The following is a 57,343-nucleotide window of genomic DNA, read 5'->3' as shown; positions in this document are numbered from 1 at the left end:
AAGAAACAGACAAGTTTTACGCTTAATATGTATTGCCTTTGTCACTGTCATCTATCAACAGACGAAGCTGTAATAACATTTCCCACGTTGCGTGTACAAATGGTGAACACCCAATCAAATCCCAAAGCGCTCTGATGTCATTCAACCTATGGCCATGACACAGTGCCAAGATAAGAAAACAATTAATTTCAACCTGGCAGAACTATACCATGTTACCCTATAAATAGCGGTCTGTCTATACTTGCTCACATCATGAAGACATTAAGCTAGAACTAATGTTGTCATTGAGTCATGTGAGTACTTGCGTAATACCTATTGTATTCCCCCAATATTTGTGCTGCTGTATATAGTTAAAGACTCAATAAAAACAACTATATTATATAGTAACTCTGGAATTACTATACAATCCATCTCAGATTATTAAATATCTGTCTTACACGCGTTCCATATAGTACGAATTGCCTAATATTTACCCAAATCAATAACGATGCGCCCGAGTATGTGAAGAAGTAATATACTCGATTTCGAGACTGAGCGAATAATGCTAAAGTCTTCTCATATCCATCATCCTCCCCCCTCTTGTCCATGTGGTGGTGTAGAACATTCGTGTAGAACTGTAGATTATTACTGCAGACGTAAATTAACCTTGATTTGCTTTATCATATGCATAACGCAGGCAATCATTTGCTGGTTCTAATTTGTGGACCTATCAAATTTGTAGATACGTCCGGAAAACTTTTTGTGTTAAAATTCACTCACGCCGATATAGAATCGAGCTCGGTAAGTTGGCTCGAATCCGACTGTTGATAATGGAACCGGCTTGAACCCGAGAGGTATATAGTACAGATTTTACATCATTGAGTGGTCTATAGGGGGCATTCCGCCAGATCTTAGCCCTCCGTCCTATTCAAGAGTGGAGCCAGAACTCGACCTGGGCCCGGAAAGTCCGATCTGACTTTCACATATGCGTTCAAATAAATCATATGTATTTGATCATGGCGCCACCAGAGTGGCCAGACCTACATCTCACATAGATTTTATACCAAGGGGCTGGGCGCGTGATGTATGGACAGTATCTCTTGAGTGTTTGAAACATTGCAGTTGCCTCGGAACGAAGACCGCATGGTGTGTATCATATCAGGGCGGATTGGCTTTTGTCATAAAGGTCATCATTCAGACTCAAATAGAATAAATAGCAAATCGGATAAATTGGCATAGGGTTCGAGCAGTTGACGTGTAACACGTACTTACCTATACAGTCATACACCCCCGCCAAGAATGATTTTGACATTGTTTGCGCTAGTTATGGTTACGTGCTTGAAAGTCAAGGATTTTTCGGAAATTCTATCGCATGCCACATGAATTTTTATGAGATTATACCAATTAGACGGAATGAAACGACACGCAATTGAACAGCAAATCACGCACGAAACCACACCGGTTTCTCGGGGGATGGGTAGCCATAAAAACAACAAAATTCTGCGATTCCATAGTAAAATCTTTTCTTGCACCGGATGACCACTCCTTACTCGGTAAATCGTCCAATCCATCTTTGACAGTGCAGCTGTTATAACGAATGAAAATCACCACATGCATCGGGCGCATTTTCCGATTGTCGTGGTAGCGCATTTGAAAAAATGTCAGGTGCTGCTCGCTAATATTAAGTTCAAAATTATTTCCGAAATGTAAACTCTCTGTTGTTACACTGATTAAGAGCTGATAATATTTCCCAAATGTAATTGTTTCGATATCATTCAAGGTGTATTGAACTAAACTGAAGCCGCCGTAGATATGACGTATACTGCAATATTTCTAGAAGGGTTTCATCCGTTTTTAAAACCCAATTCGGCTTGATTTGCAAATTCACTTATTTCCATTCCAACCTGTATAAAAATCTATCATTGTTTTGTTTTCATCTTGTGAGCAATAATACCATTTTTTCACCACGAAATGATAAAAATAGTCACCAGTTATCTGTTGATGGCAATGTTTAAGATGTCAGTCCCTACAAAGGAAAAAGTGAAATTTATGGCCTGGGGATGGAGGTATTTTTTATATTTATTTCATGGTTGGGAGACATTGACTGGTTTAATCCAAGAGAGCGATATAATATGCGTTCTATAACAGAAGAAAATGGCCAACGAAAAACAAATGCATGTTGACATTTTGTTCGGTCAAGGCTGCTATGGCGTCGCGTCAGCCCACTAAATATTTTCTTGTCACGCTCCGCCATGTTATAGTTATGGTTAACAAATTCGAAATTATATTTGATGACGTGTAATTGGCGGTTGCATGAAAAGTACACTTTTGAACTTTAAATTTAGTGCTAATTGTGGTGATGTCATAATCAGGGATATCTAGAGTAGAGTGTCGATATCCTTGCCTCATTATAAGTGACACTCGAAAACTCGAGTTACCCAACCAAAGGCAACCATGTACGTATAACCAGAATAGTTCATCTACTCTCGACCAGGTAAAGGGGAGTTCTGACCATTCGGTCTCGCTTTCGACATTACCGAGAAAGCACGATAACAAGAATAATGGCCTCCACTTTCTTGGAAGACCATGTCCGTCTATACCTCCCATATGTCCCGATTTGGCGATATGCGTGCTGTTGAGAGACGGAAAAACTACGACGACAAAGTGCTTGAATAGGAACTATTTCATGGTTGATGAAATCGCGTTTTATGGCATATCGTGGCTCGTTCGTTGACCCATGAGATAGTGTGAAGGGTTAATTGGAGATGGATCAAAACAAGGGAAATATGCATACTGTGTACTAGGGATGGTGTGAACGTGAGGTTCACGTTCGTGTTCTGTGTGTGAACCTCGGAAAATTTGAGGTTCGCGTTCACAACAGAACCTTGGTAGGTTCTGCACTGTGAACCTTTTTCGTATACTGCAATTTTCACTTCATCATAACATCTTTGGTTCAAATTTATTGACTTTCAACTGCGTGCCACTCTATGCATGGGGCTGGCAGCATAAACATTCAACACTAAACGAGCATGCCCTTGACAATCTCAAAAATTTACTGGTATTGTTAAGTTCTCTCGAAATATCCAGCCTTCCGTTTGTACATATTTAGTGTCTCTGTGCTGTGAGCTTGACCCGCAATCACATGACATCAAGAGCGAAATCCACTGTATTTTGTCAGCAAATGATCCTTATTCAACCAATCAATGAGATTGATATCGTCTTCTGATGTAAAAATCTAGCAGGCGTACGGGGTCAATCTTGACTGCATATGTATACTGTATCATAAAAAACAAATCCGTGCGACTGGGGTGTTGGCTATACTGCTGCATAACTTGTTAATCGGTAGAAAGTATATAGAAACTCATTTTACACTCTGCTCAATATCCATGTGGCAATACTCAGTCGCCGAATACATTGTCCGATCAGGTCGAAATTGTTGGCAAAGCGACGCAAGATATTGATTTTATGGGATTATTATATCATTTGATTGCCGCAGATGACACATTTGGCGACATTTCAAACGTCAATATGTACTTAAGTACTGAGCCATTATGTGGCCCCGAGTCGTCGCTCGGTATCATGTACAGTAGATTAATATAGGCAATCACCTAATAGAAATATGGGGTTTAAATTAGCAATATGACGTCAGGTGACGTCATGAGGTTCACGTTCGTGTTCACACAGAACCTTTCAAAAAGGTTCACGTTCACACGAACCTGAACCTTTCAGAGGTTCACACCATCCCTACTGTGTACGCACACGCCGCCCATGCCGTGCTATGCTATACAATGTTTAAAGTATGGTCGGCCTGATGTACAGCCTTAAGAAAACTATCGAGTTAATCATGGGTCACGAAATATAGATACCGGCATTCCGCTCACTAATGGCTTTCACTGCAAAACGTGACTCGATTTAGAAGACGTTCGCGTGCAGTAAGTAATGTATATGCATATGTAAGAACGTATGTCTTTCATCACAATGTTTTTAATTCCGTTTTCGATTTTAGCTGCTTGCGTTTGTCAAATATTTGCTCTCTATTATGAATCACGGAAGCCAACAACGGGCGAAACGCGGGCATGCGTTGTTGCCAGCTCGAGGTCGAATGTTTTGAATGGAATTTAATGTCCGCGACGGAATAATTGATGCCACCGAGAATGTTTAACACACGTGATCTCGAAAGATTTGTGATTTGCAGCGTAACCTTGTTTGCCGCATCGAAACAACATCGATCGTCGTGTCTGTTTCGGAAATATTGCGGTTTCATTAGAAGTTATTTTCTTATTGGATATTTCGTTTGCGCAGACTAGTCGTATGAAATTAGAAACGTCGGCGCCTTCGCACAAGCAGTTTTTCGCCATACAGTTTTAAAATCGTTTCGGTACTACTATTTTGTGGCTATAGCTGTTTCAAAGTCAGCGATGTGTATTGTGTATTTCTGTATCATTCTTGGATTTAGTCAAAATAAATGCCATGCATATGCAATTATGCATACGTGCATTGTACAATTGTACAACCCGAAAGTTGCCAGATTGCCGTGATATGAGCGTCGATTGCTACTTCGAATTTGAATTTTGAAATGTGTAGGCTATGCATTGGAACAGAATGGCATAATTGAATTATCTCTGCAATTACTTGATGTGTCGTTCATGTTAACATATCTTACGATCTTAACAACCCTGAGTACGTATATTTTGTCAGTGTGTCGTGAGGCCAAAAGGCATCCTCGTGCTTGGCTGCATTGCATAACGCTCACCTCAATGACCAGCGTCTATTATGTAGGAACCTTTGTATTTGCCATTTCTCTATTAGAAGTCCAACTATCTCACATATGTGATCATTAATATCTATCCTAATCCAAAAATAACGTTAATGAGCTACGTGTGCGGTTTTGAAGGCAATGATTATAATTACCAAGAGAATCGTTCAACGTAATGATTTGTTGACATGCCATTGTCGTTCAATCGCCACTTGTTCCCATACTCAAAACAACTACACTCGGTTGAACTTATTCGGCCTTCGAATACTGATGAGCAATGTAATAAAATTAGATTAGACATAGAGTAATGAGCGGAATAACAAAATGACAGATTGCGGAGGTCTCTCGCTAAATAGTGCGTAAAGAAAGACTAAAGAGGCAGTCGATTGTTCGAGAGTAGAGAAGTTTCGAAACGGCTTTTTGTACTAGTAACTAGCAATATGAATGATATACAACGTATTATTATTCTTACTTCAAATCGCGCGTTCAATGCTTTGTTAACCTCGATTTATCGCAAAGGAAAAAATGTGTGCGATACTTAAAAAGAGGAAGACTACCACATATCCGTCTGATTGGCGGTGTTGCCTCCATGTTGGACGCATGTGCTCTTTACAGGCTCTATAAGGCAGATGTCGTGGATTGTCCAATCGAAAGGGGTGTTGCAAAGTGATGATGTATCTGTTGTACAAGGGGCTCGCACTATTCAATCTAAATTAGCCCACGGGGGCTCATTAGACACTATAATTTATTCTTAGTTATAGGTAAATGCGTTCCTTTCATGTTCGCAAGCAGGCGGGATGCAAATTGTTTGGTTATTATTTCTATTGTGAGCATATTTTATTTTATGGACTGCAACTGAGCAAAGTGTATTAACAAGAATTTTCCTCATGACATTATTGGTGATAGTTGTTATTGTAGTCGAAGTACCAGATTATACTATGAAATACCTGGTCGAATTGCTCAGCACGATATGTCTGCTGGCTGCGTGTGATGGCTCTGTAAAGAACAGGTTGAAGAACCCTGCTAAACGTAGCGATATAGCCGTTCCAGACATTTTTAATAACATCCTAGCGAAGAGCAGCAATCAAATCCTTCGCGAATTGGAAGCATCTCCATTTCTCCCTGGTGTATCTTCACAAGACAAGGACGCTCAGTACTGGGCTCTGATAAAACGCCTCAGCAACCAGCACGCGCCGGTGCCAAAGACCAAGACAAGACAGAAGACCGACCATTACAGAGAAGCCCTTGTTGACGTTGTGGATTGCAGCGGCCAGACCCATGCCGACTGTAACATTCGACTGAGCGGAAAATTCGGCCATCATTCGCCGCACAAAACCGTTCGTGGACGGCTTCTCCACGTACTAGACACGGATCGGGCGGATTCCCACTTCGGATGCACCAAAGAGATTGGCAACGCACGTGATATACAATACAGTGCAGAACCGTGGATAGCGGTGATATCGAGAGGGAAATGCAGCTTTGTTTTCAAGATAAAGCTTGCGCAAAGATACAATGCCAGTGCCGTCATAATATACAACGAGGCCGGTCAGAAGGATGTTGAATTTATGCAAACTATAGGTGAGTTTGTCATTTTGTAATATGATGTATATACCGGCGTTCCATGGAACTCATGGAGTTTCGTAAGCCATTGCCAGGGGTTCCCTGTGGATGAAGACACACACTCAACTTATAGATATGATTTGTGATGATAAACCATTCATGGCCACCATCGTTTCCAGGCAATTAAGCAGGATCAATAGTCGAATTTTGACTGTAGCGGTGGTATACGTCGTGTGTCGTGACGTACGCAGGGGAGGTTGGGGTATCCCGTCCTTCTGAAATGCCAATTCTATCTCAAATACTTATAACCTCGTTTGTCATTAAGCAATTCGTATCACGATGTACGTCGCGACCGAACAATACGATGACACTTGCCAAGGTGCGGCCTCGCATGTCTGAACTTGTTATCTGAGAGGGAACAGAACGAGTCGGTCTGATTTGTAGTACATACATTCATTATAATGTTTCCGTTAGTGAGGAAATTATAAATTATTGGTTTTGTTCTTTTGACGTTCTGTTGATGCACAGTTCATTTTGTGCACCAGTAAGTAATCTATGTATAGTAATGTAATCGATGTGTAGTTAGATCTGTATTGTCACAGATTTTGTTCCGCAAACTCTTGCTGATTCGCGTGACTGTTCCAGAGTTTTGTAGAGGTTAATAACCACTGATATAAATGCTTGAGCTAGCTTGATCATTAGTGGGATAGGGTGGGTCTAGCTAGGGTTACCAGCGCTGCTATATGTCTCTTCTAATTTAATTGTAAGTATGCGATTGTAAGATACATAGTTCTACCTGCCAGTGCAGGTTTTTAAAAACTGATTGTGACTTCGATCCGGTTTCGAGGTCGGCCTCCGAACAATTAGATAAATTAGGCTATGTGACCTAGTACACTACACAAAAATACATTTTATAAATTGGGTGAGTCCATGGTTGTCGTTTCGGCTTGGCAAAATGGAGTACCCCACTGATTCGAATCTGAGTCGAGTATTGAGCCTCCAGTAGTTTATTCCAACACCACTCATTGCACGACCAATGACGGGAGGAAAGTCGAAAGCCTATTAATCGCTGAGAGCAAAATCTTAGTAGCAAGTGCGTTCAAATTCGTTAATCGAAAAAATCGACTCGATTCGATTCGAATAATTTCAATTGACACTCAACTCGGATTAGACCAATCGACTCGTTGTTCCCGGCCATTATAGATAATGTATGTTGGAACGAAAATGCGTCGGTTCGGGGCCTGCGATATCGTAGGCCCCGGTCGGTTAAATAACAATGCGTAACACATGGAGCTACAATCCGGCTCCAGTTAGAAACCGGCTTGAAACCGACCTGGATAAACTCCGTTTCCGATTCCATTCTCCACTGTACCATCATCATGCATTGCCCAGACCTCAGATCGTATACAAAACAAATGATGAATACCTAAATACATATCTTGAGACACCGTCAATCGTAAAAAAGAATAAACTATTTTCTCCATTATGCGACATAGTCCCGTGTAGCCAAGTATAGATCTGGGATTTCCCTGTACATTTACCTCTCTATCCAGTGATAGGTATGTAAGTTGACTAGTATATATGTCGGACCAACATTCAGCTAGTGAGCGAATTTTAGTTGCTGAAATATAGTTCTGCAGTCACAATATCCGGTCTGTCTGTTTGTTACAGTATAGAGAACCGTTATTACAATTTCGTACCGACTGATATCTATTGCGTTTTTAGTGCCATTGACCGATAACAGATGCATCGACGCCGAGAATTAATGTCCCGTGATCGAATATCGATTTCATGAGTCAAATGGAGAATTGCTTAAAAGTTAGACTAATCTTGAACAAGAAGAAGGGCGATGCAAATCATTTCAAATTGAGCTTATCCTGGATTACGTTCTGCCACACGTGCTACCGAAAAATCTAAAGTAATAAAAAATGAAAACAGGGTTGTGACTTTGACTCCGGACATTACCAATTGCAGACTCCTACTCTGACTCCGACTCCGGAAACCTAAATGGGCACTGCACTCTAAAAATGACGTGGTCTCAAATTGAAGGGCAAAACGAAATAAAAATTTTGGCCGCAGCCGTTTTCTTCAAAACGCCACCGTAATGGAGCTGCAATATATTGAAATTTCCACAGGGGCCTCACGCTCCAGCAGTCACGCAGAGATCGAACTTTATATAGTTGTCAGCCGATGTTATGAAGGAAATATGTCGTACACGCCAAGGTGGTTTAGATACCGCGTTCAGCGGAAGATGTCCACTGTCCAGTCAGGAGATTTATGTCAAAATCGGGCCTAGTGTATTCTCTTTCCTAACTGATATCTAGTAGCAAAAGCGAAAAATCCCAGTTAACCCAGTGGTATAATCGCAGCAGTATAAAACACCGTCATATATCTTCCAGGTACAAGAATACCATCGTTGATGATCAATGCTTCTGGCGGACAAATGCTGACAGCTCTCATGCGAAAGTCATCGCCCGTGTGGGCGAAAGTCTTTGCGGGAAAAACAAATATTGCGACGATAGAAAAACCTCCCGTTAAAGCACCGATAAAGACCGCCACCATTCATTTCCTATCAAAACAAGATGGGTCACCAGCAAGGTCGATCAATAATATGCCTTCCGTGCTCGGGGTCCATTCTCCTTCGACATCAGTTTCCGGAAAATTAGTTCACGTCAACGACTTCGAGTCTAATGATACTCATTTCGGGTGTTCCGGGCTAATATCCAACGATGATGAGTTGAATATTCCGGACGGTAAATGGGTAGCTTTGATGGCCCGAGGCGAATGCGCTGTTCTGGTGAAAGTTAAGCTTGCCGAGAAATATCACGCGAGCGCTGTCATTGTTTACAATCGGGATTACATCGAGGAAGACGAACGGATGCTAGTTCACGGTGAGTGTAATCTTTTGCACTCATTCAGTCATTGGTCGGTTGCATCAAATTGACACTGGGAGACATTATCACAGATTGTTGTTAATGTTAAGTAGGCCTACATACAGCTAATATAATTTGTCGAGATTGATCGAGATGATGCATCGGTAAACCCACTTCTTTATTCTATTCAATGCTCCCAGTCTATGCTAGCATCACAAGTAGGCACCGCCTGAGCTACCAGTTACAGTGTAAACAAGATTTGTTAGACGGTTTGATTGCGATAGAAAACGCGTCCGGAGTTTATTATACAGATCTACTGCTTGCTAATGTTATCATGCCTGCGAGTACCAAGACCAACGACCCTTTCTGTATGTGTTTAAAGTGGGGTAATGTACGGTAACGTGGGAGTAGTTTTATGGCGTTGTCGTTGAGACTTGTTTAGCGAATGTAATTTTAAAAATAACGCTGAAGACTTTTCGTGTGCCCCTTATCAAGAGTTAACGGTACAATAACAATAACAAGCATATCGGAGATTCACATTAATGAAAACCAATTCGGCGAAGTGTGCCGTAACAATCGAGCGGTGTGTGTGTGTGTTACATAATACTGAAAGTGATATCTGCTTTACGATTTGTGTGATTAAGTTCCTCCACAGCTTTCGCTTCTCTGGTCTCGCAAAAAACACTAACGTTTTTGGTTATATATTACATTTTATTGCATACGAATGCGGATCTATTTGTTAAAATCCCAACGTAATGATTGATAAGGATTGCAACGAGAAGGCAATTCCCTGGGGTTCCGTTCAATTGATCGCAGTGGAAAATGAAGGCAATCAAGTTTTACGCCGCTAGCACCGTTTTTGTCGTAAAACCACAGCAATTGCTTGATGCCTATTCGACCATAAAGCAAGTTAATATCTGCTTGGCGCTATAGCGTTACACGATTTGATACTAATCGAAAACATATATCTTCTGGACAAATTGACGTCAGTCATGATAATTGAATACAGGACCGCATAATTTGTCTGTTACTATACACATGGTAATGAGACGCGGCGAGCTAAATGCATAGATGGGGTCAATGATAGCGGGAAAAGGATGTGCGGTTCCACTAGTGAAAATACTTGGTTTCGTTCATGACTAGTGCGGGCAACGAATATCGAATTCCTGTATAAGGCAACCTATTTAATTAGAGTATAATTGTTTGTATTTTCCTCTTTGAACCAATACCAAAAGCAGATGATTCAATCCAGGGGTCTACTGATACAAAGACATGTATGCAGGCCCACTTTGATTCTACTGAAATAAATAAATCATAGAAAAAAAACTTCCCAATGATTATCTCAAATCCACACGGCGGGCGTATGCGTAGCGTAATACGCTTGTGATTATTATTCCAAATGGTTTTTCGAATGGGGGAGGGGGGGTATGTAGTAGGATAATAGAAACGATAATAACAATGGCATATTATCCATCTGCGATCAACCACATGAAACGTATATAATCGATTGTTTGCTGCAAGCGCCTATTTCAGTGGTCGGGAACCTATGACTCGCGAGCCATATGGCTCTTTTGGGTATAAGATATGGCTCTTTGACACATTTTAATTGTTTACATAATTTTATCAATATTGCAGCAACTTGGTAAATTTTCATTACGACCAGAATAATTATTATTCTCGTGGCAGCATAAACATGTCTTTCAGAGGTCAAGACAGTGTCGCATCCAGGGTCACGGGCTTTACCCCTGTATAAAATCCTTAAATTTAAGGTACAGTAGCGCCAGCGACAAATGTCGCTCGCGAATCCGATGTACTTGACTTGACATCACGCGCCACGTAATCTTGGATTGCACCAAAGTGTTCTTAGAACACTATGATTGCACCATAAGTTGATTGATCGTAGAGAATTGTAATCCAGTTTTCAAATACACATTGTATTTCTGATCCACAACGAGAAATAAACTGTCTTGGAAGTGACATCCTCAAATACCAATCTAAATTACAAACAACGATTAGCTATCCACCATTGATTGGTAACTTATAGCTTTCTGGTACTGCCGTTAAAACGTAGGCGTGTAGTGCAACGTTCATGTTACCGCTGAATACTTTGAGAATTGAGAGGTCGATCCATATTTAGATTTTCGGAATCGGTGCTATAGTTATATATAGTCTATTAATATCAGGTATTATAAATTATAAGCTTTGCAATGAATTGCGCTATCACATAATGATTTGCAGCCTATGAGTTCTTACAGAGAAAATATGGCGGCCACGACGAATCCCATGTAGTGAGTTCGTATTAGTACTATCATGACGCCTTGAATTTTCACTTGTGACGTAACAATAGATTGCCATGTATGGCTCTTTGGGGAATTAAAATGGAAAATATAGGGCCAACATGGCTCTTCAGACGAAAAAGGTTCCCTACCACCGGCCTATTTGCTTTGAAGTTCGTGAGTACGCACTCAGCTTTGAACTTGCATTTGTTTTTGGCAAGGATTTTTGATTTATCATATTTGCAATTTTCGACAGGCTCAGATATTCCTACGTTTGTTCTTACGGTAGAAGATGGAAAACGATCATTAGAAACGCTGAAAGCCGAACGTTCCAACGTTTACGTTGATATCTCAATCGACGCGCGTACGCCCCGTCTTCAAACATCACGCCAACTATATTCAAGGAATAATGCACGAAGCGTTCACCGTTCCGTGCAAACTGTGATCCTAAACATGTCGATTATATTATATTATTATTATTTTTTATTATAACCACGCCGTTACGCTCTTAAGTATATTTTATATCGACTCTATGCATTTGCTTCACTGGTATCGTGATTTTCAGAAAATCATCAGACGCTTAGTAACATCCGATTAACCCTTTGCAGTGTACAGTGTAGTAGTGTACCGCTTTACACTTTACGTACAGACACAATGATTCGACTTGTACCGAGAACACCAACCCTTTCGATGTAGAACGAGATTACGGCAATCGTGAGGGGTTCGAATTCGCTTGTGTAGCATTCATTCGTTGATGAAGATTTTACGCGAAACGTGTCAATCCATTTATTCTCAATTCAAGTTGAGAGTGGTTTTTCAACGAAAAATATAGTCTGAACTTTAAACTAATTGTTTTTTCATGACGAAAAACTGGCATTGTTTCCTTGTGAGCGCAAAAAAGCACATTTTTGAACTTTTTCGGTAATTATTACTGCTGAGTGCTGACGTCTCGAGTACTGGACTCGACTCGAAGTGTAATGCTGGACTCGGAATCTTATTATTCAGATACTCAATTTTGCCTACCCAACTGATGATAATTAAACAACGCGTTAAGTTACAACGCGTTAAGTTCCTTTGTGCGTCGAGAAAATACATTGGTGAGGCGCGCAACTCGTTATCGCATATTAGCTTCTCCGGAAAGCTGGCGGAAGTCGGTGGTACTATCTCGTTATCACTGTATTCGCAACGTGTTTTCATGTTTGATTTGTATCACAATCCACGTAAAGAGCGAGAAACCACGCATGATGTCAGATGGGAGTATGTTTGGAATATGTGGAAATTCCTTCGTCGGCACAATCTTTTAATCCATACCCCCTTTGAAATTACTTATCACGATTTCTCCGATCGAACCTACCTCTGACGCACCAAGTATGTCGGCTATTCAACATGTTTGGTTCCGTCGCCCTTATCATCATATCTCGCTAATAGTCCTCATCGCATCAACGTATTAAGCGATACATTTATACCATTATCTGTGAACTGTGCTTGATTTTATCTCATAATGTGGTCTTACCTGTAGACCTCTCTTGTTCAGTAAGTTGTGTGAAATTATATAGTATGCCTTGACCGATCTTGGTAATTTCGATGCTCTCGACGGTTCTTGTTATACGTATATAAATTGATTCGTTCCTTCGTCTCATTACAATGATTTCATTCCTATAAGAAGTGAAACTGAATGGCAGATTAACATTACGATATAACCTATACCGCCGCACCTGGCACTCTTGTCGGCATACGGACGAATCACATCAGTAACGGGACATTCAGAGATAATTCTGCGAGATATGGCTTCGTTTGATCCACATATGCTAGTTTTACGCTTCTCTGTAGTGCAACTTGAAAATTGGACAGGTCAGACCAGTACTTGCCTACAGAATCTGCTGGATACGCCTTTGTGCAGTGTTCAGTGTTCATTCATTCAGAGCAAGAATGATGGGCAAATATTAAGATTGTGTGTGATGTCTATTACATATTCAGTTGAATTGGCTTATGAAACCGCAGCCACGTCTGAAACAACGGAATAGCGGAACCATCCCGATGACTTGATCGGAAATGTCTTGCGCAGCACTGCTGTCCGCAGTTTGGAGAACTGTGGCGGGGCATGACATATCTGCAGATGTGGTCAAAGTAGACAGCGTTGGTACTCAAGTAGAAGTAAATAGGACAATTTCTACCTAATTACAAGTGCAAGTGGCGATTTGCAGGGCAATTGGAGGTAGACATGGAAGGTATATAAGATATAGGCCTAGGCTACTCGAGCAAGCATTTTCAAAAAGTATTTGTGTTGGTCACATACTTTTATAAGTTGTAAGGAGGGGAGTAACATAAATTGCGGAGTGCATCACATCAAGCTGAACTATGTTTCAGCTATTCCATGAAGAGTAAATATAATGACTATAGATACGGTAGTCGTCGTCCCGCTCACAACGTCATTCTCAAAGGATAATCCGTTTTTGTAGTTTCTTGATGACGTGTATTGCCATTTCCCGGACCCCCTAAAACTAGTTCGCGGACCCCTAGGGATTCATGGACTCCAGTTTAAGAACCCATGGACTAATAACATAACCTCTTGAATAATTGGTGTAGGCGGTTGAAGCTACACCATGTAGACTAAAACGACTTCAGTGCCCTGAAAAAGTAGTAGCAGGCGGTATTTTGTTACCTAACTGCAGGGATATCTTGCTCTTGCCAAACTTGACCGCTTCTGCATTATAAAGATGCAATACTCATGAGATGTATATGGATTTAAATTCAAACTGCAACCTGCGAAAATGTCGAATAATAAATTAGTTGCGAGTCCCCATCTGCATATCCTCAGTAATGTGTCGTAGGCTTTTTAGCTGCCAAGTATAGGTTTGATTTTCACGGTCCTGCGACATCTTTATGACCACTTGACCAGTCTAAGGTCTAAGGATCCCTCCCTTGCCCACTTTCGCTTTATCTAGAATTTAGTACGACACTGCCGACACGCATAGCCGTTGCGTCTATGCGGTACCCATACACGCACCTCAACAGAGTCAACAGTCGACCCTGGTCGGAGTCGAATCCATGTTAATGGCGTGGAATTACTCAATGTGTTTTCTATCCCACAGGGTTGTAATTAACCAAGTCATAAAGGCTCCGAGTCAATATATCAATAATCGTTGAATTGTATTTTCATCTGGACAAGACACACACAATGTACAATGCGAGACACAATGCGACGTAATGAACAGATAGGAGGGTGCCGAACGACGCGCAGTTGTGGTCTTTGTAGACTGACGTCCACCTCGGCCTAGAGTGCCCGCTGTCACAGTTTTTTCGATGTTGATCTTTTTTGAAGCCACTGCCCTTTCTAGTTATTTCCATTCCTTGAGAGTGCTTTCTTTTGTCGGGTCTTTTTCTGGGCTTTTTTGTCGGCGGGGGAAGAGGAGCCCAGATATACCTCCAACGGGAATAGAATCGGGGCCGCCCGAATAGTAGGCGCTTGTCGTTACCACTACGCTAACTCACTTTCATAGTTTTGACCCGAGTCAAGTCGAGTCATTTTCAATTCACCACCGAGTCAAGTCCAAGTCCAAGTCAACGAGCAGAGAATCGAGTCCAAGTCATGGTAGTTGTCTCGAGTCCGATTCCAAGTTATTGTGTTGGCTGCTCACAGTGCTCAGTTTCCAGTTAGAGTCTTGTTAAATTAAACCCACTTTTTGTAACTCTTGGTTCGCATTTATATTATACTACTGGTCGCATTTTCAAGTACCAGTACCTAAAGTTTGAAAATCGGCATTGCTGTAAACAATCGCAGCGATGCAGCACAATGACCATAACAATGGCCCTTGTGTGGTTGCGATTGTTCAGAACAATGCCGATTTTCAAACTTTAGGGTGTATTTCAAGGGGGTTCCGTTGCCCTGATTGGATTTTAATGTATATTTTCGTAATCAGTGCGACAGTAGCTTTCAAATAAGATCAACTTAATTGAATTTAAGCACCCGGGTTGTCAGCTATGGGATTAGCAATTACGTTGCGTTCAGATTGCTGAGCAGTAATTACCTCCGGGCAAGCAAGCGTGACGACGGGTGTTGCGTATCTATCCGTCAGAGATGAGCATGGATTAGGATTAGGCTTTGAAAAAACAGGATTTGTGAAATTTTGTCGGATTTGGATTGGATTTGGATTAGACATTTTTTTCAGAACGGATTAGGATTTGGATTGGATTTACCTATTTTCTGGGAGATTGAAATGTGTGGCGATAAATGGCGACAAACTTTATCCAGATCAGTTATTAATGTACTTATGGTTACTAAGTTATCTTGAATCAAGTGAATCGTTGGTTGTGAAAGAAAATATTCGAATCCCTCCATTGCATAAATTAGTATTTTTTCTGAATTTCCAGTTGGAATCGAATTAGGATTGGACATGGACTTGAATATGAAAAAGTTATGGATTAGGATTTGAATTTGGATTTGAAGGTTCGGATTTGGATTGGATTAGGACATAGAAATTTCAAATCCACTCATCTCTGCTGTCCGTAGGTTAGTTACAGAGATCAGAGGTGAGCGGATTTGAAATTTCTATGTCCTAATCCAATCCAAATCCGAACCTTCAAATCCAAATCCAAATCCTAATCCATACCTTTTTCATATTCAAGTCCATGTCCAATCCGATTCCAACTGGAAATTCAGAAAAAATACTAATTTATGCAATGGAGGGATTCGAAAATTTTCTTTCACAACCAACGATTCACTTGATTCAAGATAACTTAGTAACCATAAGTACATTAATAACTGATCTGGATAAAGTTTGTCGCCATTCGCCACACGACATTTCAATCTCCCAGAAAATAGGTAAATCCAATCCAAATCCTAATCCGTTCTGAAAAAAATCTCTAATCCAAATCCAATCCAAATCCGACAAAATTTCACAAATCCTGTTTTTTCAAAACCTAATCCTAATCCATGCTCATCTCTGACAGAGATGGGCGGATTCCCAAATTTCGGGATCCGAATCTATCCGGCTCCGGTTGGCAAGTGGAAATTCATAGTCCGAAAAAATCCGGCTGGTGAAGGTCCAGTTCAGAATCCGAAAACATCCTACCAGAACAATGCTAATTAATCATATTGCAGCAAAAAAATCCGGCTAAAATCCGACCGTCACCGCAAATTCAGAATCCGGATCCAGTCCGGCCAGGTAAAAAATCAATGAAATCCTGCTCCTGCTCCGGCTCCTGAACCGGACTCTGGCCATCTCTGGTTAGTTATCTGTATCTTAACCTTGTCTCCAGCGCCCCCCAGGGGGGCGATTTAGATTTCGAAGATGGCGGTAACGCTCAGCCAACGAAATGGGCGGCGCTGGGCTCAGGGGGCGGTATGGGGGGCGCTGAAGAAAAATGGCTTCACAGTAGATGGTGTAGTAAGGACATATGATTATATAGCAGAACAATAGTTCTACATATCCCCGAGTTCGCATTGCAAACTAACATTAGACATAGCCTAATCTGTCAAATCAAAACGTTTTTCGTTGCGATCATCGCCAAATATATACACCGACGATGTTTCCATGAATCCAGTGGTTTATATTAATTCACTTAAAATGAATTTGGCGTATTTTTGGATTGCTAATCCCCGTTAAAACACTCCCGTCACGCTGGCTATACTTAAAGTCGTTTCGACACCTTCCTATCTCTTCATTATATCGCAGTTTTGTGGTGTTTGGAAATGATGAAAATATTAATAAACTGATACTGTTAGCTCGGGTTATTTTCCACAAAATATTTTAAACTAAGCATTGTGTCCTGCAGCGCACTACGTGTCCATATCGAAAAGGCACTGTACTGTACAACTTTTGAGAGTGATGCCCTTCGTATATTAAAGATATTTTGAACCTTTTTGGCAAAATGTGTAACTAAATACATACTTGTATTTGAGAGCTATCAAATTAAATCATCAGAATATTTCTTCATCGTATCATAAATAATGATACTGTTTAGTGCTGTTACCCCCATTCACGTTAAAATTAATAGCTTGTTGCAGCACTACATTTAATGTGAGTTAAGTTCTCCACCACATTCTCTGTTGATTTATTAGTCACACAAAGCAATAAAACAAACCCTAATACAATCAACTTCCCTGTATTTCCAATCGCAGAGAAGAATTCGGTATGTGTACACTGTACATCGATCTAGATACAAATGCTATGAGCCCGTGTAGGCCTTACCCGGTGGTTGTTATAACAACCTGGATTTGATCCCGAAATAGCACATACAATTATATCGTTAATTTGTTGAGTGGTATAATAATGAAGTCCCAACCCGAAATTGCACTTCGATGACTTACCCGTTGTTTTTACTACAGTCCTGAAAATGGAAGGGGGGGGGGCGCCAGACCCAGGCAATTTTGAAAGGGGGCGCTAGAGAAAAAAGTTTAAGAACCAATAATATGAAAAATTATCCATCAACGAAAAACTAGGAAAGGACTGAATGTATATATTAGGCTTACCATATTTTGGAAATCTAAAACGAGGACACTTTTTCAGAAATTTGCAAAACCGGAGAAGAATTCGCAAATACCGGTGAACTTTTCTCACTTTGTGATCGGTTGACTAAAAAAAAAGGTCATTATATTTCCGCCCAGAGCTAAATTCACCGTTTTTCGCTCCGAAATACCCGCCGGAGCGTCACTTCTGTGCTAATTTATGGCATATCACTCGCAATTTGCTCTAAATCCGACCTAAATTTTCAAAAAAGAGGACAAATCCTCTTAAAAGAGGACGTATGGTAACCCTAGTATATATGTGTGTATGGTACGTATAGATCCGTTCAGTGATGAAACTATGTCCCTATCGGAAAACGTGACACAATATATCACTGGAGTCTCAAACACGCGGCCCGCGAGTTCATTTTGTGCGGCTCGCGTCGGAATTTCGGATTTTGAATAATTCAACAATATTTAACTGCCACATATCTTTTTTTAGATTTGAGAACTTAAAATTCGCTCTAAAATTACTCTGATAACCTGATACTACTCATCAAACTTCGCTATCAAATCACTTTCAAAGGATACCATGCGTTGAAAGACTAGTTATTACGTCACATTACATGTTTATGATGCTAAAGTATAGATAACTAACCTACATAGGTTAGTTATCTACAGCTAAAGCATGATCCGTTGATGATTCAAGTTGAGTCGGGTCAAACATTACGATCAGAGAATGACTTGCGACTCGGAACGCCGTGACTTGCTACAACCATGGACGCAACAAACTATTAGACTGTTAGGAAATAGTAATATATCAAAAGGTCATAGCGTAGGCTACGTTGCGTCGCTTATTTAGCTATTTAAACAGGTTGGTATGGCAACCATTGACATTCTGTTGCCCATTTGATGTATAGTTAGTTACATCCTGAGTCATCTCGGATATCTTTATCCATGTTATTATCGCCAATTAAAGGAGGCGCGTAAGGTACGTACGTAAGGTACGTATAAGGTACGTAAGGTATGCGGCGCTTCTTCGATATACCCCCGATATCAAAATTTATAAACGGAAAAATAAATTATTTTTCGTGTTGGGATCGAAGAAGCGCCAGGTATGCTCCATAGCTGTAACTCCATGGATTCTTCGGCGACTAGGCATTTCTATCACTATGACACAATAATCATTATATTCAAGATGCTATTGATCTGTTCGAATGTTCGAAGGTAAATTTAACGCTGATTTAATTTGACTTTAGTAATGACCTTATCTATCTTTGTTAAATTCTAAAATATTCTACCTATAGTTGTGGCACGTCAAATGTCCGCTAGCTGCAAAATTAAAACGCGACATCTTTTGCGATGTCATGATGCATTTGCACGCTCGTATAGTGTATATAACCAATTATTTCCTAATCGAGGGATTGATCAATCCACAGATTGGTCGTAAATCCAAATATAATCAGTGGACTTTTTGGCCTTTTCATTCACGTTTCATGGACCCCTCGGATAGTAGTATGTGGACCCCCGAAGGATTCACGAATTCTGCTTTACACACTTGTTTTGTCGCTTCATATTAACTCCTGACAATTTTTCTTGACATTTTTATCAAAAACTTTCAAAATATTCTATATTTTCAAAAAGCCTCATTGTTGACATTTTCAAAATTACATTTTTGGCAGTTTGGGGATTTGGTTCCCGAAAAGCCAAAAATAACGCGGCCGGAGTATGGGAGAGTAATGACTATATTATGCAGCCTGTTCGGTGTGTATTTTGGTGCTTCATAGCCTAGTCTGACTATGAAATGAAAACAAACATTTAGCCACAACTACTTCAAAGTGAAAGTAATTTGGTATAGTAAATTTTGGGAGAGATCACTGAACTTGGCATAAAATGTAAAAAGCATGTCAGTATTGCGACGGTGCGGCATTCTACTCCTTTGTGCACCAGATCAAAGTGTTGTAGGAATGTGCACTCGATATTCCTACTGCATTAAAGTTGCCTCTCGGTTAGGAATACATAATCAATCACAGGTAAAATGGTGTTATCAATGGGCACATGGTTTCTTAGTGCTACCTCCTTCAAATAGTTTCGCTGCGAGCTACAGCGAAAAACAATGAAGCAATAAATGCTCAACCGTCTCTATGCCGTCACATGTTGCACAAAGGCCATCGTCGTGACAGCCAATCCTATGTAAGTGTCCGTACAGCTTGCAATGCCCAGTCTGAAGGCGTACCAATATCGCTGTTTCCCATCTTGATAGTCCCAGCGGCTGCGAGATATCATGTGCGGCGTAAATTCGCTTGTAGTGATTTTCGGAATCATTCGTTTCAAATTTGTTTTTCCATCTTATGTGAGTCAGTTCTTTGATGATTATTGTAGTTTCTTGTAGGGAAAGTGAGATGTCAGTGGATAATCGTTGTGTTGGAAATGTAGCAGCTTCCTTGGCGAGTTTATCGGCGATACCGTTGAATCCAACCCCGCAGTTACCTGGAATCCAAATAAATATAATATTTATCCTACCAAGATCACGATATCTGCAGGTAATTAAAATAGCATCGACTATAGCGCGTACATCACTGGTTTTACGGGTTTGAGCGCTTAAACTATCTGATAAAACTACAATCCTCGATCCTCGGCGCACGACATCAATTATCCAATTAAGACTCTCGCTTACAGCGACTAATTCTGCTGTCGCAGGATCGATAGCCTGACATAGGAAGGATTTATGCGAAACCTCGAGTGATTTAATATAAAAACCGGCGGCCCAACCATTTACAGTCTTTGAACCGTTCGTCTAAACGTGCAATCTATCCCTGTAGTTAGCGTATATATATTCTTCACTACTTTGTTTAATGATTTCCGGGTGATCTGATATCTTGATCGCTAGTGAAATACCTATGTCTATAGTATATCCGAGATTTTTCCCTATTTCCCCTATTTTCTCGATGTGGAAATCGACGAGCCCGTTTCTGGTAAGCATATTAAACGTAATACTATCCTCAGAATCTGGGAAGATTTCTTGCCAGGCTTCTTCGACCAGGCCTTCACTTTGCGACAGTATTGATGCGCGAAAATTCATGCATGCCTGGTAATGTCTAAAATGTATTGAAGCTGCGCCACACTTGTGCTGAGGCGCGTACAGGTACACAGGTGTCGCAGCCATACCTCCCGCTTACATATCCTAAGGGCACTGGCGTAGCCAGGGGGGGGGCGAAAGGGGCGGTCGCCCCCCCCCCCAAATTTTTTGAAAATTTTCGTAAAATCAATAGATATTAGACTATTTTGGGGCAAATGTATGCAACCTAAAATTTTTCTTCGCGCTTCGCGTGATTTAGTGTCCGTTCATGTCTTAATTTTATTATCGGTATCACGAAAAAAAATTATTCCGCAAATACCCATTATTGAATTTAGCTGCATTCTCAATTATGAGAATACAACCGTACCAGTAGATGCACTAGAGTAGCCTGAGGTCGTTGGGTTGATTGAATCTGTAGGAGTGTCAGTTCAGTATGGGGGTTGGGGACTGTTAGCTCCTGCAACTTCCGTTCCGGGACACACGAAGATATAAAAAATAGGCTACATGCGACTCCGCAAAGTGCGCTCCCAAAATGATTGACGACCATAAAACCGACCCATGTATTCCGAAGCCTTCGATATAGATTTTCGGGTGCTTAAATGGCTGGCACCTAATGATCCTGTCCCTGCAATCAGACCCCTCCAACATAAACGCAACTGGCACAGGAAAATATCACCACCTCCCGTTAAAAATTGCTAATTTGAAATTGAACGAGTCTGATCAAAGGAGTTTTTTTAATTTGGTCTGGTATGTATCAGCGATTTCAATCTTTAAAGTAGCGTCAATCTCTACCAGAGGTTACGCCCAAACCGTGCTTCAACGGAGTAATAAGAATGGACACCACTTGCTCATATAGACGTACCAATATTATTGATCAAATTCTTTCATTTTTCAAAAAACATTTATGCTCCGCGCGACTAGGGCCGAAATTCACACTGATTGTTCATCACTTTATGTCAGCGATTTGGGCTCGTCCGTGCAACGACCGCCTAATACAAGCTATAGTTGGCAACTGGAAGCTTCCATAGAGTATGTGTGTGTGTGCGTCTAAGAATCGTATGTATAAAGGGTAGTGATGAAATTGCCTATGGCAGGATGTACGGTTCTGCGAGATGTTCCCACGCGAGATATCCCCTAAAGTCATAACCTCCCCCTGAACAAAATACAAATAAATTGTTTTTCTGGCTACGACCTTGCGTGTGCTCGATCTCTTGAGTGGTGACAGCATTCTACGCAAGTCATCAAGTAACAGCAATAAATGACAACTGTCTCGTCCGGCGTCCTCCCTCTATAGAACAGGGGCGGCCAACCCATGGCCCGCGAGAAGGTTTTGAGAGGCCCGCGGGTTCATTCTCGAAATTACTAATATTATCAACAAATAAATCACCAAAACCGAATAACCAAAATTTGATTAGCCTGACCGCGAAATTTGGGATTTTGCCGACTAAAATATCAGTTCCGAGCTCCGACGCATTGGCGTAGCCAGGGGCCAGCCACATTTTCGCAGATCGTGGTATATGACTATATAATGTACAATATTTCACGCGGCTAGGTCGGGGATCGACACCAAGTCTTCATGTCATAATTGTTATTGATTTTGATGCGTATAATATAAGTATTGTTTTCAACGTTACCTATTATCCGGTACGCTCCTATCGGAAGACTAAAAAAGCTCATCACCATTCAAGTGGCCCACGCAATGGTTCGTAAGTCTCATGTGGCCCTTTGGCCACCCTGCTCTAGAAACTCTAAATAGTCTTGCCGTGTGGTATGAACATATTCCTCAAGATGTATAATTAATCGCCCGCTGAATGTTTGATGACACCACTTCTATCAGCCCTGCCGGTAAATCTGATAATGAAAACGTATTTGCAATATGCAAATACCAATATAATGAACCAATTTCATTCATTAACCATGAAAAATTTTCGCGCTTCGCGCGAAAGTGTTGTCGTCCTGGTTTTCCACAATCATCATTTGATCACATCCGTCTGTGAGTGGAATATATATAACGACCGCCCCAGATGTTGTGTTAATCATCCAATAAGCGCCCAAGTCCATCGATTTTACCTATTTTTTCCTTATCTTTAAGGGGGGGGGTCATTTACTTCATCGAATTTTTCGCCCCCCCCCCAAATATTTTTTCTGGCTACGCCCTTGCCTAAGGGCTGTTGTATTTTGTACCTTCTGGATTGCCTGCGCCACGGACTTTGTGGGCATCAAATATGCTTCGAAACCATACTCTATAACTGGGCCTATGAAAGCTCTATATATTGAAACAGACATGTCGTTGAGGCACCCCACGTCGCCCCACACAATACTCGCAAGACGTTTAGTCTTTTTGAGCAACGTTCTTTTACCAAACGCGAATGTGTTTTTGTAACTGAGTCGATAGTCAAACATAATACCTAAATATTTCTGTTCCTTATGTACTGAGAGACTTGCATTATCGATTGTTAGACACACTTGCGGCACCTTACGCCGTTTTGTAAAGATGATAACTGCCGATTTGTTAATATTCACGATCAGGCCCCGTTTTCGGCACCATACTGATATTTCAGTTAACGAGGATTGTAGCGTGCTCAGAACATTAGGAATCTGTAGTCCAGACTCCCATACGCAAGCGTCATCCGCATGTAGATTAATGTTCGACGCAATATTCTCGGGAAGGTCATTTATCAGTATTGAAAAAATCAGCGGGCTTAGTACACTGCCTTGTGGAGTTCCGTTATCGAGGACAAATGCATCTGATAGGTTCGACCCAATGCACACTTGGAAGGTGGAGTCTGAGAGGAAATAGCATATCCAATCGAAGATTTTTCCAGACAACCCGGTTTTACGTGATTTAATGATAAGTGATTCTCGCTACACGCGGTCATAAGCCTTCTCGAGATCTAGAAACACTGCGGCCACCGATCTCTTGTTCCAGATCGATTTGTAAACATCATCGTGTAGTGCCAATAAGCTGTGTCATGTTGACGGGTCTTCTCATTTTCTTGAAGGCCGCTCGCGACAACGCGTTGGTTGATATCAGCCCGGGGCCGACGGCCCACGTAGGTCCCGATCAGCCAGTCGAATTTGATCGTGAAATGATGCGATTTTAATTATCCAGGTGTTATTGCAACAAGTGCAATATGGGCGCATGTCGCGGCCTTATCATTAGAAATACAAATCCCGATGGTTTGAAATTCGATCCGCGATATGGTTGCGCCGGATAGAGTCTGTCCACTGTCCAGCAATGACGTTTATTCGAACATAGAAGATTCCTGCTCAAACTAATCGAATAAATGCGAATGCGGAAATTAAGAAATACAATTGTGAGTGTGACCCCTGTAGGCGAATTAATGGTTAATATAGGCTAACTTAAGGTTGCTGAATCCGATTCTGTCGTCAGAATTTCTCTATCCCCTCAGATTTTCTCGGTATATGTATTTTTCTCATTTTCATAAATTAATCAAGTCTCGGCTTTCGTTAGTGATATTACGGTCTGCGTACAACAGCCACAGGTCAAATATTGTTGTTGAGATCATCTAGAATGACGTAACCTTGGTTGTTGTAGAACAGAATAACTGAGTTGTCAGTGAACTTGAATCCAGTGATTCTCTGTCTTCGTTCAATCAGAAGCTCTTTTCGACCCCTAAAATTACACTGGTCGACAAATTTCAGAAAAAAAAATTTGACATAAAAATGTTAATGATTGATTCAGGCTAATTTCAGGTTGCTGAATCCGATTATGTCGTCAGATTTTTTCGGTATGTATTTTTCTCATTTTCATAAATTAATCAAGTCTCGGCTTTCGTTAGTGATCTTTCGGTCAGCGTACAACAGCCACAGATCAAATATTGTTGTTGAGATCATCTGGAACAGTGGTTCTCAACCTTTTTTTAGACACGCCCGCCTTTATGATAGTGAAAAATTTCGCGCCGCCTTATCTTCGTATCACAAAATCCAACCGGGATGCTAGCAACCCCGGTGCCATGGAAGGTTATGACTGTTGATGAGAGAATTCGAAAATATGAAATGTGAAAAAACACATGTGAATTGGAGGTAAATCGTGCAGATCGCGAAAAATTTTTTCAGTTGACCGCTTCTTCGCGCCCCGCAGGTTGAGAACCACTGATCTAGAATGATGAAACCTGGGTTGCTGTAGAACAGAATAGCTGAGTTGTCGGTGAACTTGAATCTATTGGTTCTCTATCTTCTTTCGATCAGGACCTCTTCGACCCATAAATTTATATGCGGATGCAACTATTTTCAGTCGGTAACAGTTATCATCTTTATATACCACTCTTCGTTTAAAGATTGTAATTAGTAGTTCCGTACCTAATTTATAGTTCCATACGTTATCCATCGTTATACATCCGTCCTGCAGACTTAATCGGATAATGTATTTTGTGACAGCACACTGCTCTTTCGTAAAACGTAAAAGTTTGCAAACAATAAACATTGTATTGTTGGTATATTGTGTAGAAGAGAGTTGTTCACTCTGGTTTACCCGAATATGTGGCCCTTTAAGCTTGTTTTGAAACATTGAAAGAAACAGGATGTCTGCTTTTCCGAAGAAAAAAGTGTTTATCATGATAACTTGAAAGAATTTACCATCATTAATCTCCACCTGAATACTTATTTCATGCTAATTCTCCCTCTCCAGTTTCTATATATTGTCGCATTTTATCGGAATCGAGGAACGCTGTTTCTGAACTGATTTTCTTTTGGTTTATTCCCATGATATAAAGGGCTTCTTTTGCATTGTCTATTATAGACAACCAGATGAATGGAGACTGCTTACTAAGACCTCAACACGAAACCTGAATTGCGTGTTACTTCACACTAGCAATAAATATGCATCGGTCCTAAGACAGTCGGACCCCTCTCGACATAGGACATTCTGTGGCCTACACCAAATACCACTTTTTCTATGCTGGAACGGAGCCTGAGATTAGCATTGGTTAATTTCGAGGCTTTTTGTTAGTGTTTAGCATGATTAAACGCCAGTTATAAATACAAAAAGCTAAACAGATAAAAGCCATTTTATGGGTCTTTATTTCAAGTATCGGGCCTGATAGCCTACACGAGACTTGAATTAAGACATGTAAAATCTCGCATCTGATATGACCATAGGTCGAGTCCTGCGCAATGACTCGAGTCCAAGTCGAGTCAATATACAAAGTGATTCGAGTCGTGTCATTTTCCATTTTTAGAAATAGGACTCTCGAGTCAACGAAAAATTGTGACTCAAATCTGACTTTAGTCGAGTTACTACATTCCTGCTGGACTACTATGAAAAATAATAAGTATACTCCGTTACTGACTACATCCTAAGTTACTACGGCCCGACAACATTCTCTGTGGCTCGTGGAGGCGTAATATCGGGAAACTTAATAGAAATATTGATAAAAATGCGCATTAAAATATTCAATTACTATAGCGATTTAATTATACTTATTCTTGATATAGTTTATCATGATATAGATCAAGTTACAATCTATAGGAGCCGTATGCACCAACATGTTTTGAACACGAACAGGAGCTCAAACAGAAGCTCCAGAGTCAATTACATCGTCAAATTGATCGTGATCTGTTGTTCTGCTGTCCCTGGACCTCTGGAGGCTGTTCAGTGCTTTGTAGTCGACGTCAGGAATCGTATGTTCCTATGATTTGCGCTCGCGGTCGGTAGTAGATAGGTTGGTTTTTGAGCCGCAGGTCTCAGGAATCTCTATATTTTAGTACTTTGAGTGGTTCTAGGTTACATGAGTGGAATATCTACAGTATACGCGTTCCAACAACGATAAAGCGTTGCAATAATATGGAGATTCTCGGATACGTCAAAGTTGATGAATACCGGTATTCTCAAGTGATGTCGTTAAGAAACCAGCATCCGAAATCTCCATAGGGTGTGTGTGATATGGAATAATATTATGTTGCAGGAAGACGCATTTACATATGCAACAGAATTAACATGCAACTGAAGGTTATCAATTCCGATATTGCCGTGCTGCGCAAAAAGGAGACTATCTACTTTTGAGTCGAAAGTCAATTGCTAGAGATTTAGGCTGAATATCATTTCGAAGTTTACTGTATGGGTCAAATTGCCAAAAATGCCAATGAGTGCCCGAATACTCGAGTGATAGCGACCAAGAAATCAAGAAACCAGTCATGAAAATTTGCATAATTATCACTGATTTGGAATTGTATCATGTTGGGGGCAGGTAGCCTACATCGACCACATTCATCTCGGTTTCTACAATAGCATATGCAACTGAAGGCTATCTCCAATCTGATATTGATGTACTGCGTAAAGAGGGGACGAACTACCCTGGGTCAGTTAATGTTGCATTTTCTGATTTTACCGTTAGCACAATCGACCGACCTCGGGGCCTACGCAGCTGGAAATGCTAAATAGGATGATCAAAATGGAAAGGGATTGGTTCGGATCAAAATTGATCTTTTAGATTAGTTAGAGCTTTCAGTGCAAAATGTTTGACACAGCAGTAAATTATGTTGAAGTTGTCCATGCTGGTTATGAAGCTAACAACATTGTGTATTCTGAAGCTTGACCAAACGCAGATTCTACATATCTGTATATAACGATCGTTGCTCAAATATTCAAATTTCCATCCTATCCTGGGATTGCCATTATTTTCATCCCTAATTTTGACGAAGTGATTGAGGATGGCCAGCTTTTTGAATCTTGGTGATGTTTCTGGCACATGAGTTATATCAAATGAACATTTGTATTGTTTTAATGTCGATGTATTATCTCCATGTCTTCGATTACTTCATAAAATCTAATAAAATATTTCGTTTCTGCTTATAATTACTATTTTACTATTAGTGCGTCCCGCGAATGAGCTCAGATGTTGAATGGGGCCCGCGATCTGAAAAGTTTACTCACCCCTGAATTAGACACTCAGAGAATTCGACAGGGTTTGCGCCCTTACCAAAAAAGCAGAAAACTCTCACTCACTGAACCTGGCACCAGCGTTAGCGGGTTCAGTTGCGTTGCCGCACTGCGCGGTGAAGTGCCGATCTCCGAGTCAAGACTCGGGAATATTAACTAGATTGCCGCGTGGGCGAAGACGATCAACGCCACGATCGAAAACGGCAGACCCATGTTCAACTGCTGTTGATATGCAACCCTTCTCCGCTTCAACTTCCAAATCTCTCATTTGAATATTTTCTACTGCGACCGAGGGCTACCAGTAGACACTATAATGTATTATTTATCTTATGTTGGTATAACGTTCCTTTCATGTTCGCAAGTAGGGTAGGGTGCTGGTTAAAATCATTCTGCCCTTGATTGAAATCGATTTTAATCAATTAAATAATTCAGAGCTACTCAACAGTACGAACAAAAGAAAATGGGATGAATGACGACAATGTCAATCACGGTAATGGATAATAACGCTTAAACTTTAATACTGTGGGGCTCTGAATCATCATCCAGATAGCTGAAAACGTTCAACCTATATGGTAATGATAGCTGAAAAAGTTTAACCTATGTGATAATGATGGATCGCCAGAATCATTACTGATCTGTTCTAGTAGCGAGGAAAAATGTTGAGTCAAATCGGGACCATCCATAATAGCTGCATCTTCATCTTGATCGATGGAGTGGTTACTGCCACTAATCTGGATCAGAGATGAGGGAATCTTTCGAATTCGATAGAGACTCCGGATTGCGCTTCGTTTGCGGTATCCCGCCAGTGCCTCGGAAATAGCAGCAGCATGTCGCAGACAACCAACTAGTATCCACAGCAAAACGCTAACACATTGATTGACTATCTCTTTTTGCTCTTTTCCCTCTGTCTGTCAAACAGCTGAACTATATACCGGTGCCGGTGACGAGATGCTATATCCGGTTTATATAAAATGCACATGATTGTCCGATAATAACCTACATTCACGCATCTCGTCCGAAAATTTGAAGAAAAAAAATCACTAGAATCAAAATGATAAAATTAAAATCAAAAATCAACGAAAAAACCTGATTTAAACCAGAACCCTATTCGCAAGCAGTAGGGACACTATAATTGCTAGGTTATTATTTCAATTGTGTGCATATTTTATTTTATGAACTGCAACTGAGCAAGTTGTATTAATTTAATATTAAATCTTCTCATATGACATTATTGGTAGGTGCTATTGTAATCGGACTATACCGGAATATACTATGAAATACCTGGTTGGATTGCTCAGCACGACATGTCTGCTGGCTGCGTGTGATACCTCTGTAAAGAACAGGTTGAAGAACCCTGCTAAACATAGCGACATCGCCGTTCCAGACGTTTTAAATAACATCCAAGCGAAAAACAACAATCAGATCCTTCGAAAATCGGAAGCATCTTCCTTTCTCCCTGGTGTATCTTCACAAGACAAAGACACACAGTACTGGGCTATGATGAAACTCGACAGCAAGGAGGAGGCGTCGGTGCCAAAGACCAAGACAAGACAGAATATCGACCATTTCAGAGAAGCATTTGTTGACGTTGTGGATTGCAGCGGCCAGAACTGTAACATTCGCGTGAGCGGAATATTTGGCCATCATTCTCCATACAAAACTGTTCACGGACGGCTTCTCCACGTACTAGACACGGATCGGGCGGACTCCCACTTCGGATGCACCAAAGAGATTAGCAACGCACGTGATATACAAGACAATGCAGAACAGTGGATAGCGGTGATATCGAGAGGGAAATGCAGCTTTGTTTTCAAGATAAAGCTTGCGCAAAGATACAATGCCAGTGCCGTCATAATATACAACGAGGCCGGTCAGAAGGATGTTGCATTTATGCAAACTCAAGGTGAGTTTGTCATTTTGTAATATGACATATATCAATGGTTCTTAACCGGTGTTCCATGGAACACTTGGGGCTCCGTAAGCCAGTGTCAGGTGTTTTCCGTGGATCAAGACACACATTCAACGTATAGGTATGATTTGTAATGATTAAAAAAAAACATTCATGGCCACCATGGGTTGCAGGCAATTATGCAGTATCGGTAGTCGAATTGTGACAGCAGTGTTGGCTGTGGTGGTATACGTCGTGTGCCGTGACGTACGCAGGGGATGTTGGGGATCGAAAGTACCTAATCTATGAATAGTAATGTACTCGATGAGTAGTTAGATGTGTATCGTGGCGAACTTTGTTCCGCAAACGCTTGCTGATTCGCTTGAGTGTTCCAGAGGTTTGTGAAGGTTCATAACAGTGATGAGTATCGGACGGACTAGCATGGGATTCGGACCGGATTTTGAGCAATTTTGAGACAGTCGGAACGGATTTGGATTCTATTCGGATATTTTCGGATAGTTGTAATTTCTGCTTCGGATATTATTGGATAGTTCCAGAGGTGGTCAGTAACGAAGTGCTTCTACTTTTTCGAAGTACTCAAGTAGTTTTCCTCTACTTCTAGTGCTTACTCAAGTAGATCTGATTTTCGCTACTTTTACTTCGTAATATGTTGTGATCTACTTACTTACTTTTCGCTATTTTCAGTTTGTCAAGTAGAAGTAGTTTAATCGGCGAATCAGGAAGATAGCCTGACGAATTTAGGGGCTGTTTTTACGGAGTATCAACATTTGATTTCCATAAAAGTTGATTAAAGCCCAGAATTTTCGTCGCGCTTCGCGCGCAGTGGTTACGGGGTCACCACTATGATTTCACGAAAGTATTGGTGAATATCATTTCGGTAACGGGTTGGTGTGGTTCCGTTCACACCGCTTTGTCGCCCGTCGCCCATATAAAATATTTCATCACAGTATATATGGCTCGTCATAACGTTTGAAACTGATGTTTCGCAATCTAGAATTTACTTATCATATCGTCCATGGCGTGTCCTAATCTGGAAAAGTGAACTCGGACTTTTTTTGTTTGTTTCAGAGCTGTTTTAGCATACCAACCTTCGAAACTTTCTGGACTAAAGACATGAAATACATGTTCCGCTTTTAGAAGTAGTAATTATATTTCACTTTCAATTCCCCGCAGTGTCATATAATTTGAGTTCTAATTAATATCAGTTCTCTTGTCTGGATAAAATGCATGTTGAAGCATAAAAGCAAGTTAAGTAATGCCTTCCATTTCTGTAAATAAAGCTACACAATATATCATTTTTACGATCCACCATATTTTTATTAACGTTTACTAATCGCGCAAAATGTTTACACCGTATCCTATACAACTTCTCCGTATTGCTCTTCGACCAAACTCGGGCCTTATAATATGGGGGAGTGCGCCATACCATGATATTTTCCAAAACGTGCTGATGAAGTGAACAGAGGATTAGTATCGCATTCCCATTTCAATACTATCACTCTCATCCCATGATTCGGACGAATGCTTAGGCTGTCAAAAATTGGATACCTCCTGGCACGCATCAATTTGAATCAAGCTCGGAACTTTTCGCATAGCTCAATATGCACCTTTTGACAGTCTATTTGAACGAATTATGATCGTTTTCACAACTACTTACTTACTTGAGCAGACTTAAAGTCAGTGAATTCTACTTCTACTTCAAGTAGTTTAAGGTTGCTTATGAAAGAAGTATTTCTACTCGTACTTGAGTAGATTTTTTTGTCGCTACTTCTACTTCTACTTGAGTAGCTCTCTTGACTACTTTGACCACCTCTGAATAGTTGAGACCAGACGTGACTTCATGCCAAAAGAAAAAATCGTTAGCTGGCCAACCAAACACCAACAGTAAATACGTTCTGATAAGACTGGTAGCACTGTAAAGTTGTTCTGTCAAACGTTCAAGCAAATATATTGGCTAACCCTAACCTAAAAAACTACTCGCCGGTTAGCAGGATTCTTCGGAAAAGTTATTCGATTCGGATTCTGAACGGCATTATTCGGATTAGCATGGATTTTTGGTTGAGATTTTCGGATTCGGGCAGATAGTTCCTCAGAGACTCGAGCTGTCGGATGGATGGATTCTCAGAAAGCAGTACCCGCTCATCATTCATATCCACTGATTTGTATATGCATGAGCTAGCTTGATCTTTATACTGAGATAGGGTGCGTCTAGCTAGGGTTACCAGCGTTTCAACGTCTCTCCGAATTGAATTGTAAGTTTGCGATTATAAAATAGCCTAGTTCTACCTGCCAGTGCAGATTTTTAAAAACTGACTCAGACTTCGATCCGGTTTCGAGGTCGGCGTCCGAACAATTAGATAGGTTAGTTGTTAGGCTCTGTGACCCAGTAGCCTACACTATACAAAAATACATTTTATCTATTGGGTGAATCTATGGTTGTCGTTAGGGCTTGGCAAAATGGAGTACCCAACTGATCCGATTCTGAGTCGAATATTGAGCCTCGAGTAGAATATTCGAATACCACTCATTACGACCAATCTAAGTTTTATGGCTCCAACGACAGGAAGAAAGTATCGAAAGCATATTTAGTGCAATGTATTAAGTTGACAAAGTAGGCTATATGTCGGGCCAACACTCAGCGAGTGAGCGAGTTTTAGTAGCTGAAATATGGTAAATTACAATTTATAATCCTCCATAATCCGAGGTCATCATTTCTGCAGCTCACTACGGCCTGTCTGTTTATTACAGTGGAGAACCGATGCTACCATTTCGTACCGAATATGATATCTATCTATTGCTTTTTTATTATCATTGACCGATAACAGATGCATCGAGGCCGAGAATGTCATATGATCCAGTATCAATTTTGCGAGTGAAATGGAGAATAGAATAATCTTGAACGAGAATACGGGCGATGCATTTCAATTCAAATGGAACTGATACTGGATTACGTTCGACCACACGTGCTACCAAAAAATCTGAAGTAAAAACAAAATGAAATCAGGGCTGTGACTATGACTCCGGATATTATCAATATGCCGACCCTGACTCCGACTCCGGCAACTCTAAACACTCCGACTCCAAATACTTTCTTCATATAATTCCAATTCCTACTCCAATATTTCTGTAAATTAATCGTTTATTGCTGTATTATTATTATACCAAATGAACCTATTTATTTAATTTAAAACAAATTGTGCTCGCAGAAAGAAACTAAATTTGTGAACATAAAAAGCCGAATAACTTTTATAACTGCAACGCCACTAGCGTTTGAGAACATTTGGTTCGATGTTGAGGTATTAGTTGGAGTCGGAGTCCGAGCATTTTAACAAACTCCGACTCCAACTACAGCTAGTATGTGTTTCCCTGACTCCGACTCCAAGAGTGTCACAAACTGCAGTGACACTGGCTCCAATAATGTAAAGTTTAACGAAACTCCGACCCCGACTCCTCAGCCGAGTCTGATATCCAGTAGCAAAAGCGATGCGTCGTCGAAAACCCCCGTTAACGGGGTGATATAATCGCACTCGCAGTAGTACAAAACACCGTCGTATATCTTCCAGGGACAAGAATACCTTCGTTGATGATCGATGCTTCTAGCGGACAAATGTTGACAGCTCTTATGAGAACGTCATCACCCGTGTGGGCGAAAATCTCTGCGGGAACAACAACTATTGACACGATCGACAAAGATATCGTAAAAGCATGGATAAATACGACCGCCACTATTCATTTCCAATCAAAACAAGACGGGTCCCCAACAAGGTCGATCAATAATATTACTTCCGTGCTCGGGATCCATTCTCCTTCGACATCAGTTTCCGGGAAATTAGTTCACGTCAACGACGTCGAGTCTAGTGATACTCATTTCGGGTGTTCCGGGCTAATATCTAACGAAGATGAGTTGAATACTCCGGACGGTAAATGGGTGGCTTTGATGGCCCGAGGCGAATGCTCCGTTCTGGCGAAAGTTAAGCTTGCCGAGAAATATCACGCGAGCGCTGTCATTGTTTACAATCGGAATTACATCGAGGAAGAAAAGGGGGTGCCAGTTTACGGTGAGTGTAATCTTTATGCACCAATGATGGACGGATATTGATTTCTGAGAAGCCGAATCCGTCTGACAGCTCGAGTATCAGAGGAACTATGCGTCCAAATTCAACTAGTCCCAACAAAAATCCATGCGCATCCTAATACTGCCGCCCAGAATCCCAAAAATCCGAATCGAATAACTTTTCCGCGAAACTTTATCGTACAGCTGAGCTGCGAGTATTCTTTATAAAGGATAAGGTTGGGGTTGACTCATATATATTTCCTTGGACCTTTGACAAAACAACCTAGGAGTGTTACCAGTCCTATCAGAACCTTCACTATCCGTGTTTGGTTTTTATTGACTTGAAATCACGTCTCGTCAAGTGACGTCCCGTCAGAACTATCAAATATATCCAAAGCAGAAGTTACAACTATCCGAAAATATCCGAAACAAAATCTTCAATAGAATCCGAATCCGATCCGATTATCTCAAAGTTGTGATAAATACAGTCCGAGCCCAATCCGAGTACGTCCGATGTTCATCACTGTTATGCACTGATTCAGTCATTGGTTGGTTGCATCGAATTGTCACTGGGAGACATTATAACTAATTAGTAATTACTGTAAATGTCGAGATCGATCGAGAAGATACAACGATAAATCGACTTCTGAATTCTATACAATTCTATTCAATTCAATTCAATTCATGCAGTCTATGCTAGCATCATTAGTAGGCACCGCACGAGCGACCAGTTGTATCATCAAACAGGATTTGTTAGGCGGTTTGCGATAGAAAACGAGTCCGGAATTTATTATATACATCTACTAGGCCTACTTGCTAATGTAATCATAATATCTGTGAGTATCAATGACCTTTTCTGTATGTGTCCAAAGTGGGGTAATGAACAGTATAACGTTGCAGTAATTTTAAGGCCTTGTCGTTTAGACTTGCTTAGCGAATGTAATTTTAAAAATAACGCTGAAGACTTCTCGTGTGCCCCCTATCAAGAGTTGAAGGTACAATAACAATAACAATAACAAGCATATCAGAGATTCAAATGAAGACCAATTCGGCGAAGTGTGCCGTAACAGTTGAGCGGTGTGTGTGTGTTATAGAATACTGCAAGGGTGATCTGCTTTACGATTTGTGTGATTAGGTTCCTCCACAGCTTTCGCTTCTCTGGTCTCACAAAAAAGCATTAACGATTTTGGTTGTATATTTCATTTTATTGTATACGGATATATTCGTTAAAATCGCAACGTAATGGTTGATAAGGATCGCAACGAGAAGGCAATTCCCTGTGGTTCAATTGACCGCAGTAGCAAATGAAGGAAATCAAGTTTTTCGCCGCTATAGCACTGTTTTGTCGTAAGACTATTATTGCTTGGTGCCTATTCGACCGGGAAAAATTATATCTGCTTGGCGCTGGCGTGTGCATAATGCACGAATTGATACTATTCGAAAACATATATCTTACGAACAAATTGACGTCAGTCATGAGAATTGAATACATGACCGCATAATTTGTCTGTTATACTCATGGTAATGATACGTGATGAGCCTAATGTAGAGATGGGACCAATGATGGCGGGAACAAAATTTACAGTAACACTGATGAAAATACCTGGTTTCGTACATGACAAGTGAGTTATATCGAATCCCTACTAATGGTAACCTATTACTATAGAGATAGAGTAAAATTGTTTGCATTTTCTAGACTTCCCCTATGAACCAAAACCAAAAGCAGATGATTCAATCCAGAGGTCTACAAGCACAATAAAAACATATGAGTAAGCCCACTTTGATTCTACTGAAATAAAACAATCATAAAAAATACTAAGCCAATAAGTTTCTCAATGCCACACGACGGGCGTATGTAGCGTAAGACGTGTGTGGTTTATATTCCAAATAGTTGTTCGATTAGCGGGGTATGTAGTAGGATAATAGAAACGAGAATGAAAATGGCATATTATACATCTGCGCTCAACCATATGAAACTTATCATCGATTATTTGCTACAAACTCCTACTTTGCGTTGTAGTTCCTGACAACGCACTAAATTTGCATATGTTTTGGCAAGGATTTTTGATTCATCATATTTATAATTCCGACAGGTTCAAATATTCCTACGTTTGTTCTTGGGGTAAAAAATGGAAAACGATCATTAGAAACGCTGAAAGCCGAACGTTCCAACGTTGTCGTTGATATCTCAATCGACCCGCATATGCCTCATCTTCAAACATCTCGGAAACGATCAAGTAATAGTGCAAGAAGCGTTCAATGTTCAGTGCAATCATTGATCCTAAGCATGTCGATTTTATTGTTTTATTTGTCTTCATTATAAACACGCCGTTACGCTGTTCAGTATTTTATATCGACTCTATATACATTTGAGTCACTGGTATCGTGATTTTGTGAAAATCATCAGTCACTTATAGTAACATCCGATTAACGCTTTGCAGTGTACAGTGGTACATTGTACAGAAACAATTATTGTAGCGAGGACGGACTTCTGTAGTCCTGAGTGGTCCGTATTTGCTTGTAGTGCATTCATTCGTTGATGATTTTAGGCGAAACGTTTTAATCCAGGGGTGTCAAAACATACGGCCCGCGGACCGCACCCGACCCATTTCTCGTACTGTACTGTATGCTAATCGTCGGATTTTTGCCAATTCCATTGTTTGCGAACAAAGGTGATGATAGAATAGAAGCCCCATTATCCGTAATATAATGAAATATAGTATTATGTAGGCTTGTCACTAACGTATCCCAGTAGAAAACAAGGGCACGGATTTTGAGGAAACATTTTGGAATCACTTTGACTGGGTCCGGCCCGCGAGCAATCTGATGATTCGTATCCGGCCCGCGACGCATGTTGAGTTTGACACCCCTGGTCTAGACCTTTCATGTTCAGTCAGTTGTGTGGAATATTCAATATACAATATACGTTAATCGATCTTGGTAATTTCGATGCTTTCGACGGTTCTTGCTATACGTTTATAAATTGATTCGTTCCTTCGTCTCAATACAATGATTTCATTACTGTGAGATGTGAAACTGAATGGCAGATTAATCTTACACGATGTAGCCTACCGCAGCACCTGACACTCATGCCGGATTGTCGGCATACGGGCGAAGCACGTCAGTAACGGGACATTCAGAGATAATCCTGCGATATATGGCTTCGCTTAAATCTACATCGGCCTCATTTACGCTCTTCTGTAGTGCAACCTGAAAATGAGATGGATCAAACGAGTTGTTGACTCCCTGAATCTGACGGTGACATATCTTTGTTCAGTTTTCACTGTTGAACATCGCATTCATTCACAGAAATAATGATGGGCACATATTTTCCGTCGGCGATAGGGCTACAATAAAGGTAATATTGTGTTGGCTAATATTTTCAGTTAAATTGATTTATCACACTGCATCCACGTTATAAACAACGTATTAGCGGCAGCAGCCCGATAACTTGACGGAGTAAGGTGTAACGGATCGCTGCTATCAGCACATTGAGAGGCGGGCATGTGGTCAAAGTAGTCAGCGTTGGTACTAGCTACAGGGATGGTGGTGAGGTTCATCTTCGCGTTCACAAATGAACCTTGATAGGTTCGGCACTGTGAACCTTTTTCGTATATTACAATTTTTCACGTCAGAATAACGTCTTTAGTTGAAATTCGGCACCAAACGAGCATTCACCTTGCCAATTTCAAAAATTATTTGTTCCAAAGTTTGCTCGGAATATTCATATTTCCGTTTGTGAATCTTTAGTGACTCTCTGCTGTGAGCTTTGCCCGCAATCACACAATAACAAGAACGACAGATACACTACATGTGGGAAGTCAGCGAATTGTACTTATAGTCAACCAATCAATTATTTGCATCAACGAAATTGATATGGAGAATGCACCGTTGTCTGATTTATCAGGCGTACTGGATCCAGAATTCCTACCTAAGTGTTGGAGGTTTATCTAGGCTTCTCCTCGCCATACCATCCGCGTATGCGGTGTCTTACAAAAAGCCGAGAAGTGGGCCGTGCTATAAGTCGGCAGTTACGGAATAAAAATGAAGAATATCGGCCTGGTGTAAATGACCATAGTAGTCGACAAACACCACGAATACCTCAAAACCAACCAACGAAATTGATATGGAGAATGCACCGATGTCTAATGTATCAGGCGTACTGGATTGATATTGTCCGACTGGGGTGTTGGCTACTGCATAACTTGTTTTTGAGATAATATCTGGAGCAAGTACAGAAACCGATATTTCACTCTTAAGAATACATCTGTCCGGTCTAGCCGAGTCATCGTCGAAATTATTGGCTAAGCGACGGGAATTATTATAGCATTTGACCATAGATTCCTTTCGGGCTCGTGTACTTAAATCTACGAATTTCGACCAGATTTTTAGGCTCACAAGGTCATTTCAATCCTATATTCAGCCTCACAAGCTTACATCTGAGTATTGCAACCCACTTTTCAGGATTTGACGTAACCCGTGATTTGTGAAGATGGAGAAATCATAAACATTTGAGTAGAGCAAAGTCGAGTACCTGAGTGATTCGATTCTAAACCACGTATTATGCTTTGAGTCGAGTCTAGTATTCGAGTATCGCTCATTATCACGTCATAGCATAATTCAATATGTCAAAGTACAAATATGTACCTTTTATAATGCCTGTTATCCGTCACATTAAAGATGCTTTAGTATTTTTTCGACCATACCGATTTCATATTGCTCTTGATAATGTTGCGGGATGATCATGACGTAGTAACGTTCGTAGCGGTCTCGTATGTTTCAAGGCTTCCTCAGTTGAAAATAGTAACAAAACTGTAATTCTCATTAGTAATTTAACTTTCAGTGGCGACGGCAAGGAGCGTCTAATTTCAGTACTCGAACAAATCGTCTTTTTCTACTAGACTCAAATCATTGAAATTAATACTCGATTCAGATTCGAGCACTCGAATCATTGTGCCCAGCCCTACATTTGAGTAAGTAGCAATCAAATTTTGGTTGTACAAATGTACACTTTCTACTTAACAAAACCCAAAAATGTGAAAATTACAAAATTACCAACTAGTGGTGTAAGTAGGCATATGTATGTCTAGGATTAGTGATATCTACTCAAGTACCGTACATACAGTCGAACTACTTTCCACTTTACAAAAAAATGCTAAGTGTAACAAGTAGGTTTTCATAAAATAAGTGTCATGTAAGAGCGCAAGTAGTCTACAACCTACCTACTTGAGCGAGTATCAAAAATTTGTCAAGTATTAGCGGAAGTAGTCAACTGTGAGCAGCTATAAGCAGGCTCATTATACTTGAATATTTAAGTACATCTCTGGAGGCTACAAGTAGGCAGAAACGATTTGAGTACTCTGAAAAAAATCGAAGCAGGTATTTTGTTACCCAAATATTATGCAAGATCAAGATGTAGCCTAATACACCCTAAGGAATTCTTGGCCGGCGAGATTATATGAATGTCGAAATGTCGATAAATAAATTAGTTCCGTGTCGCCATCTCGCGGTTATTGATGCATCATCAATAATGTGTCGGATGAGGGTGTTCAAAAAAATTTGGGCGGAAGGGGGCTGAAAATGTTGTTTCGGACCTAGTTACAGCACCCAACCAGATAACTGCCCCGTTCTAACAGTATTACAGGACTGTGAACCACACGACCGGATACGGCTCGCCAGACGGTTTCATCCGACCCGCGAAGAAATATGTTGCAGATCCTAGCAATCACCAGAGCTCACATTAGATATGGCTGATTTCGGGACCTATGTTCCACTCCCCTCCTGTATACAGTCGATAGGCAAAGCTTTGCTAATGTGGGGTTACCATATTTTGGAGTTGGGAAAGGAGGACACTTTTTCAAAATTTTCAGACTTACAAATGGTGTAAAATCCGGAAAAATAGTAAATTTTTCCAAACATCATGGTTGGTTGACTAAAAAAGGGTCATCACTGTCGTTCGACTCCCATTTTACACACTTATTACTTAAATTAGTGGTGTTGACTAAATAAAAAGGTCGTCGCTTTCGTTGAACCACGAATATCTTATTTTCCGTCATTTATGCACAATTTCACTCGAATCTATCCATTATCTTAGCTCTAAAAGCTGTTAATGAGGACGAATTGCCAAAAAGGAGGGCATTTAGGCGTCCTCGGAGGAGCCTTTTTCAAAAACCTGGAAAATGGAGGGCAAATCCTCCTAAATGAGGACGTATGGTAACCAGAGGTGGTCAGTTACGAAGTACTTCTACTTTTTGAAGTACTTGAAGTAGATTTTTCCTACTCACACTACTAAGTAGTTAGGATTTTAGACTACTTCTACTTCTACTTGACAGTTTTTAGTTTTGTAGGCAAAATAAGCGTATAATACCTACCTACTTACTTACTTTTGAACCACCACTCCTACATCTAATTGAGTAGAAATTCCGGCGTTACTTCTACTTCTACTTGAGTAGCGACGGTGACTACTTTGACCACCTCTGATGGTAACACTCTTAGAACACATTATGTTCATTACTCATTGTACACCCCGCTAGTGGGCGATAGGGAGATTCTGAAATATGGAAACCCAAGTATAGCATATGGCTGTCAAAGCTGGAGGGGCTGATAATTTCGTCCGGCCCGAGAAGAAGTGTGTTGCAGACCAAATGAAAATACCGACCCTTAGCAATCGCCAGAGTTCCAATTATAGAGATGGCGCAATAGCCTAGTTAATTCACGACCTATATGTTAAAAATCCACTTCAGTCCAGTTCGGTTTAATAGCAATTTTTATCACTCCTGTATGCAATCGATTCTAGTCAGCCTTCAAGATTACCAGACCACGACGTGATATATCGACCTCACCTGGAGAAGCATGCGGCATTCATTTTGTCGCTTACTTTTACGTGATCCTTTCTTTTATCCAGTGAGCAGTGCATGCCTCTTATTTACATGCTGTGGGCCAAGAATGGTGTCAGATTAAAAGACTACTCGTTTCGGTACCCTCCTATTTTTGCATTACATCGCAATCTTGTGGTGCATTGATTTGATAAAATTTTAATAACATATGGAGGCAAAGCATTGCTAGTGTGAGGTCATTTGTGTTCGTAGTTCTTACTTCATTTTCATTTTCATGTCGCTAGAGGGCGCGAAAAAATGTCTGGAATTTGGGAAACGAAAATATCAATAATAATCGTCAGATTACACACCCACACACAAAGAACAATGCGATAAGACACGATGCGATGTAATGAACCGATAGGAGGATTCCTAACGACCAGTTGTGGTTGCAGTTGCGGTCTCTTAAACTTACATCCACCTCGGCCTAGTGCCCGATATCACGGTTCCTTTTTCGATGTTAGTCTCTTTTCCGCTGCTCTTTCTTGCTCTTACCATTCTTTGTGAATGCGATCTTTCATCGGGTCTTTTTGTGGGCCTTTTTTGTCGCCAAAAGAATAGCGACTCGGGGGAAGAGGAGTCCAGAATAACCTCCGACGCGAAATCGAACCCGGCCGCCTGGGCGGTAGTGTTTCTACTCTCTATCTCTGATTAATTATATTGAAATTCGAAAATGACCGTAGTATCGAATATTAGCTTTGGATATGCACACAGAGGAATGTGTTTTTTATAATTATTTCATTTTTTTTGCAATTTTATTGTCTTATTTATGGCTCTTTGCAAGCGGGGTCGCTCGTAAATGTAAACACTAACATAGAAGTGCATTTGTGAATGTAATTTGTGAATGGGATCGAAGATCAATTTTTCGAAATACTTTTTGGCGTTTATTAGGAGAATGTCCTCTAACGATACCAGATACGTCGGCACCACCACCCGAGGTAAGTATCGAAGTATTGAAATATTGACACTTTCATAAATCCCCTGTCAGTGGTGCGGTACTTACCTAAAAAGCCAGTAATTGCTCGTTAAATTCCGTTGTATCATTTTTTTTTGTATTCGTGAAATAAAATTTTGTAGAGTCGCAAGTTTCAAATTATTACTCTTATGTTGCAATAAATAGGAAAGACTCCCTGACCCTGAAGAATAGAATCTGTCTGATGTAGGCCTAATATTCAGTCTTCGATATTATCAATAACTCCAGTTCGACCATTGGAGTTATAGTACCATATAGGCTTATTGAAAAAGTCCGCAAAATATATTTATTGTTATTCCAAAACTATCCTCCATTATTGTTGTTCTCAAATTCATTTTTCAATGTCACATATTGCTCAAGAATCAAGATCGGTTAAATCTATGATATATCGGATACACTACAAAAAATAATTCGTAATTTTGGTCTCAAATTTAAGACATTGAGAAGATTTGCTCTCATTTTCAGCAAATGTAGTCTTACTGATGAAATGAAGTCTTAAAATTGAGACTGATTCAGCTTTTCAAGACCATTTTAAATTGTAGAGATTATTCGGTCTTGAAATTAAGACTGATTCAGCTTTATAAGACCATATTGAATTGTCAAGATTATTCTGTCCTAAAATTAAGACTGATCAAACTTTTTAAGACCATATTGAATTGTCAAGATTATTTTGTCTTAAAATTAAGACTGATTCAGCTTTATAAGACCATATTGAATTGTCAATATTATTTTGTCTTAAAATTAAGACTGATCAAACTTTTTAAGACCATATTAAATTGTCAAGATTATTCGGTCTCAAAATTAAGACTGATTCAGCTTTATAAGACCATATTCAATTGTCAAGATTATTCGGTCTTAAAATTAGGACTGATCAAACTTAAGACCACATTGAATTATCAAGAATATTCGGTCTTAAAACCGATCAATAAACACTTCTTAAAAGACACATTGTGCTTATTGGGACAGTTTTTGATGTATCAGTTTTTCCGGTCTTGTTTTTAAGACAAATTTTGCTAATCAAGAAACATCATGGTCCGTCGTCTTATAAATCAGAATGGTAAACTGTCATGAGCCAGGAGCACAAGACGTAATTAGCTTTCTTTGACAAATTTTGATCCATCAAAGGTCATTGCAAATACAATCTAGCGGTGCCTTGAGAGCAGAGAGCCAAAACGTATTTGGTGGTGCCATGTTTGTCCATTTCTCGCTGGTCACATGTCACACTTCAAATAAGTCATAAGCAGAATGCATTTGCGCCAGAACAAGAATTCAAAGTACTGTACCTTGTCACTTTTCACTGACACAATGGTGGTGGCATGTCACACCCACCACAAATACTATTATATACTCTAATTCAAATATATATTGTTTTGAGGATTGTATACAAAGTGGTAAGTGGAATGTACAATGAGAGCAGAGCCTAACACTGACATGTGAATACACCCTCAAAGCACTCGGAGTATTTTGATGTAATTTGTCTCTTGATTTTAAGCGACAACGGTCTTATTTTCAAGCAATATCGGTCTTAATTTTGAGACGAAAAATTCTTAAAGTGAATTTTTATAAAAAAAAAGTCTTATTTTCAAGCAATTTCGGTCTTAATTTTGAGACGAAAAATTCTTGTTAAGACCGATTAGTCTTTTAGACCGATTGGTCTTTAAGACATTTTTTCATAAAAAGTCACTTTAAGACAATAAGACCAAAATTGTCTTATTATTTTTTGTAGTGTACCGGTACATCAAAATTCAACCTGCGGACAACTTATTGTTTAAATAAATTTATGTATGATTGTAGCGACATTGTATTGTTAGATGCTAGTCATAGAAATAATGATGGCAGTCAAGAGTATTCGAAGGCTGTATTGTCTGCAGGCTGTGGTTTCGCTGCTCATGGAATCTGGCATATCGAAAAAGTACATGGAATTTCCATGATGGAAATGAAATCCAGTGAATAAGGGATCTTGGTATTGATGATATAATAAAAAATACAAGATGTATTGGTTGGTGCTAAGGAATTCTTATAAGCTTATAATGTACTCTGTGCATTTTCAGGCTTGACTAAAGACTTTCTAGTTCAAGTTCCGTGGGGATGTATTGCGGGGAAAACGTGGGGAGATGAAAAAAATCCACCAGTATTATGCCTTCACGGTTGGCTTGACAACTGCAACACTTTTGATAAGTTGATTCCTCTTTTACCAAAAGGTAAGAAACTGCTTTATTATCACAGTAGTTTCGTATTTAGACCAATACTTTCGCAGACTGTGTTGATCTTGGAGATAGTCTGAGATTTCTAAGGGTCAATTTCCCATTTCAGATAACTTCTATGTAGCGTTTGACACACCAGGACATGGCTTATCATCACATTTTCCATCTGGAATGTTTTATTACACGATTGCGTATTGTTCGGCAATTAAAAGAGTTATCGACTGTAAGTGGATTCGTTTTTTAATTGATTGCCTTTGGTATATCATTGCTGCATCCATTCAGACTTCAAGTTCAAGGGTGTTTCCATTGTGGGACACAGCATGGGTGAGTAATGAGTATATTATACAGCTCGATTTGGGTGAATTTTGGCGCTTGCTAGCCTAGTATGACCATGAAATTAAAATCTACATGTACCTACATTACTACAGCTACTTCAAATTGAAAGTAATTTGGTAGAGAAAATTTTGGGAACTTGGCATAAAACGTAAAAAGTATGTCAGTATTGCGACTGTGAGGCATTCTACTGGACAAGAGAGAGAGACAGTGTAATTGATAAGCAATGTATCAGGAAACTGCTGACACATTACCTGAAGCAGACACTAATGAGTTGAATTTTACAAACTCCTGATGGTGGAAAACAGCAGTTTCTTAATTGACAGACAAGATAAAGTGTAGGCTGACAATTATCAGGCCACATAAGTTTTCTAGAGGGTTTTCTAGTAGATGCGTGTTAAGATCATTCCTGCAACTGAAAAAGAAACAATACTGATACTACAACTACAAATAACTATAGCTCTTTTATTACAGGTGGCAACATAGGAGCTCATGTATGTTGATTTTGAAGGAAATATCTAGTATATCCCTTTTACTAATCTTCCTTGACTTTTTTTTAGTTTGGCGGTCTCTACCCGGAAATAGTTCATAGGTTGGTGGTCATCGATACCATGGGAACCTGGTTCAGAATGAAGGTGTCGGCTATCCTTTGCTTTAACTATTTTGTTTGATTTGAATCATCGCGATCTTTTCAAAGGAAGACTTGGTAGTTTCATTGCGGTCGTGTATAGATTCGTATCTTGCGTTTGAGAATGCTGCCGACCGACCGGAAAAGCAGTATTCCTATGAGCAAGCAAAGCAAAGGTATGTTGCGGTTCCTGTTACTTAGTTAGGTCTGCCACCTTGTGGTTAATCTCGTCTTAAGCTTGTATTGTCGCCAGAGTCGTATGTGGAAGCTTGCACAATCTGCCAGTGTTGGGATCAAGTCACTACCTTCGAGTCATGAGTCATCTCAAGTCATTGCACATTTTGACTCGAGTCAAGTCAAGTCAATCGATTTTCGAAGGTGACTCGAGTCAAGTCAAGTCACTCGTTTTTCGGAGGTGACTCGAGTCAAGTCAAGTCAAGTCAAATTGGATTTTCGAAGTATGAATGATGATGCAAAGTAGGGTTGGGACTTCGGGATCAAATTTGAAATCCCGGGATCGGGATTTTCCCGCGATTCTCGCTTCTCAATCCCGGGATTTCCCGGGATTGGAAAAGTATTAAAATACACATACAAGCTATACATGCAACATTTATTCCTTGTATTATTGACCCAAAACATAAGAGCAGCAAGAGTATCATCGTCTCGGCCACGGGTCTCAAACTCAAACTTGCTCGCGGGCCAATTCCGTAGTTTCTGATGACGCGGCGGGCCGAGCATAAAATAGAGGTACAATATGTATTTCCAAGTATAGGCCTTATTTGACAAACCTTGCACAGACTGGCAGTCCATACACATTGTGTAAATGTGATTCACTATTGTAATATTCCCGTTTGCCACGAAAAAGTCATATTTTTGAATATTTTATTAAAAAATATTTTTGTGCTTGGCATAAGTTGTCGAAATAATGAGTTATAGACAGTTAGACACCAGTGTTGGGATGACTCGAGTCATGACTTGACTCGAGTCCGATTCGAATCACCTTTTTTGTATGACTTGACTTGACTCGAGTCATTTTGCTAAAATGACTTGACTTGGCCTTACTCGGCCTATCACAAATGTGGATTGAATCGCAAAATGCACGAGTCAATTTCAAGTCATCAAGTAATCGCTGTCGATCATAATCACTGTATCTTACATATATTCGGATTGTTCGCCAAACGATGGTGTAACCCGTGAGAGCGACCAATCATTTAATGATCGTGCGTTATACTGAGCCTCCATTGTTCTGTCACAAATAAATTGACCGCAAACGAAGTGATCGAAGCTTACATCAGCTTACGTTGTCATAAACTAATATAGTAAAGTAAACCCTGTTCTCTGTTTTCACCTTAACCAAACCTATTGTTTTATTGAAACTGAATTCGAATATAGTTTATATAGTCCTCAACCATTGGCGTAGGCTCGAATTGTATCATACCGATTTGTAAATGGGTAATGTATTGCATCTTATCAATTGGTATCTATTCACTATCTTGGCTGGTAACTATAAACTGAGGTTTATAGTTAGCGATACAGCGCCTTCTTGCGTGTTGTATATATAACTCTATATTTGTTCATCGGTTCAATATCAATGACCACTCCATCTGTATTTCAGAGAGCTAGCAAAATGCAATCACGTTATCATGCTTCATACTTCGAAAAGGCTACTTGACTTGAATTGTGACTTGACTCGTGACTTGACTTGGCTTAACTTGACTCGACTTGACTCGAGTCACCTCCAAAATCGAGATAGTTGACTTGACTCGAGTCACCTTTGAAAATCGATTGACTTGACTTGACTCGAGTCGAAATGTGCAATGACTCGAAATGACTCGTGACTCGTAGGTAGTGACCTGATCCCAACACTGTTAGACACCATACAAGACGACAATTGCATCGTATCAACGTAAAAACTGTCGCGCCAAAAGTTCGCAGCTATCGGACGTATGACACGTGAGAGCGATTCGGGTGTTTGGAGTGGCTTTAGAGTGAATTTTAAGTTGTCAAATCCGAAATAAGAAATTTCCAGTTAAATATTGGCGAATACTTGAAATTTCAAAATGCTGACGCTGTGACGCAGGCTGCAGAAAATGTTCTCGCGGGCCGCATGTTTGAGACCACTGTTTTAGACAATCAGCCGAATTTGTGACACTGCTTTATTACCAAAATAAGAGATATGGCGCTACGTAAGCCTTGGTAGATGCTGTTTACAAATCCCGGGATTTCATTGGGATTAATCCCGGGATCGGGATTGCTTCGAATCCCGGGATCGGGATTTCTCGGGGTCCCAACGCTAATGCAAAGTCATTCAATTTTGCTAACTGGATGAAAGACAGATTAATTGGACATTTATGTAGCATCAAATTACAAATATAAAGGTAAATATACATGCAAAAAGGCGTTGTATCGCTCACGCACACTTAGAACTGCTAATAAAATACTTGAGTAACTGCTGCGTATAGCTACATGCTACAGTCTGTTATTGTCAACCAAAATAGAGGATTGAATACAAAGCCGCGAGAAATCGTACAAAATGATATGTTACAGTGGCCTACACTACCCATCTACAAGAATATAAAAGCATGAACGATGTTCGTTCGATTTAAATTATACAAGAGGATTGGTAAAGGTGAGCACTGCGTACTGAGCACCGAGAAACAAAGATGCGTTGCTATTGAATTAATCTACTACTACTACTACGACAACGGAAACTGTGATTGTTTCATTCGCGGTCAATTTGCAATCAGTAAATGACTGGTTGCCCTCACAAGTGACATCGGCGTATCGCGAACAATCCGAACATACATAAGATAGGGTTATTTAATCGACACCGTTTAGTCTTTAGTTGATGACTTGAAATTGACTCGTAACTTTTGCTCCGAGTCACGAGTCAATTGACATTTTTGAAGCGTCAAGTCAAGTCATTTTGCAAAATGACTCAAGTCAAGTCATACAAAAATGTTGACTCGAGTCAAGTCATGACTCGAGTCATCCCAACACTGCAATCTGCATGTCAAGGTTTCGACTGCTTTCACTTCCGACCACGCACACACACCCCTTGCTGTACACAATAATACCACCATCACATAAAGCAGGTTTTTTTCATGGAATTGGTGTCATTTGTTTCCAGAAAAAACTGATCGTTCGGGAAGTCCTTCATAACTCCGCAATGCTGTTTTGAATAGGTAATTCGCTAAAAGAATTGCATGCTACGAGCTACCATTAAAACCCCCTCCACCGTAGCTCATTGGCAGTAGGTTGCCTGTAGCGTTACATGTTGCTTTTCTTTGTTGCAGTGGCTACTGGTATGCTAGAGATTTCTTTACCCACGTGAATGAATGAGTCCGTACACATTTCCATCTCACACATGCTGCTTGTAAAGCTTGGCGCTAGAATTATAATCGTATCAAGGTACCGGTGATAATATCGCAGATTGAAAGTCGCCAATAAAGGTCTGGATGACGAAGCCGTTGAAATTCTTCTGGAAAGGGGAATGAAGGAATTGGAGAACGGTGAGTTTGAGTATCGTCCTGCATGTTGTTGATTCACCCCGTGACTGGAATCTCTTTAACAACTAAAACTGACTCTGTGAGAGTAGCCATAATACTTGACTGCTTATTTTTGCCAATGTTGTTAAAGATGGAGGTGTTTGAAGTATTGCCAGTCAATTAGGATTATGAGTAATGTCTTTAATATCCACTCTGCAAGTAGAAGTAGTGATTTTAAAGACATTCCTAAGCGAGGAGCAGAGTGGAAAACGACCGACTTGAAAAGCAATTGGGTAGTTTGCGTAGGTGGTCGATTTCAATGTGCTTCTACTCTTTTGTAGGTTTTGCTTTTAGAGTACTTTCAGCTCCCCTAACAGTTCTACATACTTTTTACGCTTTCGCTTTTGTTCAGTAGAAAGCAGTTTTGGGATTGATTTGTATCACTTTTGTGTGTGAAATTATTATATTATCTGGGCGAAATGGCCCTGCTATCATGATACACGGTAGCAGCACATATATTCGAAAATCGCTCTAGTAGTGGAGTTAATATCGATTTTGTCGTTGGCACGAAAATACATTTTGTAATTTCTGAAGTAACCTTTTCCGATTTACTATGTGTGCGAGATGCGACACTTCGACCGATTCTACTTTTCAAAACTGCTTACTGAAGTAGTTTTAGACCTTTAACTAAAAATAGGGCTGTTTGAAAATGACTTTTTTAATAAATTGTACTGGCTAATTGATAAAATTGTTAGGTTGATTAAAAAAATGCTGCACATCAATTTGGTGGAATTTCAACCTATAGAGGCATTGATTTAAGAGAAAAAAGTTTTGGATTTATTTAATAACGATAAATCTAAAAACTTCAAATTTTACTGGCTGTCCATGAAATTGTTGGGTTGTCCGAAAAAGCTATGCACATCAAATTTTGCTCGATTTCAACCAGTAGTCCTACAAGCGAAGTTGTTATAGTACAAAATTTTGAATTTTGAGAAAATTGTATTTACGGAGGAAAATTCTCTAATTATTCAGTATAGGTCTACCCACCGTTAATACTATGATTCGGGATCTCTAAGTTTGAACATCAATAATCTCATTGTTGCTGGTTCGAATTGAGTCAAATTTGTTGTGCATCGTTTCTTCAGACAATCTAACAATTTCATGAGGTGGCCAGTAAAATTTGAAAAAAAAATTATTTTAATTTTATAAATTTTGCAGCAAACAATACGTTCATATTGCCGACGACATGGCAATATGAACGTATAGTTTGCTGCAATATTGAAGTTGTGTACTTCGAAAAGCCTATTTAATTTTATAAATCCAAAACTTTCTTTTAAAGCAATGCCACTTTAGTTTGGAATTGAGCCAACATTGGTGTGCAGCGTTTTTTTAGATATCGTAACAATTCTATCAAGTAGCCAGTAAAATTTGGAAAAAAGTCATTTTTGAACAGCCCTACTAACGGCTTCAACTTGAAGTAGTTTCGTAATGTGATGGAAATCTCTACTTAGCTTGTAACTGAGTAGAGATTTACCTCATTTCTTTATTTCTACTTCATTAACAACACTGACTACTTTGATCACCTCTGGTGGTAGATTGGGAGAGACTTTTATGCTCAACTGTTTTCCACAACCCACAGCCCCGCGGAATTTATTTCTGCAGCCATAGCTGGATGCTTAATGCCGCCACAAATGAAGGCAATTTCAGGACTATATTCGACTGTACCGTAATGTCATTGTGACGATTTCACTCGCAAACTCGTCTTTGACTTGTCATACGTTGAAAAGTAAAAAGTATCCAATGTGGTAAATTTACACTCGATTGCAAGTACAAGTAATCACTTCCAAGACATTTCAAATTTACTCACACTAGAAGTAGAAAATGAAAGTGCTCAAGTAATAAATAACAGTTGATTTACTTTAGGGTGGAGTCACGTAGTCTTGGCAGTGAATCGGTGGTGACTGATGACACCACGAATCGGTGCAATCTGTGAGGGGCGGTTTTGCCCGGCCGGTGCGGCAATTTCACTCATAAAGTGATGCAAACATACCTCAAAGCTACTTTCTACCTTACAAAATCCGAATTATAAAAATCAAGTAATTTTGGCTAAAAACTGTTGGCAAAACCTACTGGAGTACCGGGTAGTGACCAAGTGACACGGATCCGAGTCACATGTCAATTTTCTTTTCATCGTTTCGACTCGAGTCAAGTCGGGTCATTTTCAACTGACCACAAGTAAAGTGGTACTCAGATTCATAGTCTTGAGACTAGAGTCCGAGTCCAACTCATTGCGTTCACCGTCCATTATCGAGTTAAATTCGGGTCCAACTGACTTTTTTGAAACTCTTTGGTGATGGGGCCTCACATTTATAATATACTCATTTTTATGTTTATTCAAACAGAAATGTATTTTGTGGGCCTTTATTTCAAGTATCGGTCCTGATATACGAGACTTGGTTGAGTCCTGCGCAATGATTCGAGTCCAAGTATAGTCAATACACAAAGTGACTCAGGTCATGTCATTTTCCATTTTTAGAAAAAGAACTCGAGCCAACGAAAAATTGTGACTCTAGTCTGACTCTAGTCGAGTCACTACAACCCTGCTGGAGTACTAAAAATAAAGTAGAAGTTCGTCGTTATTGGCTACCTCTAAAGTAGCTTATCTTCTAAGCCGTTGAAGGAAAAGTGAAAGCTACTAAGCTATTATACCACTCCGAAAAAGTGGGATAACTTTGTTACAGATGCTTTGAAATCTATATATACGGTAGCTTAAAATCCCGCGGCTGGGCGTAACCTTCAACGTATCACAGGCTCGTTCACGTTCCGAAGAGATTTGCGCCATTTATTCAAAGATGCGATGGAAAGAACGATGGAGTCGGCTCTGGCGGTGGTGGCGAATATCTCGGCGGATGTTCTCATTATAATGTGAGTATCATAGAGACCAGGGGGTAGAATCAGAGACAACTCCACCCCCTTTCCAAGCTCGACTCTTCGTCCTTTTAAAATCCATAATTGTTCTCTAGGAGAGAGTAATCTGCTTATCCTTTATTTTGAATGCATTCGCATGTTGTTCATATTGCTTCTTCACGCCATACACGCTATAATTAACCATTCATCATACTAGATCAGCGGTTCTCAACCGGGGGTCCGCGGACCCCTGGGGGTCCGCAAAGCCTCAAAATAATTGATAAACTAATTTTGTTTTAAATTCAGAAAATCACGAGGCAGTTTCGCTTCATCACTAGTAAAACTACAGAGCTCACATTAACAGAATGGCCATCTGAGATGAAATATCCTACACTGTGCAGACTCATTTTAATTGCCATTAGCCTACTGATACAAACATTTTGCTGTTTAGAAATGTTTTGTTGGGAATTGGGGAAAAAAAGTTGGATGAGTAAGGTCAATCACGGCAACTTCGAAATGTTTACAAAAATCGTTTCTCTCCTGTGATATACATAGCCTTTTTTTCCATGATAACTTCAAGATAGAATGCTGGATAGACGAGACCAGGCTTGACGGTATATATTCATTAAAAATGTGTTTGTCAATTTTGGTGCCATATTTGTTGCGATTATACCCATTTGCGTCGTCGGAAGCGTTATGTGCTATTATTACATTCGCCACCACATATATTTGTGCAAATGGATTTTCGGCACTCGTTCATATCAAATCAAAGGCGCAAATTTTCAAGACACGACCACATATATTTCAAGAAATGCAGTTGCAGAATTCGATTTGAAATAATAGAAGTCAACCCGAGCTCTACATGAATAGTATGATTTTATTTTCAAGAAAAGTCATTTTGTGACTATTTATCGCTATGCCTACAGTAATCATTTGGCCGAATGTTGCCCGGTCACTTTCTCGAGATGTTGCCCGATTGACATGCATACTCTGCGCTTTATATCATATGCGCTTCTAGCTCTAAGGCAACTTCCTCGCCATTGCGGGCGACTATGAAGACCATGCATTTGTAACGTCTCTAAGGGGTGAGATCTCGGCGGTGCTTAGAGCGTTTATCATAATCTTGCCGGATACGTTACGCAGCGCTCGGATTCACTCACTGAGTTACTGAAAGTTCTTTTGCATAGTAACGAGCGTCACAAGTCAACCTACTAGTGACAATCAAGCTTCTCACAATTTCGTGTATGACTTCAATGTACTATTCTTGTACACTCCAAATAACGCTTCATGGAATGTCCATAGGACCATCAGATTTCATAAAAAAAAACTATTAACTAGTAAATTAACAGTCTTACTCCGAATTCTATGATTCTACCACATAGAACACGCCTACGTCTGGTTTGGAGGCCAGTTTGATCGAGATTGAAGGTCTTTTGATACAATAATTTCCCTCCGCAGCTGAACCATATTTGCGCAAACTGAAAAGCCGAGAAATTGAACTTTTCAAATTGAAGACTGTATTTGTGAAAAATTAGGACAGGTATATATAATCTGATAATTTTGCATTGTCCAGCCATGCGTAAGGGAATAGACTACACTGCACCCCACCCCTCCCCTCGTATTGGAAAATCAGTCATACACCCATAATTTTGAAACGAATGAATCAATCGATCTTTATGAAATTTGAATCATAAGGTCGCTTTAGAAAATGTCCTAACGTTGGGCAAAATCCGTCATTATTAACACGATTTGCAGTAGAAGCACAGATAGTCGACAAAATACTAATATTGCTTTCAGAATAGATTCATTGCAGTAGAATTTAGTAACTCGTAGACTTTTCGTGTGCGTATTCGGCACAATATGAAGCATGATTAGGTTATGGAAAGAGATCCAAACGAAAGCTAAATTGGCAAAGTGTAGCGTAACAATGCAATAATAAAACGGAACGCTAGGCAAATCAGCTGTACCGGTAATCATAATAAAGACACGACAGAAAATCAAATTATAATATACACGGACAATTAGCGGTAGCCTATATATTAATGGACAATTTTAAGATTGTATAGAAACTACTCCTGCCGGCATGAATAAGGATTGGTCAATTTTAGAGACAGAGACAGATGTGAAGCAGATCTACATTTAACAATCATTCCTGCGCCGTTAACTCTTGATAAGGTGCACACGAAAAGTGTTGGAGTTATAAATTCCACTGCGATCAATGTAGATCTGAAAGCAATATTGAAGTTTATTACCGCCACTCACATATTCAAATAATACGAATGTTCGATAGATAATCCGATGCTAGCTATACTAGACTTGCTTGTATGGCTTCATCTACATCCCAACTTTCAAGTAATTGCACCACAGTAGTTCAATTACTTTCAGTTATCAAACAGACTATGTCAGTGTGTATCGAATAGATTGACGGGTAAGATAGTCGCATATCCGAAGTACTTGAAGCCTAATAATCAAATCGGAATTTGACGAAACTGGACCAGGACGGGGCTCGTTCACTTTCGGACCAAACTCACTACAGCCTTACAGAGAAAATGTGTTTTTGGTCCGAAAGTGAACGAGCCCTGTAGGTCCGTCTTTTAGTAGGTAGTTTGCAGTATCATATTAAGTCGCCCATTCCTGCTTGTTTAGGCCTATTGCACAAATCAGAGATGACGATTGCACCAGTGTTGGGATCAAGTCACTACCTTCGAGTCACGAGTCATCTCGAGTCATTGTGCATTTTGACTCGAGTCAAGTCAAGTCAATCGATTTTCAAAGGTGACTCGAGTCAAGTCAAGTCACTCGTCTTTTGGAGGTGACTCGAGTCAAGTCGAGTCAAGTCAAGTCAAGTCACGAGTCAAGTCACGATTCAAGTCAAATTGAATTTTCGAAGTATGAGTGACGATGAAAAATCATTACATTTTGCTAACTGGATTAAGGACAGATGAATTGCCCATTTATCTTTAATCAAATAACGAATATAAAGTTTAATATACATGCAAAACGATGTTGCAGCACTCACGCAAAAGTAGAACTGCTAGTAAAATACGAGTGTAATTGTATAGTTTCATGCTACAGTCTGATTGTATCGGCCAATATAGAAGATCGAATACGAATCCTCGAGAAGTTGAAGAAATTGATGTGGTACAATACACTGCCCAACTGCACATCTGTGAGAATATAAACGCGTAAACTATATATTCATTCGATTTATATCAAACAAGAGGGTTGGTAAAGGTGAGCACATCCGCAATGTAAGCATTGAGCCGTCTAAGAAACAAAGATACACGTTGCCATTAGATTGATCTATTGCTACTACGATAACGTAAGCTGTGATTGTTTCGTGAGCGGTCAAATTATTTGTGATGTGACACTGGAGAGTGGAGAATCAGTGAAACGTACAATCAGCGAATGACTGGTTGCTTTCACAAGTGGCACCGGCTTATCACAAACAACCCGAACATACATAAGATATGGTTATTTAATTGACACAGTTTACTTAATGACTTGAAATTGACTCGTGAATTTTGCTCCGAGTCACGAGTCAATCCACATTTCTGAAGCGCCGAGTCAAGTCAAGTCATTTTTGCAAAGTGACTCGAGTCAGGTCAAGTCACACGAAAGTCACGAGTCATCCCAACACTGGATTGCACGAGTTGAAGTCAAACTTGGTGGGGGTCCGCGAGGTCCGTGACATTCCGAAAGGGGTCCGCGAAGATAAAAAGGTTGAGAACCACTGTACTAGATAATACCCGCACATAAAGTCATCAATAGTGCACCAAAATTTGTTTGTGATTTGCTTGTCTTCATGAGCGAGTCCTTATTCACATATCGGTACTGAATTGAATACAATCTATCTAAATCCATATTTTTATATACTGTAACTGGCGTGTGTTTATGCGTATAGAGACAAGATTATCTGATCCTTGATGCATCCGCATTTGTGCATAGATTAAACCCGATTAATCTGTCGGAATTTAGAACCTTTTCTGTTTTCAAAATATCCTTCCTCTCCCCCCCCCCCCTTTGTTTCACCTCTCCCTTCTTCTCTCGTGGCTGGCTGCGCGCCTGAGAGAGATTATGCCGAAGAGTTGGATTTCACATTCGTAAACTTCCATCAGGGCGAAGGAGAGCATGAGCGCCGCCATCCGAGAGAGATTTAAAGTAGAAGCGAACCAAGTATTTGAAACCTACAGGAAAAATTCTAGATCGGTAAGTTGAAGTAAAACATATATGTCCGCTGAATAATGTTGGGGTGTGGTACCCGAGATAGATAAGTCCCAGTATCGGGACGAGGCAACTGTGAATGGAAGGTCCTAAATTTGGTGCCGGTAGCCCGCTCTGGAGGATGTCTCATCTCTGCAGACTGGGTCAAAGTAGTTATCATTGGTATTGCAGTAGAGGTATCGTCGTAAATTCCTACTGTAGTACAATTCGAAGTAGCAATTTCTAATTAAGGAAGTAAGTATTCTGGGCTTAGTTTTGAACTGAAAACTGCTTAGTAGTATTGTAAAATTATAACCACTTAATTAGTGCAAGTAGGCGAACCTACTTTAAGTACTTCCTGAAGTATAATTGCTTCGTTGCTGACCTTCGATCGCCTCCGTTACGGCACTGCATTGATAGAAATTTTCACTCAACACCAAATGAAAAAATGTAATAAATATATAAACATTTCAGTTTCAGACCATCGTGGCTGAAGGTAACCATCACTTGCATTTATGCACACCGGACGCGACTGCTAGACATATTTCCGAGTTTTTCCGCGATCACCCCCTTCCGACTCCGAAAGCGGGAGATGAAGGAGCAAGCAACCTTTGACGCCGATATTTATAATCTTACGATTTTAATAATCTATTACCGAGTTTTCTCATTTTGTCACTTTTATAATTTGTCATCGTAGACAAATTATGGTCGTTTGATTGCCCATAACGAATCGCGCGAAATGGATGAAATGATGTCTTTTTCTCGGAATCAATCAAGCAGTTATTGCCTATTTTAGCAATCCACCACCGCAAGAATTGCGATAAAAGGAAGAGATAGGATTGAAAAGGCCTTCATAACGTCTGCCAATCATACTAAGATTACTTACCACCTTGACATGTGGATGGTAATAAATACAGCAGATGTTGAGTGAGGCATGCGCAATACATTGTGTATGTTGCGTGCCGAATGCAAAACGGATAGATAGCGTAGAAATGGGCAGCAGTAATCAGCGGGTATTGGTTTTTGAAAATCCGAATCCGTCCGACAGGTTGAGTGTCTGAGAAACTACACGAAGATTTTCATCCGACTATATCCGGAAATCTCGTCCAAGATTCCGAAAAATCCGTGTCGAAAAACGTTGTCGCCGAATATCGATTCTACAACTGAGCTGAGATGTAGGACTTTCAATTATTGGAAGGCAAACGCAAAGAGACAACGCTACTAATTTGAAGTAGAAGAGAGTTCATATTCTACTCTAGTCGTTCGTCACAATGGTACGAGTGTTATAAGAAACTGTCAAAAAGTAGCAAACAGCTCGTTTCGCACAAGTTATGTGTGAAAACTACGGAAAATTTTAAACAAACTTAAATTAAGCAGCTCTTGGCAGTAAAATAGAGCCTAGTAGATAGCAAAGTCACATTTCTTTCAAAGGACACCGAGCAATCACAATGAAGTTAGTGTTATTTAACAGGTCTTCGTAAACTTCAATATCTAGTATCAAAAGGCATCATTAAATGGAATTTCCGATATACATTCATGTTGAAATTAATTTTAGGGGGAATTTGGAATGGAATGTTCACTGGTCCGCAAGAGATTGGATTAGGACATGGAAATCTCAAATCCGCTCATCTCTGATGTGCGCCTAACCTGGTCATTATAGGTAACAAAGCCGATTTTCGGAATCAGTGCGACAATAGAATTGCGGTAGCACAGGTGATGCTTGACCCGTGCCTCACCTCTCATTTCGCGCTATATTTTTAACAACATGCAAATTCCCTGATTTTGGGTGAATATCCATAAAAATACCCAGAATAATTGGTGTCCTAACCATTGAAGGTTTCACAATTTCCTTTTATACTCATCCTGACGACAGGTGAGGCACATCTGCCTTGCCTCCCTG

General features: G+C 40.1%; 3 protein-coding genes across 3 annotated transcripts; all 3 read left to right on the top strand.

The window, feature by feature from the left end:
• Window positions 1-5,303: 5,303 nt before the first annotated feature.
• On the top strand, window positions 5,304-13,089 carry LOC145457211 (uncharacterized). Its single transcript, XM_080335391.1, has 3 exons — window positions 5,304-6,313; window positions 8,695-9,186; window positions 11,701-13,089. Exons 1-3 carry the CDS (start codon window positions 5,623-5,625, stop codon window positions 11,934-11,936), a joined length of 1,419 nt encoding a protein of 472 aa, XP_080191517.1. The 5' UTR covers window positions 5,304-5,622; the 3' UTR covers window positions 11,937-13,089.
• Window positions 13,090-28,244: 15,155 nt separating this feature from the next.
• Window positions 28,245-38,095, top strand: LOC145457868 (uncharacterized). Its single transcript, XM_080336157.1, has 3 exons — window positions 28,245-29,772; window positions 33,342-33,836; window positions 35,926-38,095. The coding sequence occupies exons 1-3, from the start codon at window positions 29,142-29,144 to the stop codon at window positions 36,153-36,155; spliced, it is 1,356 nt and encodes a 451-aa protein (XP_080192283.1). The 5' UTR covers window positions 28,245-29,141; the 3' UTR covers window positions 36,156-38,095.
• A 3,382-nt stretch (window positions 38,096-41,477) lies between these two features.
• Window positions 41,478-56,215, top strand: LOC145457068 (serine hydrolase-like protein). The gene is made up of 11 exons (XM_080335228.1): window positions 41,478-41,645; window positions 43,732-43,881; window positions 43,994-44,107; window positions 44,167-44,208; window positions 44,692-44,711; window positions 44,778-44,852; window positions 44,915-45,021; window positions 48,278-48,357; window positions 51,144-51,258; window positions 55,359-55,449; window positions 55,918-56,215. Exons 1-11 carry the CDS (start codon window positions 41,552-41,554, stop codon window positions 56,056-56,058), a joined length of 1,029 nt encoding a protein of 342 aa, XP_080191354.1. The 5' UTR covers window positions 41,478-41,551; the 3' UTR covers window positions 56,059-56,215.
• The last annotated feature ends 1,128 nt before the right edge of the window (window positions 56,216-57,343 follow it).

Source organism: Botryllus schlosseri, chromosome 15, assembly GCF_051294905.1.
Source record: "Botryllus schlosseri isolate E-star chromosome 15, Bs_hap1, whole genome shotgun sequence".
In the NCBI taxonomy this organism is placed as follows: Eukaryota; Metazoa; Chordata; class Ascidiacea; order Stolidobranchia; family Styelidae; genus Botryllus; species Botryllus schlosseri.
The sequence above is the reverse complement of the archived record's forward strand: the minus strand, read 5'-3'. Positions and strand labels throughout refer to the sequence as shown.

Excerpts from the sequence above, each read along its gene's own strand:
- LOC145457211 (XM_080335391.1), top strand. The coding sequence starts at position 5,623 with ATGACATTATTGGTGATAGTTGTTATTGTAGTCGAAGTACCAGATTAT. Across the intron at positions 6,314-8,694 it reads TGAATTTATGCAAACTATAG|GTACAAGAATACCATCGTTG; the intron begins GTGAGTTTGTCA and ends TATATCTTCCAG. Across the intron at positions 9,187-11,700 it reads CGAACGGATGCTAGTTCACG|GCTCAGATATTCCTACGTTT; the intron begins GTGAGTGTAATC and ends AATTTTCGACAG.
- LOC145457868 (XM_080336157.1), top strand. The coding sequence starts at position 29,142 with ATGAAATACCTGGTTGGATTGCTCAGCACGACATGTCTGCTGGCTGCG. Across the intron at positions 29,773-33,341 it reads TGCATTTATGCAAACTCAAG|GGACAAGAATACCTTCGTTG; the intron begins GTGAGTTTGTCA and ends TATATCTTCCAG. Across the intron at positions 33,837-35,925 it reads AAAGGGGGTGCCAGTTTACG|GTTCAAATATTCCTACGTTT; the intron begins GTGAGTGTAATC and ends TAATTCCGACAG.
- LOC145457068 (XM_080335228.1), top strand. The coding sequence starts at position 41,552 with ATGGGATCGAAGATCAATTTTTCGAAATACTTTTTGGCGTTTATTAGG. Across the intron at positions 44,108-44,166 it reads AATTAAAAGAGTTATCGACT|ACTTCAAGTTCAAGGGTGTT; the intron begins GTAAGTGGATTC and ends GCATCCATTCAG. Across the intron at positions 48,358-51,143 it reads AATGAAGGAATTGGAGAACG|GCTCGTTCACGTTCCGAAGA; the intron begins GTGAGTTTGAGT and ends AACGTATCACAG.